This window comes from Quercus robur, chromosome 1 (assembly GCF_932294415.1).
Source record: "Quercus robur chromosome 1, dhQueRobu3.1, whole genome shotgun sequence".
NCBI classification, from domain to species: domain Eukaryota; kingdom Viridiplantae; phylum Streptophyta; class Magnoliopsida; order Fagales; family Fagaceae; genus Quercus; species Quercus robur.
In genome coordinates this window covers 2,042,167-2,094,884 of record NC_065534.1, presented here as the reverse complement: position 1 = coordinate 2,094,884, position 52,718 = coordinate 2,042,167, and the positions used below count along the sequence as shown (strand labels likewise).

General features: G+C 33.4%; 3 protein-coding genes, 1 long non-coding RNA gene and 1 pseudogene across 6 annotated transcripts; 1 reads left to right on the top strand and 4 right to left on the bottom strand.

Annotated features, from left to right (window-relative positions):
• Positions 1-1,119: 1,119 nt before the first annotated feature.
• LOC126715319 (homeobox-leucine zipper protein HOX3) lies at positions 1,120-5,225 on the bottom strand. Its single transcript, XM_050415878.1, has 4 exons — positions 4,996-5,225; positions 4,452-4,633; positions 4,049-4,128; positions 1,120-1,615 (listed from the first exon to the last, which is right to left on the bottom strand). Exons 1-4 carry the CDS (start codon positions 5,069-5,071, stop codon positions 1,294-1,296), a joined length of 660 nt encoding a protein of 219 aa, XP_050271835.1. The 5' UTR covers positions 5,072-5,225; the 3' UTR covers positions 1,120-1,293.
• Positions 5,226-11,945: 6,720 nt separating this feature from the next.
• On the bottom strand, positions 11,946-32,907 carry LOC126715302 (ATP-dependent DNA helicase homolog RECG, chloroplastic). 3 transcript variants are annotated; one of them, XM_050415856.1, is made up of 19 exons: positions 32,744-32,907; positions 32,488-32,573; positions 31,478-31,560; positions 31,280-31,406; positions 29,655-30,209; positions 29,434-29,546; positions 27,363-27,597; positions 24,475-24,638; positions 23,470-23,551; positions 21,819-21,908; positions 20,896-20,963; positions 20,730-20,799; positions 19,866-19,937; positions 19,537-19,689; positions 19,295-19,438; positions 17,184-17,342; positions 16,395-16,478; positions 14,720-15,292; positions 11,946-12,386 (listed from the first exon to the last, which is right to left on the bottom strand). In XM_050415856.1, exons 2-19 carry the CDS (start codon positions 32,524-32,526, stop codon positions 12,294-12,296), a joined length of 2,904 nt encoding a protein of 967 aa, XP_050271813.1. In that variant the 5' UTR covers positions 32,527-32,573; positions 32,744-32,907; the 3' UTR covers positions 11,946-12,293. The 3 variants fall into 3 exon arrangements, with proteins under 3 accessions (XP_050271813.1, XP_050271805.1, XP_050271822.1); XM_050415848.1 differs by having other exon boundaries at positions 20,730-20,963; XM_050415865.1 differs by lacking the exon at positions 17,184-17,342 and having other exon boundaries at positions 20,730-20,963.
• A 4,666-nt stretch (positions 32,908-37,573) lies between these two features.
• Positions 37,574-38,769, bottom strand: LOC126692495 (serine carboxypeptidase-like 50; annotated as a pseudogene).
• A 1,225-nt stretch (positions 38,770-39,994) lies between these two features.
• On the bottom strand, positions 39,995-41,894 carry LOC126715294 (serine carboxypeptidase-like 50). Its single transcript, XM_050415837.1, has 2 exons — positions 41,439-41,894; positions 39,995-41,211 (listed from the first exon to the last, which is right to left on the bottom strand). Exons 1-2 carry the CDS (start codon positions 41,836-41,838, stop codon positions 40,205-40,207), a joined length of 1,407 nt encoding a protein of 468 aa, XP_050271794.1. The 5' UTR covers positions 41,839-41,894; the 3' UTR covers positions 39,995-40,204.
• Positions 41,895-45,438: 3,544 nt separating this feature from the next.
• Positions 45,439-47,472, top strand: LOC126713489 (uncharacterized). Its single transcript, XR_007651359.1, has 3 exons — positions 45,439-45,724; positions 46,401-46,521; positions 47,398-47,472. It is a non-coding gene; the product is annotated as an uncharacterized LOC126713489 (long non-coding RNA).
• The last annotated feature ends 5,246 nt before the right edge of the window (positions 47,473-52,718 follow it).

Sequence of the window (52,718 nt, the reverse complement as noted above, 5' to 3'; positions counted from 1 at the left end):
GCGCAAGTTTGGGCTACGTTCTGAACTTTGAAGGGCCATTTGTGAGAAGTCTGTACCCAATGCAGAGGTTATTAACGGCCTCGCAACTACAGGAGCAGGTCAGCAGAGGCCCAAGGTAAATAGCTGATAGCTAGGCTATAAATCTATGGGCCATGCCCAAATGTTTAAGATTCTGATAATAAAAAAACACACATTTTAAAGATGGAGACTTAGAGATGTGAATGATGCCAGGAATTCAGACGAAAATTAGTGAACTTAGAACCACCCCTTCTTGTAAAGCTCATTAATGGAATTTTTTTCCCCCTACTTAAAAAAAAAAAAAAAAAAAAAAAAAAAAAAAATTGCAATAAGAGTATAAGACAATGAGAAATCTAAAGGGTAATGAAGCTTCGTTTTGGTATAGTTTATTTTACTTAAAATAGGTTAGACAAAAATACAATTTATACTTAAGTTTTAAAAAAATTATTATACATAACCAAATAAATTAAATACATCCCAAAAAAAAAAAAACTAGAGATCCATAAAGTGGATGGGACCTCATCCAACTCACTAGTTGACCACTTTCAGTTCAAGTAGGGTTGTTTAATTCTAATTATTAGGGTCGCTTTATATATCTCATATTACTTTAGGATCAATTCTTTGTAATATACAATCTAATCTTTTTGTTTAAAAAAAAAAAAAAACTAATTGCATAATAATCATTAACCCACGAATCCCATGGGATCTCTCAAATTTGCTTTGTACAATGACGAAGACGAAGTTCCATTAGACTATAAAAGTGACGTGACTGATATAGGTAAAGTGGTGACAAGCATTTATCTGAACTACAATTTCAAAGCACAGAAAAATAATGCACACCGTATATATATAGCCACTATAACCAAATCCGAACCCTGTCCCATTATACCTTATATTATTATTTGCAACTTGCAACTTTTTTTATTTTCCCCTTTTCTCTTTGGCCTTGGCCATGTCGGTTGTTGACATGATAAAATATTAGATTTTGATTCTATATGGTCCCAGATTATTGACTAACTTGTTATAACATTTCCAACTTGCAATCTTTCTCATTAGTTTCCTAGGTAAACATGCAAACATGACCAACACAACAGAAAAAACACCCCCAATTAAAAGTATCTATATAGGAATTGATATTAAACAACATTCCATAGACACATTTTTTTTTCTTGTAAACTACTATGAACATTATCTAATCTAATCTTTTCCTTTTTTTTTTTTTTTTTCTTTTTTTCTTTTTCACTTAAATGGGTCATTACACATGATAATAACCGCCTAACAAGCCGCCGGAGATTGCCGGGATTGAAGGGTGGACGTTGTCACTTTGGTAGACATTGTGGTGGTGGCGGTGGTGATGGCAGTCTTGATAGGACCTTTTTCGAGATTAGTGGTGGTCACGCGCTCGCAACGAGGGCACATTGTCAGAGTGGATGCTGGGAGGGGCTCACAACTATGGGGAGAGATTACTGTAGGTGGGCCCACTTTCATGGCCCTCAGCTCCTCAACCTCTCTTTGAAGCCTCCGATTCTGCTCTGTCAATGACCCAAACCATCTCTTCAAGTACTCACATTCCATCTCTGTTTGTTTTAGCTTGCTCCTGTTCAAATCACAATGTCTAATTTAGTTAATTATATATATGCATGTGTTATTTTTGCATGCTTTCAAGTTGCCATTGCACAAAAATATCTTGTTCTTCTCTTCTTGTGTGTGGCCTATGTCTACACTCTTTTTAATTTAGTGGATAATGTTTTTGTTTTTGTTTTTTTTTTTTGAAAGAAGAGAATTCAAACTCAAGTTCTCTTATAAGGAAGTATTGGATAATGTTTTTTTTTGGTTTGAAATAAGCGAAAGAAGGGAATTGGAACTCAAATTCTCCTAAGTATTGGATAATGCTATTGAACTACAAGGTGTATAATAAATCTTGGAATCAAAAAGTTTAGGTGCTTATGCTTATGGAGGTAGTACTTTTCAGAATTCAGAATCATCTATAATCTGGTTTTTCCTCAGTGATTTTTTTACCCTCGTGATTACTGAGTGATCAAAGTGTAATTAATGTTCTTACCATCCATGCATGCGTAGGGCACAAAAGGAAGAAAATTTGGTCAATTAATTTTCAATGTTTCAAAGGTAAAAATAAGTGCATCAATTTCCCATTTTAAAAAAAGAAGTGCAACAATTTCTTCTATAATAACAATTACTACTGGTACTAGCTAGTATCATAATAAAGTAAAGCGCATAATATTGTTCTAAAACATCTTGATTCATAAACAGTTTCAACTGATCTATTATTATGCTTAAGAAATGGCAATTTAATATTCAATTAATAATAATAAATAAAAGAAAAGAAACTGCAATTTCCCCAATTGCCACAACTACAAGAAACAAAATGAAGATAATTAAGAAAGTAGTAGATATAACGTAGTTATTACTATGTACAAACTAATTAAAGATCTTTAATTGGCATCCTCTAGAGGATACCATTGCTTTTATTGGCATCAATTCGATAATTTAGCACACGTTACACGTAATGTCTAATTACATAAATGCATGGCTAGTCCAAAAGCATAACTAGTCAAAGTTGCACTTATTAGAGTGAAGCACACGAGGAAGAAGAACTTATGGACCTCAATGTACTGATCCTTATAATAAATAGAGTGCTATCATTATTATTTATACTTTGGACAACCATCATTATATTGATGCACAAAGATGAGCTCATGAGATAACCATATCATTAATTGCTCATAATTTTGCTGAGCTATCTTTTTTCTCTCTTTTTAAAAAAATAAAAATAAAATGAAAATTAAGCTGCTGAGATAATTATCAAGTATCTATGGGAATTGGTAGGATTATTAATAATAATAATATTATTATTATTATTTTGGTCTACGGTTGCAAAGTGCAAACCCCACCAACTCCATCATTTTCTATTAGTATTTACCCGATTGCCAAAAACAGTGTGTTGCAACATTATTTTTGACAATAACTGGCAAGTTATGCCCAACCATTCAATCCCAACAGCTACTATATCTGAAAAAGATATTAGCTTAACTAACGCAAAAGGATTTCATTTCTCAAAATAATTTTATATAATTCCTATTATTTCATCATTAATGTAACTATTCCGCATTTAGATTTTCACAAACCATGTGTTGGAAGTATTTCCAACTTGAGGTACATCCTGGATTAATTGTAGTAGTTCTAATTCTTTATTAATCATGAATTCTTTTTCTTTTTTTTTAACTGCAAAACCATGTATGGATATTTGCCTAATCCATATTGATGTTTTTCTTCCTAATTGTACATATAAAATTCAAGTATAGAATTTTTTTTTTTTTTTCCTCTTAAAAGTACTAATTTATACATATTGGTGGGTCGTCAACTCACCACTTTACCTTCCACTTCCGGCACTTCTTACAAAAAGAGAAAATGTTATTTGAACTAGAACTCAATAACAAAATGAAGACAGTTTTGTGTTAGCTCTTTCCTTATAGGTAAGATGTGAACAACTCATTTGACAAAATTTATTGTGTGCAAATTTTTCTGACCCTCTCCTTAAAGAGGAGGAAAGATACCATTTAGCTACAAAGACTTAGATAAACCATTACGTACGTATCACATAAATTTTTCTATGATATATATATATATATTTTTTTATAACAAATTTTTCTATGATATCTATATATATATATATATAGGTCCACATATATATATACTTTGACGATCGATCATAAAAAGTACCTATATTATTTTCCAGTAAAATGACAAAAGCAGCCCCATACGAATCAGTATGGTTATATTCTGTTACATGTATTATGTGTTTGAAGAAAATCTTATGCCAAAAAATGGATCGCTTTCCACTTTATAAAGAGTACGAGTTATACGGGTTAGAAATTTAGAATCGGATTCAGATTATATACTCTGTAATATTATTATTCTGTCAACCTTAAATATCTATGACTATTCCCAACCACCAACAAAGAACCATAGCATTGAATTTCAACTAAAGCATATATTTAGGGTACAGTACCTGGCCCTACGGTTCTGAAACCACACCTCCACTTGCCGTGGCCTCAGCTTCAACTGCATAGCCAAAGCCTCTTTTTGTTTCTGCACAACAAAAACTCCTAAAGAGTTAATAAACTTCGGCAACATATTTTCATATAACCATTACATAGGAGAGAGACTCTTATAATCCCATAAATAAAACAAAAAGGCAATTACGAGACGAGACCTGTTAACAATTATCTCATTCATCTGATATATGTATTTTCGTGGTCTCATAACCGTGGGACCCACACGATTTGAGGGGATCACGAATATTTCAGTGGAATGAAATAAGTTCTCAAAACTTTTATACGAAGTCCTAGTCTTGCACCTCTTCATTTTATTTTTGTATTTACCAATAAGAAAGAAAACAAAGAGAGGTTTACAGGGTTTAGGGTGTGGTTTTGTCTGAAACTTTCTTCAAGGAGACGAGATTGTTCCTTAGTGAGACGAAGTTTCTTGCGAGGAGGGCCTCCGTTGCTGCTTTCTTCTTCATCATCTATGTTCATCGTGATCCAATCTTCTTCAGCACCTATTGATGGTACTTGGTTTATGTCCAAGTCCCTCACTGCAAAAAAAAATGATCAGTAAATAATAACCCCCTTCACTTTTTATTTAACATTGTTATTGTTCACCAAATTTTTACAAAAAAATAAAAATTTGTATAAATCAACCACATATTTATACAACACGAATCTTTCTTTATGCCATGGGATATGAAAGAAAGAAAATTCATGTGATCATGATTCATGCACCATAAAAACTCCAAAAATATGAATTATTGAAAGGAGAAACCGATATCTGATTGGCATAGCAATAATATTGTGTAAATAAAGCTCAAAGAAGATCAGATAAACTTGCCAAACAAAGAGAGATATGAAAGAAACAGAAACGAAATGAATAATTAAAGTAACAAAGTTTGTAACTTACCAGATGAAGATGAAGCAAAGCCAGGCATAGATATGGTCAATTCCAAAGCAGATGAGCTAGAAGGCAAAACAGCCATGAAACTTGTACAACAAATAAGAATTCGAAGAAGAAGAAGAAGAAGATTTTGGCAAAGGGAAAAGGTAAAGTTTCACCAAAAAAAAAAAAAAAAGCCCAATAGAAGACACAAATGGAAACAGAAGAAGATGATGAAATGGAGAGAAAAAGGTTAAGATATAAAGGTCAAATAAATAGAGAGGAGCATGGAAAAAGACGGATACTGAGGTTGGGTGTGTTTTTTTTATTTTTTTTATTTTTTGTGTGTTTTGTAATAGGAGTTGGTTTAGGGTTTTTGACTATGGTCGTCAAGTCAAAGGTTGTGACCCGTCTGATTTTGGACACGTGTTATACTGATGATAAGGCTCAGTGTGGGAGAAAAACCAGCAGATTTTCCTGTTTAGAGAGGGGCCTCAGTCTTGTGTTGTCGGTTCTAAGGTCAGCTGGTGATATGATTGGGAGCTTAGACTAGGCCTCAAGCCCTCCTCCTACACCTACAACATTTTTTATTCTTTTTTATTTTTAATGTCCCACATAAATTCTTTTATAAAAATATTAAGATTTTCTTTTTCTTTTTAATTAAGAAAACGTAACTCATGCAATGAACAAACACATCTTTCTTTTTATATTATGGGGTCCACATCTCATGATAGGAAGATACATGTATTGGATACAGATAATATTTATTTAAATAAAATGTTAACAAAGTGTCTTTAGGACATTGGTTAGCCATTCATTTTAAGAAAGTTTTGACGTAACTTTTATGAGAAATGAAAAAAGTTGTCAAAATATTAATTTTTTTTTTCTATAAAAACTTTCTTTAACTGAATTATTAATCAATACCCTAAAAGCATTCGTTGGCATGACACTTTATTTAAATATGTTATGTTTATCACGGTATATAAATATTATATGATTGTGCAGTCTACATATTCTAACAAAGAAGATACATGAATGAATCCTATGCAAATAATTATTGTTAAAAAAAAAATAGTAAATGTCGTTCTTAACTTGCTAATTTGACTTTTTAGTACATGATTTTGTCTGGGTCTTTGATAATTTGACTTGAGATTATTTCATGTGTTCATGACCTGAAATTAAGAGGAAGAAACCACTGTGGCTATGGAAACATGAGGTTCATGTGGGGAGGTTGGGTAGTAATAAATGCATAGATACTGAGGAATTGAATGCTATTTTACCTGCAACTGCAAGCAGGTACAAAGGAATTGTAAAGCCTCTTTGCATTTATAGAAGGAAAGAAAGAAAGACATCATTTCTGAACAGTTTGGACTGGACTCATTTATGTAGGATGGGCATGCTTGTGTGTGGAGACCTTTGTTACTCCCTTTACAAACTGTACCAATCATTTTGTACCATATTTTTGAATCATGGTGGTGTTGCCATTTTAGTGAAAAAAGGCTATTGTCTCTGACAGGATGGGAAATTTAAAATCCCAACACTTTATGAAACACCATATGGCATGTCAGTTAGCTATAGCTTACTGCAAAAGTTTAAAATGGTTATTGAAAAACGAGGACTTCGAAGTTTGTTTCATAAGGAAAAAGTAGACAAAAACTCCCACGATTTATCTGTAGAATCCTCAAGTTTTTAATATAGTACTTAAATCTCTTTGGTATTGTTTTATGCATAAGTCGTTAAATTTTTGTTAAAAAAAACAATTAGTTGTTCATGTAATGACATGTATTTGTAGTCATTAATAATTACATTCAAAATAAAACAATACCACACGTGAGTTTTGTGATATATATAATAAAAAATCTTAAATTGTTGTATTACAAAATTAACGATTTACACATGTATAGGATTAGGTTTTACGCTCAAAATATTTGGAAAAAAATGCACAAATTTTGTGTATGTTATTTTTTTTTCCTCTGTTTTCATTATTGAAAGGGATAAGTCTTTCTTTTTATTTTTTTAACGTGTGCTAGGAATAAGTCTACCATTTGTTTTTTTTCAGACTAATATGCATAGGAGAGTTTAGAGGGCACAAAATTTGTCTAGATGTGGATTCCCTTTCGTAAAAGGCGAAAAATAAAGTGCTCAATTCACGGCTTCGTCTCCTTAAACATAGACCTAGAAGTGGTCAAATTTGACTAGACTCATAACAGCAATCGAATTGAAAGGTCTGAGTCAGTCTGCCCTTTCAATAGATTGAATGCATATTAACCAATATCAACCCCCAGACCCAGTAGTAAACAGGGTTGGTTCAAAGTTAAGAAACCACCAAATTTGCTTACCAAATACTACTACCAAAGGCACCAAGTAAAGAGAGAGAGAGTGCTGACAAACTTGGAATACTTTATCTAGACTTTTTGTTGCACCAATATTTACGATTCTATAATCTATATACAACTTTGAACATCAACATTTTAAACTAATTATTGAAGAAAAAAGCTGCCATACATAGACATCCACAAATTCGGTCCAAATAGGCACGCCAATTAAGTCCACGTGCTTAGTCTTAAACTCTTAATTAACACTTGCTACCACTGATTTGCTTTCCTTCTTGCCAACTAATCTCAACGAAACTCTTAATTATTAGCACTAGAACGATTCAAAACCAACCTTTATGTCCAATTGGTATCCTAAAAAATTTTGGACTACCTCTATTTCAATTTCTGATTAGCGCAGTCACCAACATGTACTTCCTTTTAGTAATTAAAAAAAAATATTCACATTTTGTTTTCATAATTATTGATGTAATAAGTTTTTATTGAAGCGACATTATTTTTACACGACTTCATTATTGACAGTATGTTTATTATTATAAATTACGCCATGTCACTTTAACCATTGTGAAGAATATTACGAAAAAAAAATTGTCTTTGAATATATATACATATTTTTTTTAAATGAGATTTTCTAACCTCTCTCACAAATTTCAAACTTAAAAGGAGATTAGCAAAGGAAAAGTGTGTCTCTATGCTCATATTGACTGCGTCCACACCTCTCTTACATAATATAAATTATACATGTGAAATAAAGAAGTATAGAAAGGGCTATTATGATGTGGAAATAAAAGTTCCCTCAGTGAATGCTACAAATAAGGAGCAATTATCTTTATATAGATATAATTGGGATGTGGTGGGTCTTAATTCAAATGTTACATAGAAAAGAATATTAAGAAAAAAAGATAGCTCAATATTATTATCTATTTGCATTTCTCAAAAAACTCAAACTTTTCCACATAAGCAATTGTTCTTTTCTTTTAGTACAAAGGAAATCAAAAGGATAAATTTCAATCAATAGAATTCTCATAAATGGAACACATTTTTGAGACCACAAAGTTGTTTAGGAGACCAAGTTCAATGCATAAGTTGCCTTATAGCTGGTGCAATTAATTGTGCATGAGGACTTCCTGCTTTAGCTAAGCTTTAGCCCACTTAACAATTTATTTCTTCTTAAATCTATTGTATAAGAGCGCAATAATTGTTTCCCTAAATTTTCATCACAAATTCACAGTAGTCTTTTTTACCTCTTAAACTTTATTCAATCACAAAGTTTGAAAAAAATGATGAAGTTTCACCCATATCATAGAGGTTATTCTTTCAATATATAATGATTATGGTGGACACAAACCCTTGAGAGAGAGAGAGAGAGTTATATTGGATATGAAACAGGTATGTTGCTCAACAGATTTAGGAAAAAAAAAACGAAAAAGGTATAAACCTGAATTTTATACACTTCCTTTTCTTTTTATTTTTCAAGATAGAAAATTTATCATTGAAAACGTATTACTTCATTCCAACCAATGATATCATGTAAATTTCAAAGGTCAAAAGAATTAATTGTATTCATTAAAAAAAAAAATCCTCTGAAAAAGTAATAGGTCTTTGATCATAACAATTGATTATTGACCTATACATCCAATAAAATCACAAGAAGCTTTCGCATTTGACTATATGATGCCATTAGAAAAGGAAATGCAAACCACGAGCAAATGATTTCACACTTATAGTAAAAGTTCTAGCACGACTTGACAACCTAAAAAATCCATTCATTTTGCAAATGGCCAAGAAAGAAAAGAAAAGAAAAATCTTGTGATTTGCATAATTAATCTAAGCATTTATATTATATTCTCAAATGATCTCACCCATTTGTGGTAATCGAATTAGATGCGTAAACAATGACAAAGTCACATTATTTCTAAGAAAAAATGAAAAAGACGGAATCAAAGTAGAAGGAAAAGATTTTTTCCGAGGCAAAAGAAAATGAAAATTTTCAAAATTGGCGTGGAAAAGCCGTAATGCTTGTGAAAGGGTGAGGTGGTCTCTTCCTGTTTCTGGGTTCTTGTGGTCATAAATAACGCAATTGCACACGGCCGGACACAACTTTCAATAGGAAATTTATGGCAAAAGCGTGGGACTGTGGGGCCAAGTTTGATGATTAGGTTAGGGACAACACATGGAACATCAAAACTGGTAGACCCCACTGTTGATGATTGGGTAGGGAACCATATTGGGACCCACTGTGTCTGCTTGTCCTTCCTTTGCCTTTGCTGATTGGGTAGTCCATGAGCATTCAGTGTCTTGCTATCTCAGTGGATTACATGTTGGGCCCATCGAACCCCCCTGAATTCCCCAATTCCAAAGTGGGATTTCTGGTTTTTTCTATCTGTCGGTAAACAATGTTGTTTAATTTTAAAAAACTCTCTAAAAAGTGAGACAATCACTCCTTCTTTGATTAGGTTTCTTCTTTCTTTTTTTTTTTCTTTTTTTTTTTAAGCTTTAATTAAGGGGGGAAAAAAGGAGAGAAAGTGATAACAATTGATTAGGATTTCTGTTACATGCGTGAATTGTTGTTTTTCACTGTAGACTGTAGAGTTTTTTGGTAATATATACCAAACAATGTACCTGAAATTAGTCAGATCTTGTTGAACATGTCTCTTTGTTTGATAATAATAGAGAATTATCTTTTTCTCAAATCCTGCTATTTCTATATAAACAAATTAGATAGTGTCTGAACAAGTTTGGGCAAGAGTGACTTGTTCTATTGGGAAGCGTAAACTTCAATCCATGAGTTAAATAACATGTGCCATCACTCTCATCTTATTCTAACTTGATAATAATAATAATAATAATAATAATCTGTGAAGGTTGCCAATTTCACGAGCAACCCAGCTTTGTATCGAAAAATAGGAAGGAGACAGTAATAAAGCGGGAATTACCATGATGGACTGTCATTTTAACTTGCTACTATAATTGTTCACCGTCATGAACTAGAATAATAACGCATGAATGATTACACATGTTATACAAACTAAACAATGATAGTAAAGACACTGGAATTTTTTTAGAAACTTAAAGAATTAGTACATAGGAAGGAGACAGTAATAATTGAACAAGAAAAAACCATGGTAATACTTAGTCAAGAGCTAAGATACCCCTTTTTCTTTGTTCTCATATTTTAAAAAATTTACTCATGCACTCAAGGGCTAAAACTCCAAATCTCACCCACCACACCTTGGAGGATGGATATACTACTTGGGCCAAGGCAAATGTTTATTATGATAAAACCCTAAATAAAGCTTAATTTTATGGTGGTGTCCAAGTCACAATTTCAGTGCAAAAAGTGTGTGTATGTTTGTGTCTAATAACAAGCGTATTAGTATTTACCTTAATTTTATAGGTCTGCATGCCTAAGAGCATTTACATTGGGAATGACATATGTCATATGTAGGGAAAATTTAACATAAAAGCTCAAAACCCCCCACACATCCGGACTTGTAAAAGCTAACTATTGCAAAAAAATTTGCAATAGTACTACAGTGCAATTTTAAAGGTAGAATCACACTATAGCTCAATTCTTAAAAAAAAAAAAAAAAAAAAAAAAAAAAAAAAAAAAAAAAAAAAAACCTAATGTTTTATTCACTTACTTTATCAATTCCTCTCTCTCTCTCACCGGGTTTTTGGGTTTTGGGTTTTTGTTTTTATTTGGCTTTCGGAATATATTATTTTATTGTATAGAAATATTATTTTAATGCATTGTATTGTAAAATAACAATTAAGATGCTGAAAGTATTGTAAAATGGTATGGTATAATTGATAAAGTAACTTTTTGAGATGGTAAAATAAGATGTAATAGAATTTTGGGACGCGAATGCTCTAATAGAAGCACAAAGCTGTTATCGCTATTAATTTCTTATAATCCACATTACTTAGTGGTACATATCCTATTGTAAGAGAGAACTCACCCAGTGTACTATATCTCTCTTTTATATAAATGCGAGTCTCATTTTGTGAAACCCACATCCGATGCATTGAATCATTTAACATAAGAGAGAGGCTTTCAATTTTAAAATGTAATAAGTTGAAATGGAACACTGTAGAGGCTCCTATATTCAGCAGGGGATGGTGAATAATGATATAACTTGCACGATTAGAAAAATTGACCTTTTCTCAAAAAAAAGAAAAAAAAAGAAAATTGACCTATAAGAATGACATTGAAAGTTTCTAGCAATTTAATTGAATACACCTCCAAAAGTAAGAGAATCAATCTGATAAATGCTTGACATATTTTACTTCTAGTTTTCTAATTCTTAACACTATTGAGTTGAATAATGGATTGAGTTCCAGTTGAACTTCCTACATAGTCAAGCTGGTATTGTGTTGAAAATATTAACCTAGTACACATTTAGCACTGGTTGAGTTAGACTACCACATTTTTATTCCCAACTGACCTGAGCAGTTGCTTGCAAGGTTCTGAACATACGAACAAAAAAGTCCGCATTTATTATCAGTCCAAAATGAATCAAAACCACTTGGAAACATTTAGAAATTTGTGATGCAGTTCCAGTTAAGTAAAGATAAGAATTTCATGACCCTTACGAGTTTCAAATAGTTTTCCTTTACAAAATCAAAGTAACTCTCAATAGCTAAGCAAAGATAAGAATTTCATGACCCTTACAAATTTCAAATAGTTTTCCTTTACAAGATCGAAGTAACTTCCAATTGCACATATTTTCCAACTGAGAGAGTTGAGTTCTTGTACAACTAGAAAAAAAAATAAAAAGGAAATAGAAAAGGAAAAAACCGAATAGTATAATACTAAAGATGGTATGAAAACCATCATTACAGTGCTTTACATGGAAGCATCAAGCTTGTAGAATAACCATATCATACAAAACATACAGCTGCAGACGCAATTATAATTTCAAAAAAAGAGGCCAACATACCGTGAAACATCTTCAGCATGGACTAGACAAATTTGCAAAATTTTACGATTCAATCACCCAGAAGACAAAGAGGCTGTCTCATACTAAGCTCTGCTTTGAGTGTGGGGAATTGTTCCAAATCATGAGAAGCACCTAAAATTTTCTGCATTGAACAAACATAGCTTGTGTTATACAGGTCAATTCCCAAAGCACCAACCATGCAAAACAGGTTTACAAAAGTGAAACAGATTCCGTTCAAGCACTCTTTATCACATCAGGGCATTTGCCACCAATTTGGCTTTTCAAAGAAAGACAGCACTATTACTATGACTTTCGATGAAAAATTATCCAGAAACTCATCCAATTCCTAAAACAAACCATTACGCCAACCTTGGGACAGCTAAAAAAGAAAGCCCAACAATGGCACAAAACACCATTTTCAGGAACAATAGCTAATGAAAAATACAAACTAATCAACTTTATTTGCCCCAAACATTGGAGTTCCAATCCCCAAACTCGAAGGCCATCACATCAGCGGAAGCCCACTAGAGTCCAATGGTCACCCCCATCAGGTGGCACCTTGTATGATATCATGCCTCTGTAAATGTCCCAATAATTCTATTGCTCCCTAGAAGAGTCCTAGGAACTAGGTGAGATAGGAAACCAGTCAAAGGAGTGATATAATCTAGCCAAGTGTCAATCTGAACTCATTCATGCTAAGTGTCGCTCCTTTACCTAATGAGCAACTTCCATTCTGATTAGGAAACCTTTTAGATGTGGGCATTATCAAAGGAACGCGCAGCCAGTTAAGTGCCAAAAGTGGACACAAAAGACATGACTAGCCAGGTGAAAGTAGCAAAAAGAACCAATTTTAGACCCCATAAGACGTACCAAATTAACAGCTTGCACAAATTTGGGGAACCAATTTGCATTTTGGCCTTTTAGATTTATGGATATGGGTTGTAGCCAGCCATTTGTTTATATTAAGGTCTCCTATGTTATCAGGCTTTCTATTGGTAAGTTTTTAGATACTTAGGGGGTATCTGGTACATGTACTTAAAAACATGTGTTTTGTTGTTTGAAAATATGTGTGGAAATATATGTGGGTGAAAAAGTGTGTGGAAATACATGTAATGTTGTTTAAAAATTGAAAACATGTGTTTGAGTTGCCACACCAAACAGGGATTTGGGCTTAGTAGTCAAAGGCCATGGAGCCAAATGTAGGGTTAGAAATACTTAAAGGTTTTTTATATTGATATAATGCTTTTGATTGAATAGTGAATAAGCTATACAAGAATTTTGCAACTATGCTCTTGAGGTTTGTGTTATGAAAACTCTCTGATGCTTAAGAAAATTAGGTATGATGCCTAGCCTTGTTTTCTTTTCTTCATAATTATCAGCACCTCATCTAGCCTTCAAACATTACAATCCGACCTTGATCTCTCACTGTCAGAGCCTTAAAATCCATAAAATAAAAAACCTAGCGCAAAGCACCTTTAGCCTCCAAACACAAAACTAGATCTGCTACAACTCCTGATTTACCATTGACAGTCCTGAATCAGATATGCTATTCTTCCATTTCTCACCTATTTTAAGCTCCAAAACATATACATCTTGTTATTCCACAATTAAACCATACCTACACATTATTTTCCTGCTTTTTCCACCAAAATCCCTAATCCAAAAATCCCCAATTCCCCTCAAACACCTACTGCCAAACAAAATCCTGCAACTTAAAGTTCTGTTTCCAGCCACTCTTTGCCTTCAAGATTCACCCTTTCCAAACCCCAATCAGTTGTTATGACCAGTACATCCAACCCCTTAAATCGTCCCTCACGTGCAACCACTGAAACCCTTCAAGAAACTGGCCAAAGGACATTTGCTGTGGTCCTACTTAGTTTGGTATTAGAACCCCTTGTCCTACATAAAGAAGGCCATACATCCCAAGTACTTCAAATCAGTTGTTATGACCAGTGCTGATTTCCAAACCCAAATTAGTTGTTATGACCAGTACATCCAACCCCTTAAATCATCCCTTACGTGCAACCACTGAAACCCTTCAAGAAACTGGCCAAAGGACATTTGCTGTGGTCCTACTCTGTTTGGTATTAGAGCCCCTTGTCCTAAAACAAGAAGGCCATACATCCCAAGTACTTCAGATCAGATACACATATCTTGTTCCTTTCCTAAGTGGTTTAGGCAACAAATTTTTGATACTTCTTATAATACACAAGGCATGCCAGTGTGTTATAGGGCACAAGTGCGTTACCAATGTTAGTAATCACCTCAAAAGAAATTAGCATTAACCAAATCATTACACAAAAAAAACAATCTGCAATCCAGATAGATAACTCTAATTGTAGGCCACCTGAGTTCCTAACACTAGAATAGTAAAAATTATACTTGGAAAATAATTATTAAAAAAAAAAGGCTATCAAGACCGTTGTATATTTGTAGCAATGAAAAATATGAAAAGGGGTTAAAGAAATAATTTACCAGTGCAGCAAGATGTGCATCTTGTAAAATATTCCCATCTATTTCCAATCGGGCAATGGGGAACTCTGGAAGATGACCTGACTGTTTCTTACCAAGCAAATCACCAGGTCCACGTAAAAGGAGGTCCACATTTGCCAAGTAAAAACCATCTGACGATTTCCCTAGAACCTTCAACCGGTTTAGGCCACTGGTGGTAGATGCTAACAATATACACTTAGACTTTCTCTCTCCACGTCCAACTCGTCCTCTAAGTTGATGAAGCTGAGCTATACCGAACCTTTCAGCATTCATGACAACCATCATAGATGCGTCTGGAACATCAACACCAATCTCAATTACTTGTGTGGAAAGTAGTATACGTGTTTCTCCAGATCTGAACCGTCTCAATGCTTCCTCTTTCTCATCACTCTTCATTTTTCCATGTAACAACCCACAGCTGTATCCCTGAAACCTATGAGATATAACTTCAAGATCTGCAGACGCAGCACGAAGCTGGGGCAGCTGTTCAGATGGTTCAATGACTGGATACACAAGATACACTTTCCCTTCTACTTCTAATTCATCCAGCATCATCTGTTACAAGCAAAACAAAGTAATTAAGAAAACATTACTGCTACTTTAGCATCCATTGATGACCGGCCTTTATTTGAGAACAATGAACCTTTAAAATCCTACAGATGTATATGCAGAAATTTCCCCGCCAAAAGGAAAAAAAAAAAAAGCATATATGCAAGCACACATTTTAGCCTTGTGCCTGTGTCCCATGTCTAGACTTTCCAGAAATGTGATCAACAGCTCATACCCATCTCTCTCTCTCAAATTTCTCACAGTCTTGTGAATTATACTTGTCCCAGCAATTAGTATACCAGAATTAACTTTAATGTCCTATGCTGATGCCTCTTTGACTCTCCTTATTCAACTCTTCTTTATCTCTCAGTTTCATAAAACCTTATACTCCTTTTTACATAATTTATGCTCCATACAAAAACAATTTAATGACAAAAGACTAATAACAAATTGTTGATTGCAGATGAGCACTTGGTGATGTGAGCATCTTATGATTGGTTTAACTTTAACCCATGCTAGTTTAGGGTAGAACTAGGTGAGTTTCTTCCAAGCCTTTTGACAGTAAAAAGCGAAGTGAGAATGAGAGAGGGAAGTAAACAAGTCTCATATATATGAGGGGGATTTTTCAATATAAACAATATTAAACAAAAAGGAAATAAAATGGTTCATAACAATGAGAAAACTGAATCCCATTTACATATTCTTCTTGTCACATCCTGCAGAATCCTTTTTTTGATAAGTAAAAATAATACAAATAAGTGAGTGCTGTAGACTGTAGTTTGTTGGTTGGTCCCGGCGAGGCCCAAACTCGTGACCTTCAGCTCATAAGACCAACACTCTAACCAACTGAGCTTCCTTTTAAAAACAAAAGATGGCAGCAAGTCTTTTACTTCTGAAAGGGATACATTTTTGTTTGAACTAAAAGCAGATATTCTTACTTATATTCCTTAAATGAGAACATTTCGAAGTCCAATACAAAGAATTTCTTGTTTGCATTGATGGCTTTAATTTGTTTCAAATATTAAATAATCATGCCTTAACTTGAGAACCACAAAAGATAAGAAATGATTTTGTACTTTAGATCATTCATGGCAAGAAAGACCATTACCTTGTACACATTCTCAAAGCCATCGTCATTTCCTTCGATAATGAAAGTTTCAACTGGTATTCTTCCAGGAGGTAGGTCAGTTATCTGTTAAAAATAAACCAACAAATTGCGGTTAGCAAAAGACAAAATGTTTAACAAACAAATTGTAAAAACTCAGGATCAAATAGCTAAATGTGCAGCCAATTTTTTTAAAATATGAATTACAAAAGACTTTCCAGTACCTTGATGGATTTTTATTGGTCAGTTTACAAACACACCTAGTGAGTTTTGAACTCATGACCTTCCCCTCCACCTTTCTTAGGTGGGGAGGAGGTGTCATTTGAGCTAGAGCTCAATGGCCACATCTTGATGTAAGTTTTAATTCCAGAAAACATCAAAATCAAATTGATCTACTATGCAGGCATCCCTCTATATCATAAATATCAGGATATACAACGCCCCTCCTAAATGCCTCCTAAAAAGAAGAGGCTCAAGACCATCCCACTCACCCTTTTCCAATTAAATGCTCCTCAATCACCAAGTGCTTATTAATATAACCAAAAGCTATGCAGCCTAATACACGATATACATTTTATAACATCAAAACAACCAAAAATTATTTTGGGGGGGATTTTTGGAGGAGTGGGACATAAAAAGAATTTGAAAAGATATATGCTGAAAAATTGTTCAAATTACACATAAAAGATTCAGGAAGATCATAACAAGATATGGATTATGCCAATCAAAAAAAAAAAGACATGGGATCATGGAAAACACAAACTGTAACTTAAGATGGCCAACAATACATACTTGTGTCAGGGACATATCCCCATATAAAGCCAGAGCAAGTGTCCTAGGGATAGGAGTGGCTGACATGGCAAGAACATGGGGTGCCATATATTCATCACCTTTTGAGGGCCCATCTAAGTTATTAGCTCCCATTCTTGAACTTTCAGAGTTATAATATAACTGCAGGGAGTAGCTGTCTCAATCAACTCAACTTAGAGAATGAATTGCAGAACAGATTGGAGCCATAAGTTTCAATAGCTACAGCATCAATGCTAGAAAAGAAAAAAAAAAATACAAACTAAAAATTATTTCAGCAGATGGAAATGCTAGAAACAGCTAAAGCATGCATTAGAAATGTGCATATAATGTTGATTAGGCAAAACATAAAAGCTTATCCAATCTTATATTCTAGGGAAATAAAAGAGTGGCAGCTTTTCCACTTGGACTAATAGCCACAATCAGGGTTTACAAAATAATCTTATTGATTGAGATTCTGGATGCTGAGGTCTTTATCAACAAAGTTTTTGAAATGTTAGTATCGGTATTACTACTTTTATTATTCTTATTATTATTCTTATTCTTATTATTATTATTATTATTATTATTATTATTATTATTATTATTACTTTTATATTGGTAAGCTACACATGCAACCCATGGATCTTGAACCAAAGACCTTACTCTCCATCCCATTATTAAGGGAGGAGGAAGTGCCATTTGGGTTATAGCTCATTGGTCCTATACCCCTTATTTATGGGAGCAATAAATGCCATATGGTTGGAAGACTATTTATCTTCTGTGAACAATATGACAAATGCTTATAGAACATAAAGGTATAGATGAAAATAATATCAATGAGAACACAACCATTTCAAGGATATTTTCAACGCTTCATGAAGATGTAAAAATTATTAACAAAATGTAGAGATATTCTACATTCAACAGTACTTCAATGCCACTAAGAACATGTAAAATCAACAAATGTATTTCTTTATGAGCAAATGATTACAGAAGTCTCACTCTCTCAATCAACTCCCCCAAAGATTATATGCCCTTCAACAAATGTACCAGACACATTTCTTAAGGACATTAAAATAAAATAAAAACGACTCCAGGGCCAGCCTGAACCTCTTCTGGCCACCACTCCCACTTACCTAAGCCACCAACCTCCACCAAAATCAGCTCATAAATTATTTACTAAGTGCCTTTTTTACTTAGTATAGCAACCTCCACTTATCTACAAGCAAAGTAGCCCATTGCATGTCCTATTATGTGATTATAAGTACCAATTATTTTCAGAAAGGTTATCCCCAGCCAGCTACTATTAGGAAGAATCTCACAGTTTCTTTTCCTTATTGATAATTTCCTCCTCTAAAATTTCAGGCCCCCACCGCCAAGCAAATATTTGAATTAGCAGGTAGAATGACAAAGAGCACGAAAGCTACAACAAAGCGGAGCTTTTATTGCAATGAACTCCTTCTGGCAAAAGATTAAGAGGACAGAGTAAAGATTTTATTTTATTTTTTTTTTTTTTTTTTTTGTATTTTGAGAAATAGTGGTCGGAAACACACACACACACACACAAAAACTAAGCTACTAACTGAGACTTGAAAGATGGAAAATCTATAATGTTAGTACAATACCTAAGATATTAATCACTTTTGTATAGGACATATTAAAGTGGTATCATAAAAAATTATACAGCAAACTACACGTGCACTATTATCTGTTGGAAATATCCATAATTTTAGTAGTATGGCAAAGACATCAGCCACTTTTGCATAATGATAGCTTAAGGGTGGAGTACTGCCCCACAATCAGACAATGAAAATTAAGATAAAAAAATTGGACTGGACAATGTTCTGGCACGTGTAAAATTAGAACTTAAGTGAGATGTTATGGTGAATAAGTGGATATGCAAAGAAAGATAGGGTTCCAAATGAGGAAATTCACTTAAAGATAGAGGTAGCTCCAGTTGATAAAAAAATGAGTCGCTTGAGATAGTTTGGTCATGTGCAAATAAGAGCAAAAGATAGGATTTAAAATGAGAAAATTCACTTAAAGATGAGGTAGCTCTTGTTAACATCTCACAACTTAATAAGGAGCAATTTGATTCAAGTCGAGGGAACCACCTTACTGTTAAACCTTCCTCTCTGGATCACACCAAAGCGATGTTGTTCATCCACCACTGCAATGCGTAAAGCAGAGAACTCCACTTTTTCAGCTATTAGACTGTGGGTACCAATGACCAATGAGATATTTCCAGTTTGAAGACCCTGCCAACCCATAGTTTTAATTATAGGAATCTCAAAAGATTTTTATTTTATACATAAAAGAAAGGGTAACACAAAAGAGCTATATGAGAAATGCATGCCTCACGAATCATCCGTGATTGTTTTGATGGGGTAGAGCCAGTGAGCAGCGCTACTGAAGGTTTACATTCTACCTCCTCCATTTTCTCGAGTAGATTAAGCAAGTGTTCATAATGCTGGATAGCAAGCAACTCAGATGGAACCATGAAAGCTCCCTACACAGAAGATAAAGTATTCCTAATGATAGTTAACTATCACAGATTAGAACAAATATAAAACAATTGAAAACCATATAATTTGTAAAAAGTAATCAATATAAAAATACAACAAATAAAATCTCTTTTTTTTTTTTTACAAGTAATAACAAAATAAAATCTTTACAGTGACTAACCTGATATCCAGAGCCAATAACTTCCATGCATGCCAAAAAAGCTACCACAGTTTTCCCACATCCAACGTCACCCTGAAAGAAGTATCACAACTTACTATCAGATGAGAACCCTTTCAGCTTTTTACGGTCTCAGTTGCATGTGTCATGCAGGTCACAGAAAAATCTATCTCAACTCAATGCTAATAATATCTTTTCATAAAGAACTAGAAGAGGGAGTTTTTTTTTTTTTTTTTTTTAATAATTTTAAAAGGCAGTAATTTGCAGACCTAGCTTGCAAAAGCTTGCAGGGCTACTAGGAAATCAGCAGTTAATGAAGAAGGGAAACAGACAAGTTATTATCCAAGTCAATAAAAAAATTGCCCGTAAGTCAGCATGCTTGATACAAAGGCACCATCTTGAACCCACGGCCTCAACCTCCAACCATTTATTATGGGAGAAGAAAGTGCTAGTTGATATATAGCTCATTGGCAACTAAAGGAAGATTACTAGATGAAAGAACATAATCCAAGTTGAAATAAAGTAACAGGAAAGCGGAGGATTTGCAACATACATCACTGACTCTTTCGTATAGCTTTACATAAAACAAGAAGACAAAAATCCTTGCTTAATATTTTATCCAAATGGATACCACCAACTCATCATTGGTCCTGACATGGAAAGAATGTATTGATATATATTGTAACCAAACAAATTCCAGTGACATAAGGGAGAAGGTTCTTAAGTAAGTCAATTTTCAAGATCGACACATCAAAACTACAAGAACAGCATTTGTACATCTTTAAAGTAGCACATGAGCCTAAAAACAATTACAAATGAGATGCAGATATATTGATAATGAAAGAGCAGCAATATTGAATGCAAAACCTGCAACAGCCGGTTCATAGGGATTGGCCGCTTTAGATCCCAAATAATTTCTGAAACAGCATTTAACTGACTAGAAGTAAGTGAATACGGAAGAGCCTTCAAAAACTTCTTGGTGAGACTGGACCATTCTTCCATATAAACAGAATTTAATTCAGGTTTTCTATACCTATCCAGCAAGCCATCTTTCTCTATTTTTGTACCAAGACCTTCAAGCATTTGGTATAAGCGTCCCAACTGACCAAGAGCGATGGTTTGGTTAGTCTGAGTTTTACATGTGACCAACACTTACCAGCAAAGCATAATCACTACCAGCATCAATAATTCCAAAGGGGAATTCAGATATGAATCCATAAACAACATGATTCAGTATGAAACTATCAAGTAACTAGTGACCCGCAAAATAGTTGCAAGCAGCTATTAGGTAATAAGCTCCATGATACAAGAACAACATTCTCATTTGAAATTAGAAGTTTTCATTCAAAAAATCATAAACAACATGATTCATTATGACACTATCAAGTAACTAGTGACCTGCACTAGTTGCAAGCAGCTATTAGGCAATGAGCCCCATAAAAAAGGACAGCATTCTCATTTGAAATTAGAAGTTCTCACTGAAAAAAATAATATTCCTTTCTGAAAAGAATAAAATTTGTTGCAACAACAGCACAAGTACGAAAACAAATATTTAATTTCCAGAAGTTTTAGCCGTAAAGGAACACCAGTGCATTACAGAAGCACAAGAATAAGCTCATAATGATGAGTCATGTGCATTGTGCATGCAATACCATTGAACAGTTTGAGGGTGTCAAAATTGAATACGGAGGCTCTACAGAAAGAACAACAATTGAGATAACAAGAAAAATATTTGAATAACTGATTGATGAAAGATATGGCATCAGATTTATAAATTAAAATAAGAGAGAGAGATGAATGTGTACCCAACCACAAATAGATAAGAAACTAGCTTCATAAAGAGAGCAATGGCCAATAAGAAGATATTACATTATCACCTTAACAGTAGGAGGAAAAATCTACAATAATTAGCAATAAATTTTGAACAAAGAGCAATATATTGTGAATAAAGGTCACCTGCAAATAAAAGAACTCATCAAATATAAGCCTTTTGCGTGCCAAATCAGCCTCATTTATATTCTTCGGTTGGTGAATCCCAATATATGCCTGCATTGTTTAAAAAAGGATATTATTTCCTCTCCGCTGAACATATGCAACTGAGAACAAATTAAAGTCAATGTTAACATAGGATGATTTGGAGTTAGAATCCATGGCCAATCAATCCTTTTTTTTCATTTGGGGACCTGTATGGCATGTTAGAGCTCCTCATGTAACTTTTTTTTTTATATGGACTATAGATTACCAATTATCCCAAAAGTTTAAGTTGTTAGGAAATGATGATTTTAACTCGGAATGAATTTAATCCTTTAACCATTATTCTCACTCCCCTTGACATGTGGGCCCAAACTCCCCCTTAATATGCGGGGCCCAACATGTGGGATTTTTTAACTCTAACTATCTAAAAGACAGGGTTCAAAGTCAAATTGAGGACCACTTGCTTTGAAACCATGATAAATTATCGATTGTCTCAAAGGTTAAGTTGTTAGGAAAACTCAGGATAATTTTGAATCATTTAACCCTAATTCTAACAACAATTAAATTAAGATTTTAACAACAGATAATTTGAGGAAAAGAGGTATCATTATTACGGATTGGTGTAGTATGTGTAAGTTTGATGGGGAGACCATAGGGGTATCATTATCACCTATTTTTACACAGTGACATAGCTAGAGAGCTATTGGATTTTATATTGTGCCTAAAGGAATGAGTTAGGTGATGCCTAGGGTGTCCCTTTGTCACATCCTGCATACTTGGGCTTTGCAAATTTTATCGATAAATCTTATTTCTTTCTTATCAAAAAATTAAAACTCCAATTCTTTGAGTGCATTAATCATAAATATACAAGGACTCCTTGTACTAGCAACATTAGGATTCCTAATTTGACTAGTAAAGTAAAACCAACTAGGTAATAAAAGACTAAAAGAGTCTTGTAGGTCAGTGGCATTGATTGGTCTCCTTTATGAGGAGAACTAGGGTTGGAACTTGGAATCCCCCTCCCCCACTTGTTGTAACAATTTAATTATTATAATATAAGACTAACTTAGACTCTAATGAAATAATCCTAATATACTTAAAATATCCTAAAATATTCTACACTCAACTAAATTCCCAAACTACCCTTAATGCTAGGATGCATGGACATTTTATTTAGGGTGTCGTACCTGTATTGTATCCGTGTTGTAATGGTATCCTATTTGTTGTATCAAGTTATAATTTTTCAAAAATTGCTATTGTCGCCATATCATACTCGTACCCATACCTGTGTCCATGCATCCTAGCCTTAATGTGCAGAAGTTTCAAAAATTACAATTCTACCCTGAATACAAAACTAACCATAAGTTGTAAATAAAACCCAAATTAAAAACCGTTTAACCATATAATACTTACAACTAGAGCTTAAAACCATAAAATTTTTGTTACAAATGAACTTCACACATTTTTTTCCATGGTTGTATCAATTTAGCCACAACTTACCATGTTAATTTCAGAATTAAAAGCGGATGAAGAAAAAACATTTTCAATTGTGTAATTAAAGCAGTGAATGACCACGATATCGCTTATGAATAAACAAGTATGCATTATGAAACAACTGGAAGTATAGACTTACATCATGAAGGGTTAACAGTTTGAAGTCCTGAGTAATATCTTTAGGAATAGGATCAATATTGACAGGCAAGGCTTGTAAAGCTCTGGAAAAAATCAAAATAATCATTTTATATATCAAGGGAAAGAGTGTTTACAGACAGATAATCAACCAATTCTATACTCGAAGGAAATAATAAAAAACAAACAAAACAATAACAATGATAAAACTTAGCTCCCAATGATAAACCACGAATGTCATTACAGCTAAATCACCAAATTGAGGTCAACCCCTAGCCCTTTAGGTCAAAAGAATAGAGTATGTCTCAAGAAAAAAGGGGCGGGGACAGGGTGGACACCTAGACATTTAACCAATATTACAACTCAAAGGAGGTTATTCCTTCTTCAAAGGCCTAGAAAGGTTCCTCATATTTACCTAAAACTTCGATCACTTTCAGGTGAACAAATGTACATCCAATATTGAAAGGTTCAAGAAATCATTTACCAACTCTTGAAATGAAACTTATCAGTTCTCAGTACATTAAAAAAGAATCAACCTATTATAAAAATAAAAAATAAAAAATAAAGGGAAAGATGTACACCATCACACTAAACAATTTTGCTTCATACAACTCAGTTATCTAATATAAGAGTGTCTTATCCACACCCGTAATCATAAAAAGAGCTGACTTTTCATTTCCAGACACAGCACACAAAACAGTTACTTTTCAATGCAGAAACAAATTCATTGGACTAAGATAGCTTCCCACAAGGAATTTTACAAAAGAATAGATATAACAAGAAAAGGAAAGTTAAAGGGAAATTTTAATCATAAGCAACTACTGGAAATTGTGCATGAAAGGATCAAACACAGCAAGCAATAAGGTAAGAGACTTTGAAGTGTTAGTTTCAATGACTAATTAAGCATCTGAGTAAAGGGGGAAATATTAGATCCAAGGTTACCCTGCCAAAGGGTGTAGCAATGATCAATAACTACATTTAAAACTATTAAAAGGTAGGAGGAACCAACCTTGCAATAGTGTCTCTTAGAAAAATTGGATTTATGCCTCCTTTTGAGGGGTATATGGGATATGGCCTCCCTTTTGCCTGAAAAGACGAATCTTGTTCTTCTTGTATCACATCAATATTGTATTCTCTCATTTCAAAATGACCTTCAGAACGCATAGACCTCACCTATACTAAAAGGCGACATTTAAGTACAAGGCTTACATATACTAAAACAAACTATAATGGAATGCTCATAGATGAGAAAATAAATCTTGGCATGTAGATTGTAAATAGAAACTATTCTTTATTTCATCAAGACAAAGTCTAACCCCCTACTGTCATTATCTGGTCCATCACACCAACAGATGTGCTAATTAATCAAACCGCAAATAAATTAACTACAAGTAGAGCAAATCATACTTGAGCTACAAATTTAAGAAAAAAGATGAGAAACTAAACTAAACTAAATTTTGAAACCAGAATTGATTAGGCTGGAAAATCCCAAAGAGCCCCCACTACAAATTTGAACTAATGGTACTACTAGCCTGACACTCTGGACAATCAAACCTGTGGGATTTGTTTGAAGCATTCTAAGTTTTGGAAATTGACCATGTAGGTCAAGCTTTCTATATGCACATCCATTTCTCACAACTTTCAGGGATTACCTTCATTTTTTGGATTGGTACACAACTTTCTGTTTTGATAAATAAGTAAATTTTATTAATTAAAAGATAAAAGACACCACACAGTATATGGGATATATAATATATGTGAATCAATGAATGAGAAAAGTACAACTATCAATAAAATTCAACAAGCTAGAGCCAGAATGACCACCCAAAGTAGTCATCCATCCAAACAGATTATGTAAAAACATGAGCTTCACATCCACCATAGAATGTTCCAAGCCTTAGGATGTTCGGCTATTCCGCTCCTTCCACATGATACAAAGAGGGGTGGCATTCCAAATATCCCTTATGCCGTACCTAGCAAACTGCCCTTTCCAACGCATCAATATATTAGGCATAACCCACTGCACCCCAAACAAACAAAGAAAAAAGGACCATAGCTCTCTAGCTATTTGACAATGCAGCAATAAGTATCAACAGAGCCCCCATCTTGTTTACACAAATACAACCAATTCATAATTAGAACTCCCCATCTTCATAAATTATCAATAGTAAGAATATTCCCCAAGGCTGCAATCCAAGCAAAGAAAGCCACTTTGGTAGGCACTTTAACTTTCCAAATACTCTTTCCGACAAGACATGACCATCTGCCAATGCCACCTTGATGCTCCTCAAAAATAACAATAATGCATGAATTTTTTTTTTTTTTTTATACAGGTAAGATAAAGTTTCATTAAAAAAAGACTACTTCATGGAAAAGAACATGAGGTCGCCAAAAACATACAGTAAAGACTCAAAACTATGTACAAGAACAAAGGGAATATATAAATTGAGAATCGCTAGATGTGAGTCCCCAAGCCCAAGACCAATCAAATAAAGACCCTGTAAATGACGCAAGAAGCTGCTCCCCTGAGCTCTCCACATCCTCAAAAGTGCGCCTATTCCTCTCCCTCCAGATACACCACATCATTTTCCCTATGATTCCTGGTTTTTAATTAGAGCTTAGCTTCAACACTAAGAGAGAACATGCATCAATACCTCTTAGGGTATGTTTGGTTGGGGGAAAACTTGAACGATGGAAGAAGGGAATAAAGTTTTCCCTTGCTTGGTGGGGTGGAAATGAAGAAGGCTGGAGAGGCAGTTAAATGGAGTTTTTCACCTACGCACACCAAAAACCATCCCCCAAATTAGGCAAAAAACTTGGGGAGAAAAGCATGCATGAAAAAAAGTTTCGATTTCATGCCTTTAGTCCCCATTTAATTCAGTGTAAAACATGTTCTTGAAATGTATTTAGAATTTTTGGGCATTTGATCCAGCTGAAAATGTTGGTCCAGCCGAAAACAATTTTGGTTTGACCAGGAAAAAAGGCGTGGGGTGTAAAACAATTTCTCCCAAGACATCACGACCCCCCTCTCCCCCCAAAAAAAATCTGTCACAAGTTGCAACACCCAGAGACCCACCTAACAACCCTTGCTCCTCTCCCACACAACAACTTCCGCTACCACGTTTCCAGATCTGCTTCTCTGTCTCCTTCATTCTGCTTGTCCCAATTTTGCAATCAATCTTTTTCTTTTTCTTTTTCTATTATTAATTTCTACATGTTTTTTAATGATACTCTTTTTTAATGATACTCTGATTGTAATATTTTCAATTTGACTCAAAATTTTTGGCATAGAAAGCATTGAGGTAATAATTTTATTAGAACAATTTATTATATGCTGACATCAGTTTAATCTATTGTTGGTTGGTATTGTTATTAGAATTTTTTTAATTAGTGGTATTGTTATTGTTATTTTCTTAACACCAACTATATAATTGCTTTTACAATCACCCACCATCGAGGAAAATAACTTTCCTAATACAACTAAACAAATTGTTTATTATATTATTGGCTAAGGAGGGGGAGGGGGAGGGGGAGGTAAGACCTATCCCAAGTGCCAAGAAGGCAACCTTGAAAAAGATATGCCCACTAACCCCACAGAGCTAGGTACTGCCCCACTGAAATGTGTAGCAGTATTCAAAACCAAGCATTGAGCAATGAGAATGACAGTTTAAGTAGATCAAAATAATTAACAGCAGTTATATTCATTCTTAAAACAATGTACAATGTCTCACACAAAGCATTTAGATCAAATATTGAAGATTTATTAGAATGTTTTCCTTTCCTCAAGGTATGACTCTTACTACAGAACTATAAAACAGAAATTGATAACAAGACCAATCAAAACACATCAAAGAACAACAAAAGCAACTCAACAACTGAGTATCTCAAGACTCTCACCTTACCACTAACGCAAACAATCTCTCCCTCTTTATGCTTCGCTTCAATACTTTTAAGAAAAGGCTGAAAAGTAAAACGACTACCACGAAAAAATTTCTTCAGATGCAAATAAATTGTCTTCTTTTCCTTACTACCAACATCATCAGCTGTATGCTCAGGATTTGATTGATTTTCTGCAATCTCACAGCCTACAACCACCTCAAGAAATGAAAAAGAATAACTAGCTCTTATTCCCCTGCAGAAAGAACGGTAAGTGTTATCCTTATCCTCAAAACAAATAAAACATAAAACATGAAAAATCATCTCGCTATAGGTTCTCTACAGTTACTATTACCAATCCTATAAGAATAAATGCAAATAAAATGGTTGCACTTGCATATCTTGTTGATGTGCTAAAGCTTCAGTACTCAGTTCCATAAGACCATATTACAAGAATTTAGTACACAACATATTATGTTAAAAAAATCTTCTCTTTTGAATAAAAATTTTCAGTTATTTATTAAAAATAACATTTTTCAGTTACTTATCAATATATATATATGTGTGTGTGTGTGTGTGTGTGTAAAAAGATCAAACAGTAAAATAAATAAATAATGGAATGAAAAATAGGTCAATGTTGATGTGGAGATAAAAGAGTTGTTTTACATGAAAAAAAGACTCAATTGCATACAAGTGGACAATTTGGACTGTAGAGAAAAGGTTGGGCTTCTAAAGGATTCATCGGATCAAACTTGCCTCTCTTTGGAATCACTTTGTTTTCATGGTGCAATGGCAAGTTCCCTCTGCCCAAGTGATATGGTGCAGGTTTGAGTTCTGGAATTAGCCTCTCAAAAAATTATGGGCAAGACTGCCAACGAACCACCTCTCCCAGGCCTCAGAACCGAGAACCTTGTGCACTAGGTATGCTAAAACCCACAATTTCATTTTCTATTTTAAAGAATCAAATATTATCCCAAAAAATAAAAAGGAAATTAATACTTCACTATAATATGCTAAAATGCATTTAAAAAGACAGTTTTAACTTTTAATGACCGATTCCATAAATCCAAAAAACAGGTGTTAAATTACTGATTGTCTCAAAAGCTTAAACTATTGGAAAATAGTAAATTTAATCATTTAACCACTTAATTCTAAGACTCCCCTCACGTGTGGGCTCAAACTACATTTTAATAGGAGAGGCCCAACGCATGGGATTTTAAATGGGAAGTAAAGTGGAGGAGACAGGGATTAAACTTAGGACCTTTTGCTCTAATTCTATGTTAAATTACCGATTAATCCAAAAACTTAAGACATAGGAAAATGGAAAATTTAATCATTTAACCACTTAATTCTAACAAGAACAGTATACCAGATATAAAGACACATCAAATCATAGTAAATGTGAATGTTAAAACTAGTCATAGAACACAACCAAAATAGGGCACGCATACAACAATGATAAAAAAAAAAAAAGGCTGAATATAACAATGAGAAAACTAAATATGCTGGTTTTATAAAACTTATATAACTGATTGGTAAATCTTTTAGACACTAAATTCTACTCACTGTCCCTTAGAGTCAACTAGCCAAATCTTTTTTCTTTGTCTTTTTTAGATGTTATCACTTTTTATGAGTATAGCTTCTATTACGTCATTTAGAATACATACCACTATCCATTGATCTCATACACCCATATTATATATCATCACTTAATACATCATAATATTATGCTCTCCCTTCTACAAGCAATTAGAACTCTTACAATGGCCTCATCACATCAGCTGTTGTTTTCTGAAATATCATTTTTTTTCTGATATATCTTGGCATTGCTTTCACTAGGAGCCATGAGCAACTTTTACAATTTATCTCACATGGAGTAGATCAAAAAAATTTGTTGGCACCTTGCATCACCCCCATGCCAAGGCAGGTGGCACCTGGAGTGCCTATGATAACACTAACTAAAATATCTCTCAGATGTAGCTGAAAAAGGTCACCAATTGAACACTTTGAAAGAAAAAGAAATACTTCACCAAAAGAGAAATTACATCCAAGATATACAATTCAATTTTTTGGGGGGAAAAGGATTAATTACCTTGAAGATAAAATTTTTCCAATGAAAATTAGGTATTGTCCATCATCAATTCCAGTCTGTGCATTCTGTAAATCAGCATAAGTTCGAGGAAAATGATGCAGCAATTTCCGCAACTACATGGAAACCAAAAAAAAAAAAAATATATAGTGTGAGCCCATGCCTACTCGCAAACTATAAAAAACCTAGGTCTTCGCTTTTAGATAGTCTGCAAAAGAGCCCACCGTGTGAAAACCACAGTTATCCAGCTGACCACAGTGCCTCTTACTTAATCCAGGTATGCAATTGATAGAACTGTTAAGAAATGACTCAATGGAGGCAGCATTTACTGGTGATTCAGGCCCCACTTTGTTAGAAGATTCCTCCCCAGAGACTAGATCATCTGATTTTTGTAAAGTTTCTAAAGCCATAGGCGGAGGAGATAAAGGCTTACGAGAGTCCTTTTCTCCTTTTGATGAAGTTGTTACAATCAGACTGCCAGACAGCAAACGCCATGTTTCACTAGAACCCTCTTGAACCCACTCCGCATCAACAAGATTAGGGACAAATCCTTCACAATTTTGGGCAGCTAAAGGATTACTCATCTCAGAGCAATGTGCGGTCTCATTATACAATTCTACCTTAGGAGACCTACCCAAGATGATGGATGGAAACCTTTTACATGCCAAGGAAACATCGACTTCATCCTTTGCATCTTTATGATTCATACCAGTTTGCTTTTTAGCACTTCCATTATCAATTGAATCATGAAGACTATCATAATCCATCATAGCAGATACCTATAACAAAACAAATTGCAGTATATAAAGAGTTAACTTGGAAAAGGCAGTTACGGAATGCCCAAAGCAGAGCAAAAGAACAAACTGGGGCACACTAGGTGAAACAAACGGTCATCACATTCTTTACTAAGCCCATTCTGAAATGCTTTGCAAAAGAGTATAAAGAAATCTTTCAAATGACAACATAACAGACTGGCAAAACTCAAAAAAGCCCACGTATGCATTTGAATAAATTTTCCTCTGCAAGATTCACTATATTTCCATATGGACATTTGTTATTCAATTTCCCCATAAGATGCCTTAGTTGTAGCCTAATAGTGCTTCTCCTCCCCTATGAGGAAGTCTTGGGTTCAATTTGTCCGGGATGTGGATTACATTAACAATCTTAGCGTGCCCATCCATGGTCTTAACACATGTTCCATACTCTGGACTTCTCAGTGAACAATTTACTAGGTATTCTTCATAGATTCAAAACAAACTCAAGTCCAACAATTAGTTGCATGTTACCACTATAAACAAAATGAACACCAGTCCCATTCTTTTTAAAACATCAAAACTACTTCAAATGCACCTGTAAAGTACTGGAATTGGGCACGAACACCAAGAGCTAAACAAAAAACCAGAAAAAATATTAAAGAAATAAAATACATAAAGGGCACAAGTCATAACTGTACATGACATGAAAACCCATTGACAGACACCAGAACAAAACATCATTGCAAATGGTGGGTAGAATAAATTTGCCAAAGACCCTGGCCAACAGCCAAGTCAGGTGGATATGCTCAATAATCAGATGAAATGAGTGATAGCTTAATTATCAGCCATAACCTAGAGAAGCTCACTGGTACAATTCAGGAAAAGCCATTTGTACAAATGTCATCTATATCAGTTTTTGTGAAAACGTATGGAAAGATGAACCTTTGGTTTTCATTTAAATACACAAAGCAATTACATTCTTCATATAAGCATATTTATCATGTAAAATTTCCTTTCTGATGAAAATGCATGATAAAGTAAATTTATAATGTTCAAATAATAGATTGTATCCAATATGTATGCATAAAATCTACCTTTTCAAGATATTTTGATCTATCTGCGATTCTTATTCTTGCTAGTTCCGCCAATAGATGTCCCGCTAATTCATGCTTTTGTCGAGAACATAGTTTTGATATTTTAGAGAGGACAAATTTATTAAACCTGCAACAAGAAAATGCCATTGAAATAATGCCTACAATCTTCCCATGCTTATTGATAATGAAGTACATTACCTCATTTTTCTACCCAAAGCATTCCGGTATCCTCTCTCAGCTTCAAAAACAATTGCGCTTCTCAATCCTTTCCCATAGTAGCACTAGAAAATGAAACTTTTATCTTTAAGTAAATTTAGAAATGTCAAATTTACAATACAAAATTTAGTAAAAAGATAATGAGATTTCAAAATAAGGCCAACATAATCAAGCCACAAAACCCAAGCTTGGTTGAGTTGCATATAGTTGCCTCAAAAGCCCAAATGTAAAATTATGGATACATGATTGAATTCACCATCTCCTAATAGCTCAAGCCTTTGGGAAAATTGGTAATTTATCATGGGATCAAAGCAAGTTGTCTCGAGTTTGAATCTTGTCTCCACTCTATCTCCCATTTAAAAACTTTAAAAACCCACGTTTTGAGTCTCACTAATTGAAGGGGACCCTAGGCCCACACTTGAGAGGCAGTATTAAAATTCTAGTTAAATGATTAAATTCTCCATTTTGTAACAACTTAAACTTTTAGGAGAATTGGTACTTTATCCATTAACAATTGATATGCTTTGGAGTATGAACATTTCTAAGAAACAATAGGAAAAGAACTGAGTAGTGACTACTATGCATTAATTGTGAAGCTAAGAAGCACGGACCCTGACACGGGTACTACATGGTAACACGAGCAATTTCCTAAAAAATTATAACATAGACACGGATATGATACGGATACGACATAAGTACAGCACCCTAAATAAAGTGTCCATGCTTCCTAGTTGTGAAGGAGCAAAGCCAAAAACTTACAAGTATAGAAACAACAACATGAATTCCATGCACATCTCAAAAGACATAACCCAATTAAATTCAATGTAGTTATGCGTTTGAATTTAATTGGTCTTAGAGAGTATAACATTGTTTATGCTTCATTGTTCAAATTTTTTAATTGGGGAACCTCCTAAGGATTTGCGCTAAAAATAAAGCGAGTTTAAGTCATAGCCGATGAAAAGGATAAACAAAAATAGGTGTTAGTGTTTTACCAGGCCACATGATTGCACGATTGATAGTGTGAGTACCATCACTGCATGAACAGGACATGCCTAAATAACATCAACGTTGATTAAACCTGAAAAACAAGATACATAATAGTAACACTCAGTTAATTGACTCAGGTAGTAAATGAATTTCAATTTTCTTGAGCAGAATCACAGAGATTTTTTGAAATTCACAAGTGATAATTTAGCAAAACCCTGATTCTTTCATTGAAATATTGGAGAAAAGGAAATTGCAAAGTACCTTTGATATTTACCCACTGGTTTTTGGAGAAAAAGCTGAGAGAGCGGAGAGTGGAGAGTGAGAGAGTTTGAGAAAGCAAAAGATGATGAACCTCGAGAGGCGGGAGACGTTAAAAAAAATATAGCCCAATAACTTTCCACGTCTCGTCAATGCCCGACTTAAATACTCCAATCTCCGGTCTCCAATTCTTCCTTTGTCCTTTTAAACGAAGTTTTTAATTTAATAATAAAAAATTTAAAAGAAGTTGTAAGGTTTTCAATTAATTTAGTTTTTTTTTTTTTTAAGGAATTAATTAATTTACAAATTTGTACTTATAAGTATTTTACTGTTGATTTGATTAATCAAAATTCATAACTTAGGGTGTTTTTTAATATAACATTTGAGAGTCATGATATTTTAAGAGTCTTCTAACTTAACTGATATTTTATTCAAATTTCCTCTAAAAAAAAAAATGCCTTAGAATAGTGAGTACTTAACTACTCTTTCCAAAAAAAAAAAAAAAATGTAGAAATATCTAAAACTCACTTTTTGTTGTTTGGGACTTAGGAATCTCAATTGAAAAAATATAGGAAGAAAGGAAATTAAAATAAGCTTAGAGATACAATTCGGTCATTTAAACTTTAAAGATGGTATTTGTCCCCACTTGATTGAGTTTGGTAGTGGGTTCCAAGCAAATCACCTAGTATATACAACTGAGCTTGGATTTTACAAGTTAGAAAATACTATGAATTTGTCTCTAATGTTGTGCAAACTATGTACAAACTTTAAAAACCTTTGAATATGTATAATTAACTTAATACGGATGATTAATTGTGAACAATGAAGAGTTTCCTTTCAAAACCCACACTTGAAAGGTCACTTTGGTTGATACAAGTCCTCTAAATTGTTGCCTTGGTTATTAGTAACCATTAAAGACTTAAAATTATCTTTATTCCCTCTTTTTTTTTTTTAATTATGCAAAAAAAAAAAAAAAACACATTCTGCAATCATTTTGCTTAATCAAGAATGACATCACTTTAGCAAGGAGTGCCAATTACACATGGCAAAATGGGCTGGTCAGATTGAGTCAATCAAGTTGCGAGTTAAAAACGGGTTATTTTAAGCGGGTTAAAAATGGGTTCAGATTAGTCGGGTCGGGTTAACCTGTATTTTTCAAATGAATTTTTTTTTTTTTTATAAAGAAAATAACATGTATTTGCCATTTGGAAAGTCATGTAACAAATTACTTGATGTAAAATGAATTACTTTGAATTCACCACTTATATCAAGAATAAACTACACTTATTAATACTTATTCAATAATTTTAAAATTATACAAATCCTAACATTGCTATCTAAACAAAAAACACAAAGATAAGTAAAACAAATACACAAGTTTTATTTCTACACAATATCAACATCCCAAAATATAAAACAAAATTACAAATGACTTATTGGATAATTCATTTGACAAAGAATAAAAAATAATATAAGAAATTTACAATTTTGAAAATTAATTTTATAATCTATTGTTAATTGTGGTTGGCACTCTATTTCAATTTGAGTTATACATTAAAGTTTGATTATTTACTGATTTATACATGGTCTCTTTTATGAATATCATATCATTATTAAGCAACACACTCTAAGAAATATTATAATTTATTTTGAAAAACTGTTTATTTTGGACATAAATTGATAAAAAAATAGGTTGAAGCATTCATAATTTATGTTAATTTGATACTTTGGCCTCACTATTTTCACACTTGTGAATGTTTCTCACACATGTCTACAATTTTAAATCTATATTTTTAACTGTACTATAACCATATTATCTTGGCATGTACTTTGCTATTTGATATCTAAAAATCTTTACTCATTACAGAATGCTCAACCATTCATCTTTCAATTAATTTGTATGTAATGTAAATGTCTCAATTGATTCTTTAAAGTTCACAACAAACAATTAAACAAATATTGTCTTAATTTTATTATTTTTTTTACCAAATAAAAAAGTTTTAAAAAATTGTTTGGGTTCGGGTTGGGTCGAGTCAGGTTGACCCACAAAAAACATGGGTCGGGTCACTGGTCAACCTGTTTTTACTTCAGGTCAAAACAATTGGGTTCGGGTCAGATATTTTTTCGGTCGGGTCGGTCGGTAAAAAAATTCTGACCTGTTTTGCCATGTCTAGTGCCAGTCAAGTAAACCATAAGAACTCGCTTGAGCAAGCTCAATTGAAGTGCTAAGTCCTCTGTTTGCCAAATTAGGAACCTTATTTACTATCAACATTGTTTCTCAACTCATTCCTCACTTAAGCAAGGGCCTTTGCTCAATAGATTTATGGAGCTTGCTCGAAGATACTTCAATTCTCTCCCCCTCCTTGAACCATTCTTATACCACTAAAGTAGGATTACTCACAAGTTACAAACTACACATATATATATATATATACATATACACAATAACTATAATTTAAGCTCTTTATGTTTTGATTCCTTAACAAGAAAAGAAATTTATATGGTCATCTATTAATAGGGGGTAATTGGTAAATATGAAAAATTAGATATGAACTCATCAACCTGCCTAAACCTAATGGGAAAAATGCATGGGTTAAAAGGGAATTCTCTGCCCTTTTCTTCTTTTAACTTAAATGATAGGTTAAAAGGGAATTCCAATTCATGGGAAGATAGGTTTACCTGAGACCCAATTCAACTAAAAAATGAGTTGAATGTTGGTTTGACCATTTGACTTTGACATATTAAAACACAAATTTGTCCAAATTTTATGAGAATTAGTTTAGCACAAGCTCCCTTTTCTAGCTATATTTGTTCAGCTTATTTGAATTGAAAGGTTGCAAACAATATCAAGCTAATATACAACCCAATAATTGTATTTGTTATTGTTGTTGTTGTACATAAATGTTGGCACCATACAATATGCATTGAATTTGAAGCAAAAAGATGCATATTTTATGGCTATATCATATAATTATATTGAGTTGTGATGTACCTTTGTGTTAAAATCTATTTCCCTCTCCCCTGTGTGTGTATGTTTGTTTCTCAAAAAAAAAAAAAATTATATTGAGTCATTGTATTGGTGCGTATCTTTCAATTAATAAACATGTGAATTTTCCCCCAAAAAAAATAAAATAAACATGTGAATTTATCACACTTTAATGTAAATATAATATATATATATATATATAGGCTTACAAAATGTATATAAGTTTTATTTATTTTTTAAATGCACTTTTTTTTTTGAGAAACTTAAATGCACCTTTTGTCTTCTTTATCTTTATCAATTTTGTTTGATTGTATAATTTCTATTATATACTTATTTTTTGGTTTGGCCTATTTGACCTTTTTTGTTCAAGGGAGTCGTTCCTATAATTTATTAAAGAGTTCAAATTTAGTAAGAATGTGGTATAAATCTCATATTTTACACCATTCAATAAGAGATTGTCATATTGACATTTTACTTAAAATTTAATACACTCTACTATACCTTATAACAGATTTGGTTGGATTTATATATGGGTATTAGAATTAATTAGATATGATTGTGCTTATTTTTAAATATGTGATTAGATGTTGTAGCATACTAGGATTGGAAAGAAGTTTTACACCACATCCTTTACGGAATTTAATCTCTATATTAAAAAATGCAAATACTAAGTTAGTCATCTTTGAAGAGCACTAAAAAAGGGTAAAACCTCCTGTTGAGACGAAATTTAATGCTTAAAAAAAAAAAAAAAAAAAACCCTCTAAAGGCACAATATTGAAAGAAATTAATTAATTTAAGACCTTCGCCATAACACATCGGCCTCAACTTATATCAGTATGAGACCTTTTGAGACGACATGATTTGGCCGTTAATAGCAAAAGCCCTAGTGATAGCCTTCCGTCTTCATTTAGCTACACTATAAATATCCGCATAATTCTTCCATAACCTTCATAACTCACACAGCGCCACTTTGCGTCTCACACACCTCTTGTTATCTAAGTTGCACAGCTTTAGCTTTAGCTCAGGATTAGTGTTTATAATCTACAAAAATTCATTGCCTTTGTTACATATACAAGCTTATGCCATGCCAAGCCAAGCAAAGCAAAGGGCCAAGGCAAATAGGGGAGAGCAATACAATTGGCTCTGAAATAAACTTGTGGGTTCTCCACAGGCTGCCCTGCCAATCTGGCCCTATACATAAAAATATGGCATCATAGTACGGGTTTTGTGCTTTGATGGGTTTATCTGGGATTTGAATCTTTGGTTTTCAAGCCTAAGCTTCTTTCCCAAATACCCATCTTCTCTTTTTTCACAAACCCGCCTCCAATCGCCATTACATTACTTCTTCCAAATGATCTGCATTTTTTTTTTTCAATTGCAACCACATTTTTATCTTGGGATGTTTTTATTTGTTTATGAGTTTTTTTGGTTTTTTTTCAAAACTAGTAAGATTATGCTGACAAAAGAATACATGGATTGAGGATCTACAGGTTATTACAAAATTTTAGGATAATAGTTGTTGTAATTTATTTATTCATTACTTTCAACCTTCTCTGTCTGTTGTTGTTCATGGGACTCTATTATTTGCACCAATTATTGGGAGTTGAGATTTTATTCTGAATTGGATCCACGTTTAGATTTGTAATAATTAAAATGAGTTATGAAATGGATTTGATTTTAAATGGAGAAGTTGTTCGAAGTTTGTAGTGGACACTAAATTATTTGTTTGATTGTCTAGAAGTTAGGCATATAATGCACAGCTGGGTTTTGATTTTCCATGAAGGTCATAGAATGAGATCTAAGTCAAGGTTCAATAACTGGTATTTGCAACCCATGTTCACCAAGATTTGAATCACTAATTGATACGAGTACAATAAGAAGGGTTTGAATTTGAGTAACAGAATTCACAATAAATGTAAATCCCAGATATCTGATTGCAAATCCAACTTATCAAAAAGGGAAAAGTCTGTGGACAAATCCACCTTTTCACCATAGCCAAACAACCCCCTCTTCAAAGTCCAATTTCTTATAATTGCCTGAGAATTCACTGTCTGGTCTCAATAGGCACAAGATGCCCAGCTCCATAAACCGCAACATGACTCAAATTCCCCCATTTCTGCACATACCCAGCAAGCTCTCCATTCAATGCCCAAACTTTCCTCTCAGCCATCAACAACTCACCAAGCACATCACACCTCACTGTCTTCACTAATTAACACTTAAAACCACCTATCGAAAAGAAAAAAAAAACTTAAAACCACAGTATCCCTCAAATCATATTGCCCTTGATACAACTATACTTTGTTCTTCTTCACCAACAATTCCACCTTGTATTTTACATTCTTCATGAAATCATTGTGCAATGCAGCCATCACTGCATAGCTTATAAATCATTGACACGTTCACTCCCAAAGCCTTCTTCACCTCCTTTTTTTGCAGAAACTTTGATAGCAATACAGTACTGTATGGAACTTTCTTACTAATGTCATTCGAAGTTGCCAATCCTGTCATGCTTTGCAACATATCCAAGACCCTTATTTTAGCATTTGCTGCTGCTCTCCAATTCCCCATTTTGGTTAGCTTAACTGCATCCCATTGTGATTGTGCTTTCTCCAACTCACTTTTTTGCCTCTCATAGATCAAACCAGAATGATACTCATTCATAGCATGAGTGGCAACCTGTATCACAGGATCTGTCAGCCCATTACCTATAGCAAAACCGGCTAAGTTCAAGCGCTTTGACACTGGAAGGATGGATTTTTCTTCAAAATATAGTACCTTGTTGCTGAAACATTCTTCCCTGTATAACTCTCACCTGCAAAATACAATGGACAGTATAAACAGCAGGTCTAATTTAACAATGGAAGTGATTGCTGCAAAAAGATGCTTGGCTACCGAATATTGGTTTTTCGTGATTTCTTTCAAGTGTTGAGGCAATGCTAATAGGATTGTCAAGGAAAAGAAGGATGAATATGTGGTTCCAAGAACCTGGATTCTGTTCAAGTGCAAGGGGTTTGGAGCTGGCAATATTGTCATTGACTTTTCAAGTTCCATTAACACATTATCAACTATCAATCTATATTACAGATTTTTTTTTTTTTTTTTTTTTAATTGGATCTGTATTACAGATTGATAATGTGCGATCATTGATCCTGGTAAGTCTATCTAACAAAGCCAATAGCTTGTCATTCTAATAATGAAGTCCAAGGATCAAAACCTCCTCTCCCAAGAATTGAATTATTAAATTTTTTTTTTAAATTAAATAAATAAATTAGAGATAAGATTGTATTTGTCTATCAATTATCTCTCCCAAATCATGTAGAAATGGAAGTTTTTGTAGACAATACAACATTATTAATACAAAAAACAGAGATAAAATGCTTCTTTTTTTCCTAACAATAAAACTGTAATTTATTCACTTGTTGGTAGCATGACTTATAAAGTCAAAGTATACTATTTTAAATACTTTAATCAAGGGTGCCTTTTTAAAAAAAAAAAGTAAGCTTAGATCAATATAAATCTCACAAGTATTTTATTCAGTCAATTACTTACCAAAATAGTAAAACTATTACCAAAAACATAAAAATTGATATCATATTAACAATATAATGAATATTTTTCTTTTCACTCATGTTAAAAAAAAAGATTTGTTGTAAAAAGTTTTTTTTTACAAAGTTAATACGTCAATTCGTAAGAATTACGTAATAAAATTTATTGTATTCCTAAAATTAATCTTTACTCATTAGATGCACTATATGTCAAAAATGGACCTCCTTATAACAAGGCTCATGCATGTGTGTATTCACCTACTCCTGTTCTTATTCAAGCCACATCTAAAACCTACTTGTTTGGTGAACTAAATAATAATTTAGTAGAGTATAATAGTATATATTATATGGTAATAGTCAATGAAAAATTGCCCATTTAATGCAAGGCATGTTCAATGTATTGGAGTTTTTTTTTTTATTTGGTTGTTTGATCATGCCCTGGAAAAATCTGTTTCACCGCATTTCGTTGACTACAGTGCTTGATGAGGGGAGGAATTATGTCCAGTAGAGGGTATATGCATTGAGCTGGGTGTCTCACAGCATGTGGACCTCATAGCTATGTGTGTCTAATCAACTGTGAGACAATGAATGCATATAATCACTGCAAGAGATACCTAGTCTCTTTTATTTTATGGGAGAAAGTTACAGATAAGAAGAATAAGGTTTGGGGGGGAGAGGGGGGGGGGGGGGGGGGGTATAAAAAGTGGTGGGATTAATAAGTGATACAAATTCGTGCTTGACATCTTACCTTGATCATTACAAGAACCATACAACAAGAAGAAATTGATCAACAAATTTACAGAAATGTAATGACCAATCTTTTTTTTTCATAACCAAATTATGTGACCCAACAATTAATCCCTGTCCAAAATTCACAATAGAACCCAAGAAATTTGTTTATAATTCCTACTTTACAGGAGCAGAAAAATGTTATGACACAAACTCCTTTTCCTCGTGGCTGAACAGCGTCCTCTCTAAAATCCAATCTTCCATCATTGCTTGAGAACTAACTGCTTCATCAGTAGGCACAAGATGCCCAGCTCCTAAAACCACAACATGACTCAAATTCCCCCATTTCTGCACATACCCTGCTAGCTCTCCATTCACTCTCCAAACCTTCCTATTTGCCATCAAAAACTGGTTAAGCCCTTCCCACTTGATTGTCTTAACCCAAGCCTCAGTTGAAAGCACACTGTCTCTCAAATCAAAATGGCCTTGATATAATAGTACCTTGCTCTTCTTCACCAAAAATTCTACCATGAACTTCACACTCTTCATGAAATCATCATGCAAAGCAGTTGCCACATCATTGCTGTACAAATCATAAATCTTTGAAGTATTCAATCCCAAAGCCTTCCTCACCTCTTTTGTCCTTAAAAATGCAAAAACCATTTCTGTTTTATAAGGTGCTTGCTTACTAAAATCATGCAAAGTAGCCAACCCTGTCATTCCTTGCAACATTCGCAACACTTTGCTTCTAGCATTTGTTGCTAATCTCCACTTCCTCATTTTGGTCAGTTTAATGGCTTCCCATTGTGCTTTCTCCAACACACTTTTCTGCCTCTCATTGATCAAACCAGAATAGTAAGCATGAGTAGCATGAGTAGCAACCTGTGTAATAGGGTCTGTCAACCCGTTTCCTATAGCAACTCCACCTAAGTTCACTTGCTGTGACACTGGCAAGTTAGCATTTGCTTTCAAGATATAGTACCCAATTGCTGGAACATACTTCCCAGCATAGCTCTCACCAGCAAAATACAATGGACGAGACTTGAACAACAAGGGGTCTAATTCAATAAACGAAGTAATGGCAGCAAAAAGATGCTTGGCAACAGAAAGTTGGTCCCTTGGGATTTCTTTAGGTGTCATGGCTATACTAAACCCGGCTCCAATTGGATTATCGAGGAAAAGAAGTCCAAATTTTCGATTCCAAGAACCTATGAAAATAATGGTTAAATGATTAAATTCATATTTTCTTACTTTTAGAACTAGTACAAATTTATGTATAGCATGTAGTTTGAGTTTGAATCTTGTCTCTACCCTACCTCACGTTTAAAAAGTTAAAAATCCGGGGCAATAGTCGAGTGTTAGAACAATGGTTAAATGAAAATTCGCAATTTATTAGTAGCTTAAGCATGTTTTTGGGACAGTCAATAATTTGTACCTGGATTTGGTTCAAGTGCAATGGTTTCAGAGCTGAAAGTCTTACGAGATGTGACACGCCAAGGGCCAAGCTCAAAAAAGTTGCCAACCATGGAGGAGCAGCCAGGGCCACCCTGGAGCCATATAATAAGTGGAGTTTTGGAGAATGGTGAGATGGGGTTCTGAGCTTCATAGAAGGCATAAAAAATAGCAGAAGAGGTGGTTGGATTGACTGAGAGGTAGCCTGTTTTGGTGGGGAGAGCTTCAGTGGGAAAGAGAGGAGTTGGAGTTGGTGATAACAAGGTTGGAATGTGATGGAAGAAGGAGATGAGGACAAGTAAGAAGGATATGAGAAGGAGGAGCTTGAAGAATAACTTGCAGCTTCTTGACTTCATTAGAATAATTAAGCAGTGAGCTTCCATAATATGTCAACAACTCTTTTGTAGTTTCGTTTATAGTCATAGATATATAACATATTAGCGTTGATTTGTACGAGAAATAGAGAGGCAACATTGTAATTCATTGGATAACTAATCCGCTTATTCCAAAGTTCATGTAAACTCAGTTTTATATAAAGAAATATAATATTATATGATGATTGTCATTGAATTATAATTTATAAGATGCAAGACCTGTTCTTTGTATTTGCATTTGGAAGTTTGGTTTGATTAATCAAACTTTCCATGACAGCTTTTGTAGACGTTTCAACTTAATACAATAATACGCATATGATATAGAACCTATGAGAAAAGATCAAAAGACCACAAATATTTAACAAAAAATGACTGGCATGATCATAAAAGATTTCACAATTAAGAAACAGGACTAAGTCTGTTCATACATAAAAATGTGATATTTTATGCGTCATTCTTGACCTTCATTGGAAGGTGATTAGGACTACACCTTTATTAAAGAGCTACTATTTGGTTCTCATGGAAGGATATAAACTAATATTTCAAATTGTGATAGAGTAGTTATTATTTCCATCTCGTCTAGCCTCAATCCATTTGGTTGAAGATAGAGATGCCTAAACGCTTCTCACTTTTGCCTACTTGTTATTTTGATTTCTTGTTTGCATCAATAATAATATTTATTCCGAAAAACAAAAGGAGTTTAAATGGTTTCCTTCAACAGATTATTAAATACCATATCTTATTGCTAAGCCTTTGGCACACTAATCAATTTGATTAAGAAAGTACCTACCCAAGCTACCGCATATAAAAAAATGCCTGTAGACAACCTTTACAAGTTACAATAGCCATGTCAAGGGTAGACTTGGATCGGATATTCAATGCCATGTTTCTTGTTTCTAAATGGTGCTATGGTTTGGATGAGAGAGAGTACCAAGTTGGACTTAATATATATAATTCTTTTTTTCCCCTAATTATGTGATTTTAAATTATGATACCTGTGATGGGTAAAATGTTTTGGAGGATGAATCACATTTAAAATTCTAACCGAGCAACACTATTAACTAGATCTTAACTTTTAGGATTCAATCCTAGCAAATAAAAATAGACCTGCTTTCTAGATTTCTGATTAATCATGAGAGTTGATAGAAGGTACTTTGAAGATAATGTTAATTTTAAAGTTTTTTTTTTTTAATTTTTTAATTTTTTATGCTTTTAGGAAAAATATATTTGGAATTGCAATGATGAACATGTATCTCTTTCTCTAGATTATGATAATATATATAGGTTTTTTGATATTAAACGGGTATTTTAGGGATTTTAACAAAAATTTCATTAAACCTAAATTCATTCCCTCTCATTCCTTCCAATTTTGAGGGGAACAAAAAATTGAGGTTTTGAGGGAAAAGGAAGGAATGAGCATTCCCTCCTAATCATTCCATTCCCTCCTACTTAAACTCCCAAACAAGGGAATAGACATTCCATTCCCTCCGTTAAAACTCCCAAACAAGGGGAGGGAATGGAATAACCGAAAATTGGTTTGAGCAATAACCGAAAATTGTAGCAGACAAAAGAAAAAGCAAGACCAGCAGCAACAGCTTCACTCTGCAGAGAACGGACAATAGAATGATAACTATATTTTTTTACGGCTGAATGAGAAAAAAATGGCTGATATTAAACGGGTATTTTAGGGATTTTAACAAAAATTTCATTAAACCTAAATTCATTCCCTCTCATTCCTTCCAATTTTGAGGGGAACAAAAAATTGAGGTTTTGAGGGAAAAGGGAGGAATGAGCATTCCCTCCTAATCATTCCATTCCCTCCTACTTAAACTCCCAAACAAGGGAATAGACATTCCATTCCCTCCGTTAAAACTCCCAAATAAGGGGAGGGAAGAATATTCTAAAAATATTCCATTGATTCCATTCCATTTCATTCCCTCCTTCCAAACGGAGCCTTATGCTCAGGGGCGGAGGTATGCCCCCCCCAATTTTTGAAATTTTTAAAAATATATATACAATTATTTTAATGTTTCAAAATTCAGTCTACAAAAAAAAGAGTTGCCCCCCCCAAATATTTGAATTAGTTCAATAATGTTCTTAAAAAAAATAATTGGTCTAATAGTTATAGAGATATAACTTAATTTTTCTCAATTCTATTTTTTATTGTAAAATGTGTTTTTACATCTGTTAAATATTTGATAAAATTTGACATCAAACATGTTGAATCTATCTTTTTTAACCCGTTATATGGTGATTAACAAGTTATTGACTCGTTAAAAAAAATTTGTCACTAAAACTACATATGAAATGTGTCTTTAGTTGCCACATAATGGATTAGAGTAAGGTAGTTTTGGATCATTCATGTTTTCGAAAATTTCATTAGTTCAATTGAAAGATTTTTTACTTACTTTAGTATAAAATTTGATAATTTGTATTTAAAATGTAATTTTTTAAGAACTTCACTATAAAAATGGAAAAAAATGAATTTTATTTTATGAAAGATCACCATCAAAAATAAATTTTTATCGAAAATATTAAGCTCTTTTTTTTGTTGGGTGTGTGTATATATATAACTTATCAAATAAAAAAGTGTGTGTATATGTATATGTGTGTATATATAATAAAAAAGTGCGCGTGTGTGTATATATGTGTGTGTGTGTGTGTGTGTGTGTGTGTGTGAGGGGTTGTCTTGATAAATATATTAGCGTCGCAACTTGGCCCCCCAAACAAAAATTCATGACTCTGCCCCTGCTTATGCTTGAATTTATTTGGAAAGCCTAATACACTGCACTTAAACAATTGTACTTAAGTTTTACCATTTTTTAAAGTACAACTCTTATAAACAACCCTTTTTTTTTAATGTTAGAAACATTAGGAGGTGCTACCATTTCAAAAGGTTGAAAAATAAGCTAATACCAAACAGGTGAGAATTTGATTATCCAGATAGTTTTTGCCTATTGATACTAACAAAAAGCATAGAGTAACATAGGAATCAAAATCTATGAAAATTAATTAGACTCAATAACCACCTCTATTGTGTATTGGTACCATTAATTGCTAATGTATTAACAAAATGTATAGACTATAGAGTAACCCATGAATCAAAATCTATGGAAAATCAACAGACTCATAAACCACCTCCTTTGTGTGCGGGTACCATTAATTACTAATTCATAATCTATATATATATATATATATATAAAACCGAAGCTTTTGAAGTTCCCACAATTTTCCACGTCAGCACAGTATTAAAAAAAAAAAAAACTTTTTAATACTAAAAAAAAAACCGGCATTATCAAAAAGGAAAAAAAAAAAAAAACACCCAAAAATTTCAAACCGGCATTATCAAAAAGGAAAAAAAAAACACCCAATCTCTTCTTCTTCACACAGTCCCATCTCCATCTTCAAACGCCCCACAATTTTCCACGTCAGCACAATATTAAAAAAAAAAAAAAACTTTTTAAGACTAAAAAAAAAACACCCAAAAATTTTCAAACCGGCATTATCAAAAAGGAAAAAAAAAAAAACACCCAAAAATTTCAAACCGGCATTATCAAAAAGGAAAAAAAAAAAAAACACCAAAAATTTCAAACCGGCATTATCAAAAAGGAAAAAAAAAAACACCCAAAATTTTCAAACTGGCATTATCAAAAAGGAAAAAAAAAACACCCAATCTCTTCTTCTTCACACAGTCCCATCTCCATCTTCAAACGCACAATTTCCTCCATGCCTCTCTCTACATACACGTTCCCCTGCCTCCAATCTTTGTCCCTTCTCTACCTTCAAACCCTTAAACTATAGTCCGCAGGCGCCAGCCACCTACTCCTTTAGTGGCAGAAAGTTTTTGATTTTGAGACTTTACCATCTGACCAGATTCTCTCCGCAAACATTACCGGTAAGTTTTTATTTTGTTCTATAATTTGGGATGTTAAATATGATTTAGGGTTTGTTTTTGGTTGTTAAATATGATTTAGGGTTTCATTCTTGGTTTTTAAATATGATTTGAGAGAATTTAGTTGAATTCAAGGCGACAACCCTCCTAAACATTATTAGACAAGAAGAGAATAGTTTTTTATGGAATCATATTTGCTGCCTCTTATTGCTTGAGCCATAGCTTAAATACAATTATGACAAATTCATTTAAAGCTATTAAAGATGTGTGTTTGAGACTTATTAAGTTTTGTTACAAGGTGAATATTTTATATCAATATCTATTTGTTAGCATGTGTTTAAAAATTTTAGGATAAATGAGTTAGACTATAATTTGTTATTTTTTGCTTTCCAAATTACAAGTAGTGATATATCCTGTTAAATTGGCATTGCATTCTTCTTTTTTATAATAAATAAAAAAATTGAAAAAATTTGTTCTTCCATTGGACCTTTAAAGCTTTCAATTTGAAACTTTTGTTGTGAAAAATAACTGGTAGTAATGTTTGTGGCAGATTCGAATTTAGGATTGAGGTCAATCTCAATGCCATGGTTAGTTTTCTATATCGTATGTACTTTGCGTATAGTTTATTGTTTATGATGCTTTGTTTACTCACCTATTTAGAGTAATGTTCATGTTACAGACACATCTAAGAATTTGGAAGCCCATTTTGAAGAATGCTAGCACTCTAGCAGAGAAGTTCTCCTTGGAAGTCACACAAGATCTATGTTTATTTGTACTCCCTCAAATAGCAGCATAATTAGGTAGGATTTCTTACGATTTGTGTTATCATTGTTGCTAGGTTGAAAGTATTCTATGATATATGCAGATAGCTAATTACTGATTAATAAGCCTACAAGTTGCGTGAGAACTTATTTGGAAATATATGGTAATGGTGGAAGCATTTTTTAGATAGAAATTATGGGAAAATTTTGCTAATAATAATAGATAATTTTTCTGGGCGGTGATTGTTTAATGCAAATTGTTGGGATGGGTTTTAGGGCCAAGAAAGTTGAGAGTTATGGACACAAACTTGAGTTATGCAAGGTTACATGTATTGGTAGAACTGGTTGCGTGTTTAAGTTTGGAATAGGTGTGTATCATAGTGTTTACTAATTGAATTTGAGACATTAACATTAACTTGGCATTTGTTTAGAGAAATTAAACAACTACATGAAAGATTATGTGTTTTGTATGTTTGCTTTTGTTTACTGTGTGTCTTAATATGGATGCAAGTGGGATAATAAATTTGTGCTGTCCTACTAGGCAAGAAGCAAAGGCAACCATGAGATTTCAAAGGGTGATTGGAGATGATAATTTAAATGGAAGTTTTAGCTAGATGACACGACTAACAATTCCTATTAAGAAGAGTATTTAGTAAACCGTATATCAATGATATGTTATAAATGACTAAGTTTGGTTATATATATAGCAAAAAATTGTAAAAGAGTCATGAAGGTAAAATTGAAAAGCTACATACTGATGCTTTTGTAATTACTTATTTCAAATTCAAACCGGTTTCAAATATATAGTTTGTGGTTTAGAGCATTTTTTGTTTTCACTAATTGTGTTTTGCTTCCATGTACCTGTTTTTAAAATACATGTAAACTTGGTCAAATATTAATTTTTATGCCTTACAGGGAGGAGTACATAAATTTGATTTTGGAAGATGTTGGAAAAGTCAATATCAAGAGGGAGAGCAAAAAACTTTAGGTGGGTTCATTTTCTTATTTTCCTTTACTTTTAATCTCAAAAATGTGCATACTCTAAATGTGGTACATCTATTTTGTTATTTGTCGATTACATATAATAAAAAAAATGTACAGTGTAGATTCTTCTTAAGAGACGCAACACAACAGTCACCTCTCTCTCTCTCTCTCTCTCTCTCAATAGTGGAAATAATGATTTCAGAAATTGTGTAAATTGGCATTATGTTGCCTTTTTAATCCCATTGAGGTCTAGCATTCTTTGTTTACTGACAATGTTAGAATTTAGATACATCTTGGACATCAAGAACGATTAATGTAATTTATGAAAGATATTTGATTGAATGAGTATGGAATTAACTATATTCGTGTAATTAATTGTATTGGAGTGTACTTATATCAGTTATATATTTTCTAAATATGATCTCATGATATCTCATTGTATGTGATAGATTTTATTACTTTGTAAATGATAGATTTTATTGGTTTGGTATATAATTTATATCATGATATGTATATATATATATATATAGTTATATATTTTCTAAATATGATCTCATGATATCTCATTGTATGTGATAGATTTTATTACTTTGTAAATGATAGATTTTATTGGTTTGGTATATAATTTATATCATGATATATATATATATATATATTTTTTTTCATATTAAGTTATTAATAGCTTTCCCGTGCATCGCCCGGGTTAGCGACTAGTAAAAACTATAAAGGAACCCATGAATTAAAATTAACAGACAATAAACAATGACCGCTAAACCACCTCATCTCTTGACAAGTTTGGTTACATAATCTTCAAGTATATAGCAAGAAATAGAAAAACAGAAGAAATCTTTTGAGTGCAATAAAAGCTTGTGCATGCGCGAACTCACTCAACACTACCAAAAGCAGGTGAACATCACGTACAACAAAGTCGTAAAAGAAAAAAAAAAAGAGTTTTGTTGAAAGACGGATAGTCCTCAAAGCTAACATATTGCCCTAAGGCAAATGGAAGATGGTTGAATGGTTGAAGCTCTATCATGCCTAAGGACAGGTCTTATCCCCTTGTAGAACAAAGGAGAAGCAGCAAGTATGTAATGCAGGCCCCTTTACTCTTCAGTATCCATTACTACTTTCAACATTTTTGCATGAAAATAGGCCAACATGCTGCTGCCCTTCTCTTATATTCATGTTTCTTTCCTATATATCCTGCATAATTAACTCATGCAAGTATGCATATAACAAAACAAAACAAATAGAAAGAGAAAAAAAATGAGCAAGGAGAATAAACAAGTAACAAAGAGTAAAATCTATCGTTTCGACAAGTTACAATGCTTGCTGGATTACATAAAAAAACTGATTTTCCACAGAGCAACATTATTCCTTTTCATAAAAGGCTGAGAGCACATATTCCTTGGTCGCGACAACAGCCATTAAGAACTGAACAAAGGCTGAGAGCACCAAATCCTAGCTCAAAACATCAACCGTTAAAAAAAACTGGGCTGAGAGTACCAAATCCTTGCTAGCAATATCAGCCATTAACAAAAAGAAAAAAAGAATGAAAGCACCGAATCAAACAGTAGCCATTAACAAGCTGAGTGCACAAAGTTTCAGGTCATAAAATAGCACTTGTCACAATAAACAACTAAAGCTGGACGAGCTTGATCCAAGTTGTAAAACAATCATATATTACAGAGAACAGCTAATGCTGAAGCTTTTTCGTACAAACTTAAAATATGAAAGATTTTTAAATCAAAATACATTATTAACTAAATACCTAACAAGCCCAACCCTGCATGGGAGTGTGTTTGGGAGAGAGAGGAGTGTTTGATCTATTTTGGGTTTTGTTGTTGATAAAAAATGTGTTAGAGTAACGTCTGAAAGGGAGGTGGGTTACGGAGTAATAACGGAGGGAAGTATAGGTGGGTAAAGTGTCAAAAATGAAACCACGGGTGGATAAGTTAAATTCGAGCTAAACCACAGATGAGCAAACTGTAATTGTCCCTAAATTTTTTTTAGAGATAGATAGTGTATCAACTATCAAGAGATATTCTTCTAAAAAAACCTATCAAGAGAGATTTTCTATTAAAAAATGGACAAAGTTTAGTTACAAAATTAGTTGTAGCCTTAGGTTACAAACTTACTTAATATCTTTTTATTGGATGTGAATTTTGACAAATCCACCATTGGATTACATCTTCTTTTTATATCCTCCATACTTGTAAAATTTCAAGAAAATTAAAGATCAATAGCTATGTCATCAATAAATTTTTTAAATTGCAAGTTTTTGTAATTTAAAATTATGCACAAAATATAAGCTTATAGATCATATAGTAAATGATATCCGATTGACACAAAATTTAACATGTGTATTAAGGGCATAAAGAACATGCAATTCAACGGTTAGATTTTCAAAATATGTTGTAGTATTTATTTTATTGAGTAAGTTTGTAGTCTTAAGCTACAACCAATTTGTAACTAAACTTTGTCCTTAAAAAACTGCATTAGGATAATTTGTTGCAATAACTTAAATTGAACTAATCATTGCAATAACTTAATACCAATTATTTTTGCAATTTATTGCAATGAAAATTTCAAAGTAGTAGCTTATTGCAATGAAGATACCATTACAATAACTAAATATTAATTATTTTACAATCTATTACAATTACAAACATGAAACAATTATCAATTACAACGAATATATCGTTGCAATAACCAAGCTTGGATTCGAAGATGGGTTTGGTTTGTTTGCAATGTTGTAATGCAAACGAATCTTGGATTGTGGTGTTTTGATCTGTGTCAGGTGGGCTTGATTTACTTTTGAAGATGGCGTGGGAGCCATTAGAATGAGAACCAAGAAGAAATTTCAAGATTGAGTTTAAAGAAGACTCCAAGAGAGACAAATAATTCTGTGTGTGTGTTAGATCTAGGTTTGTGTTCTTGTTCAAGACACACTTAGATCTCAATTCATGTGATTTTTTGTTTTTAATTTTTTACATTTAGTTAACTTATTGCAATGGGACACTTGTTGCAATAACTTAAATTAAACAAATCATTGTAATGACTTGATACCAATTATTTTTGCATTAGGATAATTTGTTGCAATAACTTAAATTGAACTAATCATTACAATAACTTGATACCAATTATTTTTCCAATCTATTGCAATGAAAATTTCAAAGTAATAGCTTATTGCAATGAAGATACCATTACAATAACTAAATATTAATTATTTTACAATCTATTGCAATTACAAACATGAAACAATTATCAATTACATCGAATATATCGTTGCAATAACGAAGCTTGGATTCGAAGATGGGTTTGGTTTGTTTGCATTGTTGTAATGCAAACGAAGCTTGGATTGTGGTGTTTTGATCTGTGTCGGGTGGGCTTGATTTACTTTTGAAGATGGCGTGGGAGCCATTAAAATGAGAACTAAGAAGAAATTTCAAGATTGAGTTTAAAGAAGACTCCAAGAGAGACAAATAATTATGTGTGTGTGTTAGATCTGGGTTTGCGTTCTTGTTCAAGACACACTTAGATCTCAATTCATGTGATTTTTTGTTTTTAATTTTTTTCATTTAGTTAACTTATTGCAATGGGATAACTTGTTGCAATAACTTAAATTAAACAAATCAAAATAGCGCCATAATGGCTTTCAATCCTCCTCCTAGCCATTATTCTTATGCAGTAGTTATCGCTAAGACCCAAGTTGTGGAAATTCCATATGATCCAGTTTCTCCTACACCATTAGACAATGCCCAGGGGAAATAATGGAAAGACAATTTGAAAGCAGATTTTGCTTTTCTGAGGGAGGGTAGGAAGGAAATTACAAGACTATTGTGAGTGTAAAAAATGAGCAGGTCATTTTCAATAAAAGGCAATGTTCTATCAATACATATGTTTGGCAAAATGCTAGGTCATATGCCAAAAGGGTAGAGACAAATTGGAAGGTTGTATAACTTGCAGGTCTCCCCGACCTTCAACTGCCAAGGCAGCCTCAGCTGCTATGTACTCTGTCAAGGCAATAAATCAGACAAACCTTTTAGTTTCTTGTTCTTCTCTAAAAGTAGTATAATTAAGCAGGGAGGACCAGAGGTTCTGGAATTCAACGTGATGAGCTCAAGACAAAGTCATGCGTGCTTGAATAATTTCATGCTGATCCAATGGAAATATACAGCAACCACAAGGACAGAAAGAGTCAAGGGCACTAAGAAGCAGTAATACCTAACACAAAACATATGAAATTTTTTCAAAATAGTGAATCATTGCAGAACAAAATGCTAAACAAGCCCATTATATTTGATAGCCTTTACATAACTAAATTCAATTGAACATAAAAACAACCAAAAATTAATGACACCCAGTAAGCCATTGGGAAAGCCAACACAACAAGCATTGGAAAAATTGAAATTTGAGCATTGCTTGCTTGTCCAAATCAAGGAATCTCATGCAGATTCAAGATAACAAGTAAAAATGACATCTGGGTCTAAAAGCTTAACCTAAAGAAAATAGAAAGAGACATTTAGAACTCCTTGCAGCTAAGAAAAAGCTCAATATATTATATATAACAGCCTTTATATAAGTAATTCAATTCAACAAAAAAAAAGAAGTTGAAACTTCAGCATTGCTTGTCCAAATCAAGGAATGTCATGCAGATTGAAGATAACAAGTAAAAAGGAGACTTGGGTCTAATAGCTTGAAAAAAAAAAGTAAAAATAGAATGAGAGTGAGACTGGTGTGAGGGAAGGAAGGTAATCACCAGTCGTTTTGGATGGAGGAAATTAGAGCTTTATGCGATGGAGGAAGAGCTTGGATATAACGGCGGCGAAGAGAAATCCCACGAAGAAGACTGAACCGATTGTGACAAAGAAACAGCCCCACAATTGTGACGAGGAACTTGAAGAAAGAAGAAGAAGAAGAAGAGGGGGATCTCATGTTATTGACGATGGAGCTTTGGAATCAGCAACTTTCATATGTTTGAGACACACACACAGATGGGAGTTGGGTTGGGTCCTTCAACCGAGTCCAGCCCACTATGTGTTAAGATTGATTCAAAGCCCAATTAACTTTTGTTTTGTTTTGTTTTTTTATTTATTTGTTTAATGTTTTTATTTTTCACTAATACTGTAATTAGGGCTGTCCAAAACCATCTGGTGACCCGACCCACCCAGAGAACCCGACCAAAACCGATCCGACATCGGCCGACCTGACTACTCCGACAGTCGGCAGTGAATCTTCTCCACCAAAAA

Coding starts and splice junctions, on each gene's coding strand:
- LOC126715319 (XM_050415878.1), bottom strand. CDS start 5,071: ATGGCTGTTTTGCCTTCTAGCTCATCTGCTTTGGAATTGACCATATCT. Junction 4,129..4,451: donor AAAACCACACCCTAAACCCT/GTAAACCTCTCT, acceptor TTTGTTGTGCAG/AAACAAAAAGAGGCTTTGGC. Junction 1,616..4,048: donor TTTCAGAACCGTAGGGCCAG/GTACTGTACCCT, acceptor TGATTTGAACAG/GAGCAAGCTAAAACAAACAG.
- LOC126715302 (XM_050415848.1), bottom strand. CDS start 32,526: ATGGTACTCACACTATCAATCGTGCAATCATGTGGCCTG. Junction 19,938..20,729: donor CTATGAACCGGCTGTTGCAG/GTTTTGCATTCA, acceptor TACTTCTTTCAG/GGTGACGTTGGATGTGGGAA. Junction 19,690..19,865: donor TTATTGGCTCTGGATATCAG/GTTAGTCACTGT, acceptor TCTTCTGTGTAG/GGAGCTTTCATGGTTCCATC.
- LOC126715294 (XM_050415837.1), bottom strand. CDS start 41,838: ATGGAAGCTCACTGCTTAATTATTCTAATGAAGTCAAGAAGCTGCAAG. Junction 41,212..41,438: donor TGCACTTGAACCAAATCCAG/GTACAAATTATT, acceptor TTATTTTCATAG/GTTCTTGGAATCGAAAATTT.